Consider the following 71,890-nt stretch of genomic DNA (forward strand, 5'->3'; position numbering starts at 1 on the left):
AGTTAGCTGACTTTAAGGCTGTTAGTGACTCCTCTATTCTGGGTAGTGGATAGGCATCTTTATGTGTAATGCGGTTAATTTGCCTGTAATCTACACACATTCTCATTGTACCATCTTTTTTCTTTACGAGCACTAGTGGAGCTGCCCAGGGGCTACAACTATCTCTGATAACCCCAGCCTCCTTCATTTCCCGTAACATTTCCTTGGCACACTGATACTGTGCGGGGGGTACAGGGCGGTATCTTTCTTTAATGGGATGATGATCACCCGTGGGGATTTGATGTTGAACCCCTTTCACCTGCCCAAAATCTAGGGGGTGTTTGCTGAAGACCCGCTCGTACTCCTGTACCACCCGGTAAACCCCATGCTTTTGGTGTGAGGGGGTGGAGTCGGTGCCCACATGTAATTTTTGGCACCAGTCTTCCGGCTGCCCCTTGGAGCCATTGTCTTCCGCCTGGTCGGACGGGATCAAGGGTTCCACTGCTTTAATGGTATTGTTACTGACAGTGTACAGTTTTGCTACGGTGGCGTACCGGGGCAATTTGGCCTCCTCCTCCCCACAATTCAGGACACGGACGGGCACTCTCCCCTTGCGGACGTCCGCTACCCCTCTGGCTATCAGGACTCCAGGCCTACTGTCTGAATACATTGGTTCTACCAAGGCATGGTAATCCTGACCCTTGAGGCCTATTGCTGCCCGACACCATATCAACATTTCACTTCTTGGGGGTATTACAATGGGGAGGGGGTCACTTACCCTCACACTGCCAATTTCTCCTCCGGCCAGCTCTACCTGCTGCCTCCTCATCAGGGCTCTGATCTCCCTCTGTAGGGCACGCTGCTGCCCGGAGCTGGCAGTTTCAGACGCCTGTTGTAACAAAATTATCACTTCGGCAATACAATTTTCTATCACATTTGTACCAAGAGTTAGCAGTGGGTCAGATTCTTTGCGATCAATATCTACAATTATCATCCCCTGACATGGCAATTCCACCCGCCCCACTTTAATGGTTACTTCTTTGTACCCAATTTGAGGCAAGGGCTGACCATTACTGGCCACAATTGTTAAATCATCATCTGGGCCATGGTCAATGTCTGAATCAGCCCAATATCTTTTGTACAGTTTGTGGGGGATGGTTGTTACCTGGGACCCCGTATCCAGGAGGGCATTCAAAGGGATTCCATCCAGCACAATAGGAAGGACCGGTCGTCCTCCCACATACTTGCTGCGGCTGGGGGTTGAGCCGGGCTTCCTTACACCTGGGGGTCGGCTCCTGGCCCCAGGCTCGGCCCATTTAAAGGACAGCGTCGTGCAATGTGGCCCGCCTGGTTGCAGTTGCGGCAGATCGGTTGTCCTGTTGAATCGTACCGGTCTGTGTCTCTGCCTCGGGTCGGCGGAATCCTTCTCTGTCGCATCCATGGGACGTCCTCTGGGCTGGAGGCCAACTCGATTTTCGCAGGCGAGGGGGTCATTTGTAGAGACTGCACGGTCTTGGCAAGGGCAGCTACAGTCTTGGTCAGCTCCTGGACCTGCTGTCTGAGCTCTGCAGCGGGATCCTTATCCAGGGACTGCGCCTCGGCCCCTGCAGTGGCTCGTGTTGCAGGCACCACCCCAGGGTACGTGATAGCAAGAGGCCGGAGGGGTACTGGGTCATTCGGTGTAGATTCTCAGTACCCTGATGGCCTGGTCCTTAAACTTGGCAAAGTCCAGAGCAGGGTTCTGCAGGACCAGGATACGCAGCTGGGTCCTGTGGGCATCTGACAGGAGCCCCTCTATGAACTGCTCAGTTAGGAGTTTGTCTTCTTCACGTACACTCTCTGGGTCCACCTGTTTAACTGCTTTCAGGGCCTCTTGCAGGTTTAAGGCATAGTCCCGTATGCTGTCTGTGGCCCGCTGCTTGCACCCAAAGAATCTCATCTTTATCTCTGCTGCGGTGCGAGTGTCAAACGTACTCTTTAGCTTGGCCAGTATCTGGGCTGCTGTCCCTTTATCTGTATCAGGCCATGACTTCGCTTCATGCTGGGCTGCGCCGGCTAGCTGTCCCATTAATATGCCCATCTTCTGGCTCTCAGTCAGCGGATACACCCGGAATAAGCTGTGCAGGCTTTCTCTGAAGTCACTCAAGGTATGGGACTCCCCGGAGTATTGCGGCAGCCATTCTGCTCCCGGTATGTATGGCATGGTGATCGGCATTACCGGCGCTACAGTGGGGGCCGGGGCGACGGCGACTGGGATTGCTTCTGCTGGTGCTGCGGCGTCTCGGGCTATGGCAGCCACCTGCCCTCCCTCTGAGTCGGACATCTTCCTCCCCCTTAGTGAACCTTACCAGGCTCCGTTCACTTTTCAAATTTTCTTCCGGGTCGCGCGGGGTTAACAGCGCTCTGCTCTGATGGCGCGCTCCCTTCGCGCTCTTTGTCAGGCACGCCCCCCTTCTTCCTGCGCTCGGCGAGGCTAATGGCGGCGGTGGTCTGCAGCCAGTACACAGTCTTTTAAGCACAATTCCGGCAGGCGCACAGTACCCGGTGGGACCGGGCACGAAATCCTGTTCGTGACGCCAAAATTGACTCGCCCACCCCAGGGCTATGGGACACCCGGTGCCGGGCCGGACTAGTCCGGTGGTAGTCAGTGGTGGCTGGGCCCGGCTCCGTGGCCCTGGCGGGTGTCAGTAAAATATGTGGCTTGCTTGTTAATGGTTGTGTTCGTGACGCCACCTGTGGTATGCGGCTATTAAGCCGCCGCTGCTGTGTGAGGCCTCCGGGATGATGTTATGGCAGCAATGGTGGTACTGCTCCCCACAGGTGGAGCAATGCCCGGGGCACAGTTGGTGCTTGTGAAAGTCTATGGTGCTGTGTGACTAACACGGTGCAGGGCCGACAGGCGAGGAAAGAACCAGGCACAAACAACAGTCTCTTTACCTTTTCCTCTTTTACTCTGGGAACAGTCCAGTCCTGGGAGACCGTTACAGGTGGTGATGGGGATCCGGTCGGCCTGGAAGTACTTGGGGTGATCTTTCTGGCCAGCTGAGTATGAGGCCTACTCCTGTGCTTTTCTTTGTTATGATAGGACCCTGCTTCTCTGAATCCAGCAATGGCCCTCTTCGCTGCTGGGACCAATAGCACGTCCCTTCCCTCTGTAGCAGGCTGCGCAGGCCCGCTCCCTGGTGCTTCTCCGCTGGGGTCCACACCGGGCCCTGATGCTGCAGCTGTACCTTGGTTGTGTCTGGGCCAGGGGCTTGCAGCTCCCCTGCCCTTCGGATTCGGCTACCAGGGACGGATTTTATACCCTGGCAACCACAGACTCCGATGTCCGAGTCTCTCTGCTGCCTCTCAGCTACTCCTGCTTCTCTGGGCCAAACTGCTCCAGCTCTAGGCCCCAGATTCACAGGACAGCTCACTCTGTGTCTGTTCACTTCTGCTGCTCCCTACAGACTAACTAACTCCTCCCCCAGGTCAGGCTTAAGGAAGCTCCCTGAAACTTCAGGTTCAGAGCTCCCCCTACTGGCCTGAGGGAGAAACTGCGGTGGATGTTAACTTACTGGCCAGTAGATTTCCCCATTACCTCCAGGCTCAGCATTAACCCTCAGGAGGACAATGCCGTTGTGGCGACCAGGTCCTAGGGCGCCACATAAGGCCTTGAAGAAAAAAACAATCTTGCATCTACAGCATAAAAATCTGACCAAATTTCTCCTAGCTTAGGTTGTTTGTGCCGTCTAAGGAAAGCTTTGTTTCCTGAAAGGGGAAGCTTTCTTCACTTAAAGGGATTTTCGCCTTTCAAATATATTTTGCTCATGGTCTCAATGTCTTGTACTATACAAACCCGGCTGGTCCTGCACTGAGAATATGCCACTGTCCCGGTATCAGTTGATCGGCTGCAGTGGTGAAGACACGACAACAGCACTGCAGCCAATTACTGAATTCAGTGGTTCTGCCATAAAGTAATTGTACTATACAAACTGTGCTTTACTCACCGTCCCCTGGTCCAGCATTGAGACTCTGCCGCTGCCCCAGTATCTGTTGATTGGCTACAGTGGTGAAGAGACAATAACAGCGCTGCAGCCAATTACTGAACTCAATGGCACTACCATAAAGTAATTGTACTATACCAACTGAGCTATACTCACCATTCCCTGGTCCAGCACTGAGACTTTGCCACTGCCCCAGTATCAGTTGATTGACTGCAGTGGTGAAGACACAACAGCAGTGCTGCAGCCAATCACTGAACTCAGAGGCTTTGCCATACAGTCATTAAAAAGAAGCCCTGTAATCAGTCACTGACTGCAGCACCCTGATTATAATGTCAACAAAACATAATGTAATTCATTGTTTTACACTCATTTATCAGAGATCTATAAATATACATGTGAGATAATCAGATAGGTAATCTCTCATTAATTACAGGGTGTGTCCTCTACTTAATAGCTCCTTTGTAGAGAATTATAAACGCTATCCATTAAGTTCTAATAGGATGTGACAATTTCTGGGGTTATTGTTTTTTTTTTGTGCAGAATAGCGCCACTCTTGTCTCTGGTTGTGTCTGGTATTGCAGGTCAGTATTATTCTGTTTAAGGCTTCATACAGACATCTGCTTTGTTCTCGTACTTTTTTCATTTGTGAGATGGATCTAATTTTCATCCATTATTGGTACGAGTCCTTTTTTTATCATCAGTCTAATATTTACAAACTTCTCTAATCTCTACCCACTAAACAATAAAAAACCAGCACTCAGCAGATGGATGGTGTCTTCTGTTCCTTTTCTTACAGACCCATTGATTTGAATGGGCGAGTTTGATCCATGCCTCGGTCCATAGACTATAATAGGAACATGTTCTATGCGTGAATAATGGACGTCTGACGAGACCTACTTTTAAGAAGTGCAACACCAGTATATACATCTGTTTTGGAAAAAATTAGACCCTTTTATCTAATCTCATACAACTCCAAGTTATTTTGGGGACTCAGGAACCTCGTCTGTTCACAGCACTAAGTAACCTTTGTAAAAACACCTCTTAAATGGCTATTTTCTATTGATGCGCGAGCACTGCCATGCTCGGGTGCTCCGTACTCAAACTGAGCAGGTTGGGACGCTCGGATTTACGCAACTTAAGTACCAAGTATAATGGAAATCAATGGGAAACTCAACCATTTTTATGGAAGACCTTCCAGAAAAATGCTTGAGTTTTCCATAGACTTCCATTAGGCTATATGTGCCCACGGGAGATCGTACCTACGGACTTTTCTGCAGGTATTTCCGCAGGTTCACACAGCAACTCCCCGGAATCAGAGTTGTTGCTGTAAACCTACGGAAAAAGTGCGGATTTCATGCGGAATTCCCGCCCTGTATCTCCATAGTGGAGGAGCGGGAATTCCGCAAATAATTCCGCATGAATAATGGTCATGCAGTTAAGTGTGGCTGCAGGAAATCCGCAGCATTTTCCGCCTCCGCAAATACCGCAGCATTGATACAGCACTCCCCAAATCCCATAGGATAACATGGGGAGTGTCTGTACTTGTGTAAACCCGAGGATTTATCTGGAAAATCTAGAAAACCTGTGGGTTTTCCGCGGCAAAATCTGCGGTTACTTTCTCCCTTGGGCACATAGCCTTAGGGGTTCTTTGCACGTTGCGACATCGCTAGCATCGACTAGCGATGCCGAGCGCGATAGTACCCGCTCCCATCGCACATGCGATATGTGGTGATTGCTGCCGTAGTGAACATTATCGCTACGGCAGCTTCACACGCACATACCTGGTCGGCGACGTCACTGTGACTGCCGAAATATTCTTCCTTCAAGGAGGCGGTGCGTTCGGCGTCACAGCGATGTCACCGCGACGTCACTAATCGGCCGGCTAATAGAAGTGGAGGGGCGGAGATGAGCGGGACATAACATTCCGCCCACCTTCTCCCTTCCGCATTGCCGGCGGGACGCAGGTAAGGAGATGTTTGTCGCTCCTGTGGGTTTACACACAGCGATGTGTGGAGCTGCAGGAACGACAAACAACATCGTACCTGCGGTCGACCCGACATTATGAAAATGTCCGACACAGATCACCGATTTTCGACGCTTTTGCAATCGTTTATCGGCGCATCTAGGATTTACACGTTGCAATGTCATTACCGGCGACGGATGTGCGTCACTAACAACGTGACCCCAACAATATTCCGGATGCGATGTCGCAGTGTGTAAAGTACCCCTTACACTCAGTACTCGAGACGAGCTCATCCGATTGTCCGAGCTGCTCTTTTCGAGTACCCAGCATCCGAGCATGGCAGTGCTCACGCATCAGCAGTATTTCCATTTTAGACACTTAAGGCATATCCTTAACTTTTGTCCGGCTGAATAGGTACAATTGTAACTATTCCGTTTTAAAATTGCAATAACTTTTTTTTTTAGAAAATCATAGAGGGCTGAAATTTCGTGACATCTCTGCAGTTTTGGTCCAGAATATATTGGCCAAATTTCAATAAAATATCTCCACCCCCTTCCGAGATAAGGGGTCGAGATATGTTTGCATCCATTATGCAGCCTGATGAAGGTTAAAGGTGTATTCTCAGGGCTGCAGCCAATCAGTGAGCTCAGTGTGGCGCCCTGGACAAGCCAGGACGTCACAGGTACTACAACAACACACCCCACACCCCGGCTAGGCACACCGAAGTCAAACACAAATCCTTGTTGCCTCCTTCCAGGGGCTGATGTCCACACCAGGGGGTGGGCCAGGCGATTGGCCCCGCCCACCGAAGAGTTCACAGTCCTGGAGGCGGGAAAAGGAGTCAGATGAGTTTTGGAGAGGAGTTGAGGAGGAGTGAAGTGAAGTGGTAGTAGAGGAGACTGAAGACGTCCGGGTGTGTGGCCCGGACGGAACAGCAAGGTTGGCAGACGGTGGTGACCGTCTGCAGGAGAGACTGATTGGAGTGAACCGTAAGGACCGGGGACGGGCGGTGGCCCGACGGTACCGGATCGGGGAGCAAAGAGAAGCCAGCACCATTCTGCAGGGCTTACGGACCCCGACCAGGCTAGGAGTCGCCGTAAAACTGGTCAAATCCGTTAGCGAAGGGAACCTTCGGGGTTTCCCAGCAGTCAAGACCCGATTGAAGGCAACAGCTCACACCGTAAAGGGAAACACAGTCACCGCCAAGGCTACAGTTCCCAGGGCCAGAGCCTGCGGGCAAAAGGGGCTCCCTCAGCCTCCATCCAAGCTGGGGAGCGGGCTACCGGTGGGGAGCCATTGGAACCGTAAACACAACACAGGTGCAGGGAAAGGCAGTCACCATCAACCTACCGGGAGAGCTACCGCAGCCGTCTGTGGGACCCGTCCATCCAGCCGTTTGTTTTACCGGAGACTTTGCATTCATCATTGGCTGAGTGAGTACCACCGTGCCGTGCGGCACAGCGCTGCCCCCGCGACCCTGCACCTCACCAGGCCCCGTAACCCGCCTGCCATCCATCCCTACCCCTCACCGGGCCCCGGGACAACCAACCCCCCTACCCACGGAGGGGAGAAACAACATCTAAGCTGCTGCCTGTCATCGCTCCCAGGATCCCCGTCCAGAGTAGCGGTGGTGTCACAACCTCACCACAACCGTGGGTGGCATCACGGACAATATCCCTAAACCAAACCACCCCCTTTCACTCACGGGCGAGGAGCGCCGCTCGAGTCCCCGGGATCCGGCCCACCGCTCGAGCCACCACCGAGCAGCAGCCGGACCCGAGCAGTGGGTGAGCGCAGCGTCCCCTCCTCCGCCCGCGACACTCAGCGTCTCTGCCGAAGTTGATGGCACAAGCTGTAGAGCCACTGAGCTCATTGATTTGTTGTCTGCAGCGCTGCAGCCAAAGACTTAGCTCTGGACCTGGGGAGCTTTAGTAAAGCACAGGGGTTTTCCAAAACCATAAAACCCAATTAAGAATTCAGAATTTCTACTTAGGCAATATCTCAGATTAACAGTTCTTTCTTTCATCAGTCCTCCATTTCTTTCTATGGGGTTGTGACAGATTCTATTTATTGCACTTCAATATTGTTTCCCAAATGGTAATACTATAACCCAGGTATTGCTGAATGGTAGTACTAGACTTTCTGCGCTTGAGAAAGCAGAACTCAGCTTTTCCATAATCAGAATTGATAAGTAGGATCACTCAGTCAGCGGAGGCTCTGAGGACACCAGCTCATATACGGTAATACTATAGGGAATCTCTGCCGTTTATGCTTAGGACTAATATTCACAAGAAATAATAGGACGTAACAGGAGGAGGTCCAGGCTGTCACATTAGCCTGTGTACGTGCTGGAAAATAGGAGCGGCCAGGGCTGGTTAGTGAGGTAATCCTGACACAGCAAGTGCCCTTATCACAGCCTCGTATATAAACTGGAGCTACACAAGCACTGAGCCCTCTATGCAAGAGCAAAAGCACCCAGGATAGCAACAGCTGCACCAACCAAAACAGCACCACTAGCCTTTCTGCCCCAGGAACAGCACCACTAGCCTTTCTGCCCCAGGAACAGCACCACTAGCCCTTCTGCTCCAAGAACAGCACCACTAGCCCTTCTGCTCCAAGAACAGCACCATCAGCCCTTCTGCTCCAGGAACAGCACCACTAGCCTTTCTGCCCCAGGAACAGCACCACTAGCCCTTCTGCTCCAAGAACAGCACCACTAGCCCTTCTGCTCCAAGAACAGCACCACTAGCCCTTCTGCTCCAAGAACAGCACCACTAGCCTTTCTGCCCCCAGGAACAGCACCACTAGCCCTTCTGCTCCAAGAACAGCACCACTAGCCCTTCTGCTCCAAGAACAGCACCACTAGCCCTTCTGCTCCAAGAACAGCACCACTAGCCCTTCTGCTCCAGGAACAGCACCATCAGCCCTTCTGCACATTTTGAACCAGGGAACAGAAGCACTAGCCCATCTCCACTACCTTCACCAACCAGGACTGCAATACTTTTTTGTGTTCTGCTATACCAATCACACAACTTTAGCGCCGCCCACAGCGCAAGAAGCAAAGCAACTTTCCAAGTGGTCTGCCATCCTGAACTAGGTGCTATCTCGGACTTCAACCTTTGGCTCTACAACTGTTGCATTTTCATCTACCTCCTAGACTCTGTTGCATTAAATTTGTGAGCTCACTTTGCACAAGACTACTCACCCTGGCTAATATACTACCAGGTGTGGGCTACCGTATGCGCTCTGCCCAAAGAGCGTGCAAAAAGTGTCGGTCTCTAAGCCACAATATTAGCTGACAGTAGCTCTACACCTGTCCCATCACCAAAGACCTCTGAATACCAAGAGCCCAGAGTGAGGACAACCAGTTCCCACAATGGGTCGCTACACCGGGAAGACCTGTAGACTTATCTTCATGTTGGTCATCACCACCATCTTCTTTGTGGCTGAATTAGTTTCGGGCTACTTAGGCAACTCCATCGCCCTGATCTCTGACTCCTTTAATATGTTGTCAGATTTGATCTCCCTGTGTGTCGGCATCACGGCCTCCCGTGTATCTAGGCGAAAGAGCAGGGGACCCCAAGCTACCTACGGGTACGCCCGAGCAGAAGTGGTGGGGGCACTGTGCAATGCCATCTTCCTCACTGCTCTTTGCTTCACCATCTTGGTGGATTCCATACTAAGACTGGCCAAACCTGAAAAAATTGATGATCCTGAGTTGGTGTTGATAGTTGGTACTCTCGGGTTGGGAGTAAACATCGTGGGTCTTTTAGTTTTCCAAGACTATAGATCATGTATGCGCTTCTTATGTGGACGTAAAGACCAACAAGAACCAGAAGAAGCCATTGAAACCTCCAATGATCGCATCAATGTCACCCCTTACCAAGCTGGAGGCAGCCAAGGATCTGAGAGCCTGGACATCAATGTAGCAGGTGCCTTTCAGTTATTTTACAAGGGAATTTGGGATATAACTATAATGGTATTTCAATCTTTTTCCTAATATTTGCTGAAAAATGTAAGATAGATCTAAAAGTTTATTTAAAGGGTCCATGCTAAGGTATTATCAAGGGATGGGTAAGCTCACTTTCGACCGTTGAAGGCCCTTCTGAAGTCTTCTTTTTGGCAGACCATCTTGGAATTAATAGTGCAGTAATCATAAAAATCTAACAGTGCATTTAATCTTTGTACGTTTACATGTTAATATATGCGTATCCAGGGTTCTCAAGGGTTAATGGCTTCATAAATTCATAGTTGTCCTTATCTCCCGTAAACTTACAAAGTGCATTCATGTGCTCGCTGATAGCGCTCTCTGCAGATAAGAACCCTCTTTTGTAAAATGCAAAAAATGTAGATATTTTGGAAAATGTGGACTACTGTAGTGAATAGGCAACTTTACAGATGACTCGAGGATAATTCTAACAAGAGTAAAGGGCAAATATTGCACAACAGGCACCACTACTGTTTTTTTGCGGTTGCCTCAATCTTTCACTTTCTAGCACGCGCCTTAGGATATTTTGCAGATCTCTTGTCCATGTAAGCAAAAAATATTTTATTCAGTTTCATACATGGTTGACCCATTTATTTATTTATTTTAAAAGACCTTATCTTTTCAAAGTTTTTGAACTTAAAGTGTAAGTTCACTCAGTGGCGTAACTAGAGTTCGATGGGACCTGGTGCAAAATTTGGACCCGGGACCTCCGCCCCCCCTAAGGGTATGTGCGCACGTTGCTTTTTACCTGCTTTTTACCTGCTTTTTTGCTGCTTTTTCTTCTGCGCTGTTTAATGCCAAAATGGATGTGTTCTTCTATTCAAGCAAAGTCTATGGGAATTTGGGTTTCTTGTTCACACTATGTTGTTCAAAATGCTGCCTTTTTGTGGCAGAACTTTGGTCAAAAACTCAGCTTTGCAGTGCAAAACCCAAATGGTAAAAACAATTGACATGTTGCTTCTTTGAAAAGCTGAGTTTTTGACCAAAGTTCTGCCTCAAAAAGGCAGCATTTTGAACAACATAGTGTGAACAAGAAACCCAAATTCCCATAGACTTTGCTTGAATAGAAGAACACATCCATTTTGGCATAAAACAGCGCAGAAGAAAAAGCAGCAAAAAAGCAGGTAAAAAGCAGGTAAAAAGCAACGTGCGCACATACCCTAATGTTGGTCAGATGAATGTATACATTTAGCGTTCTAAATCCTATAAAGACATATGAGTTCCCTCCCCCCCATTACATAGTAATGTCCCTCGTAAATATATCCTCCATCCTAGTATGTATGCCCCTCCCATACTGGTATGTCCCCCATTCTGGCATATATGTCCCCCCATACTCAGGGCTGTATTTTGCCTTCGTGCTGCCCTAGGCACTTTAAGTGGTCGCGCCCCTTATTGACAACGTAAAACTGAGTTTTCGCACACGACATCTGTTTAAGGCAGATCTACTCTGTAAAACACTTTAAAAAACGTATCAATGAGAAATGAAGGACACTAACCCTCCCCCAATGGGGATCACCACAGGCACATCAAAACATAGCATGAGTATAAAATATTCCCACCACACCATCCCCACTTATATACTGTGACTGTCACACTGCCCCTAATATACTACACACTGCCCTCCCTTATAAATTATACCCACCACACCTTCCTCAATTATGAAATATGATCTGCACATTGTCTTCACATCATGCTGCCCCCTCCTCACAATGTCCCATGCATGCTGCCCCCTCCTCAGTGTCCCATGCATGCTGCCCCCTCCTCACAGTGTCCCATGCATGCTGCCCCCTCCTCACAGTGTCCCATGCATGCTTCCCCCTCCTCACAGTGTCCCATGCATGCTGCCCCCTCCTCAGTGTCCCATGCATGCTGCCCCCTCCTCAGTGTCCCATGCATGCTGCCCCCTCCTCACAGTGTCCCATGCATGCTGCCCCCTCCTCACAGTGTCCCATGCATGCTGCCCCCTCCTCACAGTGTCCCATGCATGCTGCCCCCTCCTCACAGTGTCCCATGCATGCTGCCCCCTCCTGACAGTGTCCCATGCATGCTGCCCCCTCCTCACAGTGTCCCATGCATGCTGCCCCCTCCTGACAGTGTCCCATGCATGCTGCCCCCTCCTCACAGTGTCCCATGCATGCTGCCCCCTCCTCACAGTGTCCCATGCATGCTGCCCCCTCCTGACAGTGTCCCATGCATGGTGCCCCCTCCTCACAATGTCCCATGCATGCTGCCCCCTCCTCACAGTGTCCCGTGCATGCTGCCCCTCTCCATGAGCTCCTAATGCTGCCTTCCTCTTTTCCATAATGACACCTCCATGCTGCCCCACTCATCATACTAAGACCACCACACTAGCGCTTATGCTGAGACCAACACACACACACACACAAACACACACACCCCACACACACACACACTACCCCACTCTTGATATTGACTCCCCTACATTGTTCCACTCCATACTGAGCCCACACATGCTGTCCCTTCTCCATAATGAGCTCCCAATGCTGCCCCCCTCTTATTCTGAGTCCTTACACTCCCCCCATAGATATTGTCATTGCTCTATCCCTCAACCCTTGTCCTCTGTCTCTAGCATTGGCCCCTCTCTCCCATTCCCCCAGCAGCAGCCTCTCTCCCCCCGCCTCCAGCAGCAGCCTCTCCCCCAGCATCAGCCTCTCTCCCCCCAGCCTCCCTGCTCCCAGCTTACCCCAGCATCAGCCTCTCTCCTCCCAGCCTCCCCCAGCATGAGCCTCCTCCAGCATCAGCCTCTCTCCTCCCAGCCTCCCCCAGCATGAGCCTCCTCCAGCATCAGCCTCTCTCCTCCCAGCCTCCCCCAGCATCAGCCTCCCTTCTCCCAGCTTCCCCCAGCATCAGCCTCCCCCAGCATCAGCCTCCCTCCTCCCAGCCTCCCCCAGCATCAGCCTCCCTCCTCCCAGCCTCCCAGCCCCCCTCCTCCAAGCCTCCCCCAGCATCAGCCTCCCAGCCTCCCTAAGCATCAGCCTCCCTCCTCCAAGCCTCCCCCTCCCAGCCTCCCCCAGCATCAGCCTCTCTCCTCCCAGCCTCCCCCAGCATCAGCCTCCCTGCTCCCAGCTTCCCCCAGCATCAGCCTCCCTCCTCCCAGCCTCCCCCAGCATCAGCCTCCCTCCTCCCAGCCTCCCCCAGCATCAGCCTCCCTCTTCCCAGCCTCCCCCAGCATCAGCCACCTTGTTCCCAGCCTCCCCCAGCATCAGCCACCCTCCTCCCAGCCTCCCCCAGCATCTGCCTCTCTCCTCCCAGCCTCAGCCTCTCAGCCTCTCTCTCTCCCCCCCCAGCCTCAGCCTCTCTCTCCCCCCAGCCTCCCCCAGCATCAGCCTCTCTCCTCTCAGCCTCTCTCTCCCCCCAGCCTCCCCCCCAACCTCAGCCTCTCTCTCCCCCAGCCTCCCCCCCAGCTTCAGCCTCTCTCTCCCCCCAGCCTCCCCCCCAACCTCAGCCTCTCTCTCCCCCAGCCTCCCCCCCAGCTTCAGCCTCTCTCTCCCCCCAGCCTCTCTCTCCCCCCAGCCCCCCCCAGCCTTAGCCTCTCTCTCCCCCCAGCCTCTCCCCCCAGCCTCAGCCTCTCTCCCCCAGCCTCAGCCTCTCTCTCCCCCCAGCCTCAGCGTCTTTCCCCCCAGCCTCCCTCTCCCCCAGCCTCAGCCTCTCTCCCCCCAGCCTCAGCCTCTCTTCCCAGCCTACCCCAGCCTCAGCCTCTCTCTTCCCAGCCTCTCTCTTCCCAGCCTCCCCCCAGCCTCAGCCTCTCTCTTCCCAGCCTCCCCCCAGCCTCAGCCTCTCTCTTCCCAGCCTCCCCCCAGCCTCAGCCTCTCTTCCCAGCCTCCCCCCAGCCTCAGCCTCTCTCTTCCCAGCCTCCCCCCAGCCTCCCTGCTCCCAGCTTACCCCAGCATCAGCCTCTCTCCTCCCAGCCTCCCCCAGCATGAGCCTCCTCCAGCATCAGCCTCTCTCCTCCCAGCCTCCCCCAGCATGAGCCTCCTCCAGCATCAGCCTCTCTCCTCCCAGCCTCCCCCAGCATCAGCCTCCCTGCTCCCAGCTTCCCCCAGCATCAGCCTCCCCCAGCATCAGCCTCCCTCCTCCCAGCCTCCCCCAGCATCAGCCTCCCGCCTCCCAGCCCCCCTCCTCCAAGCCTCCCCCAGCATCAGCCTCCCAGCCTCCCTGAGCATCAGCCTCCCACCTCCAAGCCTCCCCCTCCCCCTCCCAGCCTCCCCCAGCATCAGCCTCTCTCCTCCCAGCCTCCCCCAGCATCAGCCTCCCTGCTCCCAGCTTCCCCCAGCATCAGCCTCCCTCCTCCCAGCCTCCCCCAGAATCAGCCTCCCTCTTCCCAGCCTCCCCCAGCATCAGCCTCCCTCTTCCCAGCCTCCCCCAGCATCAGCCTCCCTCTTCCCAGCCTCCCCCAGCATCAGCCACCCTGTTCCCAGCCTCCCCCAGCATCAGCCACCCTCCTCCCAGCCTCCCCCAGCATCTGCCTCTCTCCTCCCAGCCTCAGCCTCTCAGCCTCTCTCTCTCCCCCCCCAGCCTCAGCCTCTCTCTCCCCCCAGCCTCCCCCAGCATCAGCCTCTCTCCTCTCAGCCTCTCTCTCCCCCCAGCCTCCCCCCCAACCTCAGCCTCTCTCTCCCCCAGCCTCCCCCCCCAGCTTCAGCCTCTCTCTCCCCCCAGCCTCCCCCCCAACCTCAGCCTCTCTCTCCCCCAGCCTCCCCCCCAGCTTCAGCCTCTCTCTCCCCCCAGCCTCTCTCTCCCCCCAGCCCCCCCCAGCCTTAGCCTCTCTCTCCCCCCAGCCTCTCCCCCCAGCCTCAGCCTCTCTCCCCCAGCCTCAGCCTCTCTCTCCCCCCAGCCTCAGCGTCTTTCCCCCCAGCCTCCCTCTCCCCCAGCCTCAGCCTCTCTCCCCCCAGCCTCAGCCTCTCTTCCCAGCCTACCCCAGCCTCAGCCTCTCTCTTCCCAGCCTCTCTCTTCCCAGCCTCCCCCCAGCCTCAGCCTCTCTCTTCCCAGCCTCCCCCCAGCCTCAGCCTCTCTCTTCCCAGCCTCCCCCCAGCCTCAGCCTCTCTTCCCAGCCTCCCCCCAGCCTCAGCCTCTCTCTTCCCAGCCTCCCCCCAGCCTCCCTGCTCCCAGCTTACCCCAGCATCAGCCTCTCTCCTCCCAGCCTCCCCCAGCATGAGCCTCCTCCAGCATCAGCCTCTCTCCTCCCAGCCTCCCCCAGCATGAGCCTCCTCCAGCATCAGCCTCTCTCCTCCCAGCCTCCCCCAGCATCAGCCTCCCTGCTCCCAGCTTCCCCCAGCATCAGCCTCCCCCAGCATCAGCCTCCCTCCTCCCGGCCTCCCCCAGCATCAGCCTCCCGCCTCCCAGCCCCCCTCCTCCAAGCCTCCCCCAGCATCAGCCTCCCAGCCTCCCTGAGCATCAGCCTCCCTCCTCCAAGCCTCCCCCTCCCCCTCCCAGCCTCCCCCAGCATCAGCCTCTCTCCTCCCAGCCTCCCCCAGCATCAGCCTCCCTGCTCCCAGCTTCCCCCAGCATCAGCCTCCCTCCTCCCAGCCTCCCCCAGCATCAGCCTCCCTCTTCCCAGCCTCCCCCAGCATCAGCCTCCCTCTTCCCAGCCTCCCCCAGCATCAGCCACCCTCTTCCCAGCCTCCCCCAGCATCAGCCACCCTCCTCCCAGCCTGCCCCAGCATCTGCCTCTCTCCTCCCAGCCTCAGCTTCTCAGCCTCTCTCTCTCCCCCCCAGCCTCAGCCTCTCTCTCCCCCCAGCCTCCCCCAGCATCAGCCTCTCTCCTCTCAGCCTCTCTCTCCCCCCAGCCTCCCCCCCAACCTCAGCCTCTCTCTCCCCCCAGCCTCCCCCCATCTTCAGCCTCTCTCCCCCCAGCCTCAGCCTCTCTCCCCCCAGCCTCAGCCTCTCTCTCCCCCCAGCCTCAGCGTCTTTCCCCCCAGCCTCCCTCTCCCCCAGCCTCAGCCTCTCTCCCCCCAGCCTCAGCCTCTCTTCCCAGCCTCCCCCCAGCCTCAGCCTCTCTCTCTCTTCCCAGCCTCCCCCCAGCCTCTCTCTTCCCAGCCTCTCTCTTCCCAGCCTCCCCCCAGTCTCAGTCTCTCTCTTCCCAGCCTCAGCCTCTCTCTCTCTCTTCCCAGCCTCCCCCAGCCTCAGCCTTTCTCTCTTCCCAGCCTCAGCCTCTCTCTCTCTTCCCAGCCTCCCCCCAGCCTCAGCCTCTCTCTCTTCCCAGCCTCTCTCTCTTCCCAGCCTCCCCCCAGCCTCAGCCTCTCTCTTCCCAGCCTCCCCCCAGCCTCAGCCTCTCTTCCCAGCCTCCCCCCAGCCTCAGCCTCTCTCTTCCCAGCCTCCCCCCAGCCTCAGCCTCTCTCTTCCCAGCCTCCCCCCAGCCTTAGCCTCTCTCTTCCCAGCCTCCCCCCAGCCTCAGCCTCCCTCTTCCCAGCCTCCCCCCAGCCTCAGCCTCTCTCTCTTCCCAGCCTCCCCCCAGCCTCAGCCTCTCTCTCTTCCCAGCCTCCCCCTCTTCCCAGCCTCCCCCCAGCCTCTCTTCCCAGCCTCCCCCCAGCCTCTCTCTCTTCCCAGCCTCCCCCAGCCTCTCTCTCTTCCCAGCCTCCCTCTCTTCCCAGCCTCCCCCAGCCTCAGCCTCTCTCCCCCCAGCCTTCCCTTGCATGATTATAGTGGACAAAAAGAGGCATCACAACGATCATCAACTAACCTGTAAGGTGCCCATACATTCTAGGCTCTGCCTTACCTGCTCTGGTGCCCGCCGCCCTGCTCTGGCTGGCTCCTCTTCTGGCTGGCTCCAGCTTCAGACACGCCCTCCTCCGTGGTGTGTGTCGTCTGCAGCATTGGACGCTGCAGCACGGGGCAGTGAGCTGATTGTCGCGCCCGCGCGCCTCTGACCCCGGAAGTGCAAGCGATGGAACTTCCGGGGTTAATCAGCTCACTATGCCTGGCGCCCAGCTCACTATGCCTATTTAAATAGACAGAAGTGCGCCTCTCCTCCCTCTCAACACCCCCCCCCCCCCGAACACAGCCGAGTGTAACGGAGAAAGGGACGGGGGGCGGGAATGTAAAAAAAAAAAAAAATTTATACATATATTTTTTTTTTGCTGCCAGAAAGTGCCGCCCCCCCCGCAACGTGCCGCCCTAGGCACGGGACCACGAGTGCCTTGTGGCAAATACAGCCCTGCCCATACTGCTATATATGTCCTCCATCCTGTTACCGTATATATGTTCTCATCCTGGCATATATGTCCTCCATTCTAGTATATATGTTCTCCACTCTAGCCCACATCCTGGTGTATATATAACCCCACCCTGGTAATGTCCCCCATTCTGATATGTATGTCCCCATCTTAGGCCCCTCCTGGTATCTATTGTCTCCCTTCTGGTATCTACTGTCCCCCTCCTGGGGCCCTCTTGGTGTATACTGTCCCCCTACTGGACCCATCCTGGTACATACTGTTCCCCTCCTGGTATATACTGCCCCCTTCCTGGTATCTACTGTCCCTCTCCTGATATCTCCTGTCCCCCTCCTGGGGCATTCTGTCCCTCTACTGGACCCATCCTGATATATAATGTCCCCCTCCTGGTACATACTGTCCCTTTCCTGGTATCTACAGTCCCTCTCCTGGTATATATATCCCCATCCTGGTAAATATGTCTCCGTTCTATCTAATGCAAAAAACAACAACATAGTACTTGTGGCGCCCTAGGACCTGGTCGCCACAACGGCATTGCCCTCCTGAGGGTTAATGCTGAGCCTGGAGGTAATGGGGAAATCTACTGGCCAGTAAGTTAACATCCACCGCAGTTTCACCCTCAGGCCAGTAGGGGGAGCTCTGAACCTGAAGTTTCAGGGAGCTTCCTTAAGCCTGACCTGGGGGAGGAGTTAGTTAGTCTGTAGGGAGCAGCAGAAGTGAACAGACACAGAGTGAGCTGTCCTGTGAATCTGGGGCCTAGAGCTGGAGCAGTTTGGCCCAGAGAAGCAGGAGTAGCTGAGAGGCAGCAGAGAGACTCGGACATCGGAGTCTGTGGTTGCCAGGGTATAAAATCCGTCCCTGGTAGCCGAATCCGAAGGGCAGGAGAGCTGCAAGCCCCTGGCCCAGACACATCCAAGGTACAGCTGCAGCATCAGGGCCCGGTGTGGACCCCAGCGGGGAAGCACCAGAGAGTGGGCCTGTGCAGCCACCTACAGAGGGAAGGGACGTGCCATTGGTCCCAGCAGCGAAGAGGGCCATTGCTGGATTCAGAGAAGCAGGGTCCTACCATCACCAAGAAAGGTACAGGAGTAGGCCTCATACTCAGCTGGCCAGAAAGATCACCCCAAGTACTTCCAGGCCGACCGGATCCCCATCACCACCTGTAACGGTCTCCCAGGACTGGACTGTTCCCAGAGTAAAAGAGGAAAAGGTAAAGAGACTGTTGTTTGTGCCTGGTTCTTTCCTCGCTTGTCGGCCCTGCACCGTGTTAGTCACACAGCACCATAGACTTTCACAAGCACCAACTGTGCCCCGGGCATTGCTCCACCTGTGGGGAGCAGTACTACCATAGCTGCTATATCATCATCCCGGAGGCCTCACACAGCAGCGGCGGCTTAATAGCCGCATGCCACAGGTGGCGTCACGAACACAACCATTAACAAGCAAGCCACATATTCAACTGACACCCACCAGGGCCACGGAGCCGGGCCCAGCCACCACTGACTACCACCGGACTAGTCCGGCCCGGCACCGGGTGTCCCATAGCCCTGGGGTGGGCGAGTCAACTTTGGCGTCACGAACAGGATCTCGTGCCCGGTCCCACCGGGTACTGTGCGCCTGCCGGAATTGTGCTTAAAAGACTGTGTACGGGCTGCAGACCACCGCCGCCATTAGCCTCGCCGAGCGCAGGAAGAAGGGGGGCGTGCCTGACAAAGAGTGCGAAGGGAGCGCGCCATCAGAGCAGAGCGCTGTTAACCCCGCGCGACCCGGAAGAAAATTTGAAAAGTGAACGGAGCCTGGTAAGGTTCACTAAGGGGGAGGAAGATGTCCGACTCAGAGGGAGGGCAGGTGGATGCCGTAGCCCGAGACGCCGCAGCACCAGCAGAAGCAATCCCAGTCGCCGTCGCCCCGGCCCCCACTGTAGCGCCGGTAATGCCGATCACCATGCCATACATACCGGGAGCAGAATGGCTGCCGCAGTACTCCGGAGAGTCCCATACCTTGAGTGACTTCAGAGAAAGCCTGCACAGCTTATTCCGGGTGTATCCGCTGACTGAGAGCCAGAAGGTGGGCATATTAATGGGACAGCTAGCCGGCGCAGCCCAGCGTGAAGCGAAGTCATGGCCTGATACAGATAAAGGGACAGCAGCCCAGATACTGGCCAAGTTAAAGAGTACGTTTGACACCCGCACCGCAGCAGAGATAAAGATGAGATTCTTTGGGTGCAAGCAGCGGGCCACAGACAGCATAAGGGACTATGCCCTAAACCTGCAAGAGGCCCTGAAAGCAGTTAAACAGGTGGACCCAGAGGGTGTACGTGAAGAAGACAAACTCCTAACTGAGCAGTTCATAGAGGGGCTCCTGTCAGATGCCCACAGGACCCAGCTGCGTATCCTGGTCCTGCAGAACCCTGCTCTGGACTTTGCCAAGTTTAAGGACCAGGCCATCAGGGTACTGAGAGGATCTACGCCGAATGACCCAGTACCCCTCCGGCCTCTTGCTATCACGTACCCCGGGGTGGTGCCTGCAACACGAGCCACTGCAGGGGCTGAGGCGCAGTCCCTGGATAAGGATCCCACTGCGGAGCTCAGACAACAGGTCCAGGAGCTGACCAAGACTGTAGCTGCCCTTGCCAAGACCGTGCAGTCTCTACAAATGACCCCCTCGCCTGCGAAAATCGAGTTGGCCTCCAGCCCAGAGGACGTCCCATGGATGCGACAGAGAAGGATTCCGCCGACCCGAGGCAGAGACACAGACCGGTATGATTCAACAGGACAACCGATCTGCCGCAACTGCAACCAGGCGGGCCACATTGCACGACGCTGTCCTTTAAATGGGCCGAGCCTGGGGCCAGGAGCCGACCCCCAGGTGTAAGGAAGCCCGGCTCAACCCCCAGCCGCAGCAAGTATGTGGGAGGACGACCGGTCCTTCCTATTGTGCTGGATGGGATCCCTTTGAATGCCCTCCTGGATACGGGGTCCCAGGTAACAACCATCCCCCACAAACTGTACAAAAGATATTGGGCCGATTCAGACATTGACCATGGCCCAGATGATGATTTAACAATTGTGGCCAGTAATGGTCAGCCCTTACCTCAGATTGGGTACAAAGAAGTAACCATTAAAGTGGGGCGGGTGGAATTGCCATGTCAGGGGATGATAATTGTAGATATTGATCGCAAAGAATCTGACCCACTGCTAACTCTTGGTACAAATGTGATAGAAAATTGTATTGCCGAAGTGATAATTTTGTTACAACAGGCGTCTGAAACTGCCAGCTCCGGGCAGCAGCGTGTCCTACAGAGGGAGATCAGAGCCCTGATGAGGAGGCAGCAGGTAGAGCTGGCCGGAGGAGAAATTGGCAGTGTGAGGGTAAGTGACCCCCTCCCCATTGTAATACCCCCAAGAAGTGAAATGTTGATATGGTGTCGGGCAGCAATAGGCCTCAAGGGTCAGGATTACCATGCCTTGGTAGAACCAATGTATTCAGACAGTAGGCCTGGAGTCCTGATAGCCAGAGGGGTAGCGGACGTCCGCAAGGGGAGAGTGCCCGTCCGTGTCCTGAATTGTGGGGAGGAGGAGGCCAAATTGCCCCGGTATGCCACCGTGGCAAAATTGTACACTGTCAGCAACAATACCATTAAAGCAGTGGAACCCTTGATTCCGTCCGACCAGGCGGAAGACAATGGCTCCAAGGGGCAGCCGGAAGACTGGTGCCAAAAATTACATGTGGGCACCGACTCCACCCCCTCACACCAAAAGCATGGGGTTTACCGGGTGGTACAGGAATACGAGCGGGTCTTCAGCAAACACCCCCTAGATTTTGGGCAGGTGAAAGGGGTTCAACATCAAATCCCCACGGGTGATCATCATCCCATTAAAGAAAGATACCGCCCTGTACCCCCCGCACAGTATCAGTGTGCCAAGGAAATGTTACGGGAAATGAAGGAGGCTGGGGTTATCAGAGATAGTTGTAGCCCCTGGGCAGCTCCACTAGTGCTCGTAAAGAAAAAAGATGGTACAATGAGAATGTGTGTAGATTACAGGCAAATTAACCGCATTACACATAAAGATGCCTATCCACTACCCAGAATAGAGGAGTCACTAACAGCCTTAAAGTCAGCTAACTATTTCTCCACCTTGGATCTCACCAGTGGGTATTGGCAGGTTCCCGTGGCAGAGGCGGACAAGGAGAAGACTGCATTCACGACACCAATGGGTCTCTGTGAGTTCAATTGTATGCCATTCGGGCTCTGCAACGCCCCAGGGACATTCCAAAGGTTGATGGAGTGCTGCTTGGGCCACCACAACTTCGAAACCGTGCTGCTGTACCTGGATGACGTAATAGTCTACTCCAAGACTTATGAGGACCACCTGAAGCACTTAGCAGAAGTGTTTGAGTCCTTGTCGAAATATGGCCTGAAGATCAAGCCGTCCAAATGTCACCTCTTGAAGCCAAAGGTACAGTACCTGGGTCATGTGGTCAGCGCAGAAGGCGTGGCACCTGATCCGGAGAAAGTCACGGTAATCAAGGACTGGCCAAGACCCACCACGGTGAGGGAGGTGCGGCAGTTCCTTGGACTGGTGGGCTACTACCGAAGGTTCATCGATGGGTTCACCAAGATAGCAGCGCCCCTTCAAGATCTCCTGGTGGGCCAGCCGAAGCAGGCTAAGAAGCAGAGCCCTCCATTTGAATGGAGCAGCCAACTGGAAACATCCTTTGTCCGGCTGAAAGGGGCTCTCACGGGAGAAGAAATTCTGGCCTACCCTGACTACAGCCAACCGTTTATACTGTACACAGACGCCAGCAACGTGGGACTGGGAGCAGTTCTGTCCCAGGTACAGGGAGGCAGAGAGAGGGTAATAGCGTACGCCAGTAGGAAGCTTCGGCCCACGGAAAGGAATCCAGAAAACTACAGTTCCTTCAAGCTGGAGTTCCTCGCTATTGTGTGGGCAGTGACTGAACGCTTCAAGCACTATCTGGCATCGGCCAAGTTTACCATCTTCACGGACAACAATCCGTTGACACACCTGGCAACAGCCAAGTTAGGTGCGATGGAACAGCGATGGATGGCCCGGCTGTCTAACTTTGACTTTACCATCAAGTATCGGGCTGGCAAGAAGAATAACAATGCTGATGCGCTGTCCAGAATGCCTCACTTACCCGAGTCTGGAGAAGACCTGGATGAACTCGAAGAGATAGAGTTACCGGCTTTCCATCACCAGGGTGTTTCACAGTGTGAGCATGCTGTGGGAGTGAAGCGCTTAAACCAGCACGAGGTCTCGGTCAATCCATTACTCCACCATAATTGGGAAGAAACACAGAATGGTGACCCGGCCGTGCGATTGGTCAAGGAGAAGCTAGCGCAAGCTGAGACCCATCTTGGCCCAGACGCTCCAGAGGAAGCCCAGCAGCTGTGGAAGGAGAGGGGACGACTGTTCACCTACCAGGGCAAGCTCTGCAAGAGATATGTCAACTATCGAACAAATGAACTTGTCTGGCAGATAGTGGTTCCGCAGAGGGATGCTCCAATGGTCCTAGCAGCGTATCATGATAACGCAGGACACTTCGGGTGGAAGAAGTTGGAGGCCTTACTCCGTGATCGGTTCTACTGGGTGCACATGAGGAAGATGATCGAGAAATGGTGCCGAGACTGTGGCCCGTGTAACTTGAGGCGGAAGGATGATGCCAGCCAAAGGTCTCCCCTACAGCCAATTGTCACGAAGCAGCCCCTGGAGTTGGTGGCCCTGGACCACGTGAAGTTAACACCAAGTCGGTCAGGCTATGTGTACGCCCTCCCCATTGTGGACCATTACTCTCGTTTCCTGGTAGTAGTGCCTGTGAAGGACCAGACAGCCAGGACGGCAGCTAGAGCGTTCCAGGCATCCTTTTGTCGACCGCACGGCTATCCGGAGAGGGTACTGACGGATCAGGGTCCTGCATTCGAGGCTGAAGTGTTCCAAGAGTTCTGTAACATGTACGGTTGTAAGAAAATTCGAACCACACCGTACCACCCCCAGACCAATGGACTGTGCGAGAAAATGAACCATGTGGTTATTGATATGCTGAAGACCCTACCGCTGGAAGAGAGGAACCAATGGCCAGAAAAGTTGCCAGATCTGGTAGACCTGTACAACCACATCCCAGTGAATTCGACCAACTGCAGCCCCGCTTACCTGATGCGAGCCAGACCAGGCAAGTTGCCTGTAGACTTTGAGATGGGGACTGTGTCGCCTGAGGCGGTTCAAGAAATAGAGGATTGGGATGCAGAACGGCAGCAGCGGTACCGTAAGGTCCAGGAGTGCGTGGAAAGGAGCCTGTCTCAAGCAAGAACGAGACAAGAACAGCATTACAATCAAACAGCCCCAGCAACTCCCTTAGCACCTGGAGAACAAGTCCTCAAGAAGAAGCGGAAGACGCATAAGTTGGATGATCAGTGGGAAAACGAGCCCTACACCATTATCCCCTCCAACTTTGACAATAGTAAGGTATGCCTCATAAGCAAAGATGAAGGCAAGACCTGCCAAGCAATTTCCCGAGACCGCCTGAAAGCGTGCCCTGAACGGTGCCGAATCCAAAGAGAAATGGAAGGAGTACAAGGAAGTCCCCAAAGTCAAGAGAAAGAAGGGGAGATGATTCAAACCATCCTTGGAAAGTTCCCCAAAACTTGGACCCGAATCAACAATGCCATAGTGGTACCAGTTTTGACGTTTCCGCAGTTGGTCGAGCCAGAAACAGAAAAGGTTCCGGATCCACCTAAAGAATCGTCCGCTCCAGCACGAGATGACACGCCAGCAGTGGAACAGGAGGATCAACCCCCTGTCAGTGGTGAACCTGTCATACCCTTGGCGAATCTTAGACCACAAAGGCAACCATCACGCTTACCTATTGGGGTTAGGCCCACCTGTAGTGCTGAGATAGAAGATGCACCACGTAGTCAGGGGCAAACACCAGAGCTACGTAGGTCCCAGCGCAGCACTCGGGGACAACATCCTCTAAGGTATAGGGAGTCTACCGTATAAAGTAAAGAGTACTTATTAGAGTGTAAATAGTTATGCAAAATGTCTGTCATGTTGTGTACAAAATGTTTTCTTTTTCTTTGATTGCGAAAATGGACAATTGGGCCACTGGACTATGGGTGGCCAACACCCAAATTGTTCATAGTTAGCACCAGTGTGCTCAACACCCCTGAAGAAAAACCCGTCCGGCGTGCATAGAGTGGGGTCATCAATGCTCTGACGCACGCCCAGAGCCTACGTTGGGGGTTTGAATGCGGCGGGTCCCCCATGGAGCAGTGTAATGGACACCCGGCAGGGAGCCACACTGGACTCTCATAGAAATGTTTAAGATTGTAACGTTAAAGAGAATGTGCCTCCCATATTGGGATGAAATGTATGACATGTTATGTTTTGTTTCTACAGTCCGGGAGTACTGAATTCAACTAAGGGGGAGTGTGGCGCCCTAGGACCTGGTCGCCACAACGGCATTGCCCTCCTGAGGGTTAATGCTGAGCCTGGAGGTAATGGGGAAATCTACTGGCCAGTAAGTTAACATCCACCGCAGTTTCACCCTCAGGCCAGTAGGGGGAGCTCTGAACCTGAAGTTTCAGGGAGCTTCCTTAAGCCTGACCTGGGGGAGGAGTTAGTTAGTCTGTAGGGAGCAGCAGAAGTGAACAGACACAGAGTGAGCTGTCCTGTGAATCTGGGGCCTAGAGCTGGAGCAGTTTGGCCCAGAGAAGCAGGAGTAGCTGAGAGGCAGCAGAGAGACTCGGACATCGGAGTCTGTGGTTGCCAGGGTATAAAATCCGTCCCTGGTAGCCGAATCCGAAGGGCAGGAGAGCTGCAAGCCCCTGGCCCAGACACATCCAAGGTACAGCTGCAGCATCAGGGCCCGGTGTGGACCCCAGCGGGGAAGCACCAGAGAGTGGGCCTGCGCAGCCACCTACAGAGGGAAGGGACGTGCCATTGGTCCCAGCAGCGAAGAGGGCCATTGCTGGATTCAGAGAAGCAGGGTCCTACCATCACCAAGAAAGGTACAGGAGTAGGCCTCATACTCAGCTGGCCAGAAAGATCACCCCAAGTACTTCCAGGCCGACCGGATCCCCATCACCACCTGTAACGGTCTCCCAGGACTGGACTGTTCCCAGAGTAAAAGAGGAAAAGGTAAAGAGACTGTTGTTTGTGCCTGGTTCTTTCCTCGCTTGTCGGCCCTGCACCGTGTTAGTCACACAGCACCATAGACTTTCACAAGCACCAACTGTGCCCCGGGCATTGCTCCACCTGTGGGGAGCAGTACTACCATAGCTGCTATATCATCATCCCGGAGGCCTCACACAGCAGCGGCGGCTTAATAGCCGCATGCCACAGGTGGCGTCACGAACACAACCATTAACAAGCAAGCCACATATTCAACTGACACCCACCAGGGCCACGGAGCCGGGCCCAGCCACCACTGACTACCACCGGACTAGTCCGGCCCGGCACCGGGTGTCCCATAGCCCTGGGGTGGGCGAGTCATACTCACTCTCCCCGGCTCCCACATTGCACAGCGTGCTCCTGTGGTAGCCAGCCCACAGTGGCGGTCAGCTTTCATCAGTGTTGGTACTATTGCAGCAAATGACATCATTGCCATGTGCCGCTCTCAGTTACTGGGACGCAGATGAAAGCTTCCAGCTTCTGTTTGACCGGCAGCATATATTGCAGTACAGGGACCCAATGGGTCTCTGCACCGTGATACATTTCAGCCCCTGGGCCCGGTCGCAGAGATCGGAACCAGGCCCTGGGGTGCAGGGGACCCGCCAGCCTCTGCTTCAGCTGAATGTGCGTCCAAGGCTGCACCTCTGGGCCCGGTCGCGATCTCTGCGACCGCAATCGTTCTGTCCCGGAGTTCACTACTTTTAGCAGTTAAGGTCTGACATACTGAGCAAATCAAAACACACCTGTGTAGCCAAAATCTGTTTTCAGAATCAAATTAATTACCTTTACTAAGGACAATGTTTTTTTGACAGTTAAGGAATTCACCGGGTCTTGGTAAAAGGTAGCTTCCCCTTTAAATATTAACAACGAACATATCTAGCACTGTTATTACATGGGCTGATAGCTAACATAATAACCTATGTTTTAGTTATTTGGTTCCCAACTCATTGTGTCTTTAGGAGTCCAGTGGGCGTGTCCTATTTAGTTTTTCACACGGATGACTTCATAGCACCACCCACTGGACTCCTAAGGTCACAATAAGTCAGGATTTCAATGAATAAACTACAAGTTACATATAATTATTTCTCATAAACCAAGTCACAAATCTGCGCCATTTCTCCTGATTCAGAACATGCTACTCATAGTTCAGACATGTACAGTAAAATTTGGTAGATTTCCTTTAAAGGGGTATTCCCATCTCCCAGGTCCAATCCCAAAATGTAGTAGGTGCAAAAATAATATTATCAAACGCCTGGACCAGATGTTGACTTTACAGGAAATCGGATTTTCAACCTAATGCCCCGCACTATAGTGTAAATTTTTGTCCATGATCACTTGACCCATATTTCTATTTAATGGAACTGAGAAAGTAATTTTACCCCACTCAAAAGACCCTCTATACTACCTGATGTAAATTCACACTTCAACCCAGTTCTTAAAGGCTTATTCCAGTCTCCAAGATCCTAACCAATATATAGTAGGTGTAATAATAAAAATATTAGCAAATACCTCCAATTAGAAATGTAGTATAGTTCTCCTGATATAGCCATGTCTCTTCCCTAATGTGCAGGGCACTGCTGCTTCGATATCCAAGGTTACATCCAGTCATATAATGACAGTTAGTTAATTGCTGTGGTTGTAACCATGGATTCCTTAGATCCTGCAATGCCCTGAACATGAGGTAAGCAACATAGTGAACCAGAAGAACTATTCTACATTTCTAAATGGAGGTATTTGCTAATATTATTATTACACCTACTACATATTGGGATGGGAATACCCCTTCAAGAACTGGGTCAAATTGTGACTTTACGTCAGGTAGTGTGGGGCAAAATTACTTTCCCAGTTCCATTAAACAGAAATCTAGGTGTGGGGCATCTATCTGGTTGAAAATCTGATTTCATGTAAAGTCAACATCTGGTCCAGGCGTAACGATTTATGGTCTCTGAAGCCCTCATGGGCAGTACATCATCTCTTCTCTTTGGTGGAGTTTGCCTGTTAGGCCATAAATGAAGAATATCCGGAGGTTCTTCTGACGCGCCTGCCACGACCTCCGTCTGATAATTCTGGGGAATGTATTATTGTGTTGTCAATGGTGAAGCTGATTTTTTTTGAAAAACTGGTGTTTCTTCTGTTTGTAGAATTTATACACAACACAGCGTTTCTTCTTTGGCTATAGGTGACTACATAGATGACCAAGAATCCGACCTAGAAGAAGAAAAGAGCAAGAATAAAAAGGACGCGGCCGCCCTCAACATTAGAGGTAATAAAAATGTGCCTTTGTGGCCATATCTTCTACAATGTAAACTATAAAACCAAGAGATTTATGTCGGATCCTTCCTTTTCTTTTAGTTTTGCAAAATGCTCCTATATTGTTCAAATGTGATAGGAACAGAGACTAAAGGGGGTTTTACACGCAACGACATCGCTAACGAGATGTCGTTGGTGTCACGGAATTTGTGACGCACATCCGGCCTCGTTAACGACGTTGTTGCGTGTGAAACGCACGAACGACCGTTAACGATCAAAATTACTCACCATATCGTTGATCATTGACACGTCGTTCTAATCCCAAATATCGTTGCTGTTGCAGGACGCAGGTTGTTCGTCGTTCCTGTGGCAGCACACATCGCTATGTGTGACGCCGCAGGAACGAGGAACATCACCGTACCTGCGGCCGCCGGCAATGAGGAAGGAAGGAGGTGGGCGGGATGTTACGGCCGCTCATCTCCGCCCCTCCGCTTCTATTGGGCGGCCGCTTAGTGAAGCCACTGTGACACCGCACAAACCGCCCCCTTAGAAAGGAGGCGGTTCTCCGGCTACAGCGACATCAGTAGGCAGGTAAGTATGTGTGACGGGTGTTAGCGATGTTATGTGCCATGGGCAGCTATTTGCCCATGACACACAACCGACGGGGGCGGGTGCTTTCAATAGGCGATATCGCTGCATGTTAAGCAGCCTTAAGGCTCTGCTCACATTTTCTTTTTGGCTACATCGGTTTTGGCTCCTATGGACCCTGTCGAAAGATGGACCTTAACTCGAAATAGTTTTTCTAGACTTTTCTCCATCTCATCTGGCTTTATTAATCAGATTTATCTGAAAATATAATTCAGTACAGCATCACCCATAGTTTTAATATCCTTACTAGATTTATAGCTAGCCAGAGTACAAAAATATGTTAATATTTAGGGGATGAGAGTTTTAATTTGCATTACCAAACCTCTATAACAGGCCCCTCACCCCAATGTGCCTTGGGTGCTAGGGCGCAGCATCATGGCAGAGAACATAGCGGTGGAATGCTTCTTTTCAGGAAATTCCGGTTGGTTTTCCATGAGTTCGGGAGGCATTTTTTTTTTAAAGTTTTGGGAAAGTTGGCAAATCTTACAGCATTATAGAAGGTAATCACCAATCTATCAATTGCTATAAGTTTTGTTCTACCTGAAGTGTCTGCATTAGGGCTCTCGGATAAGTCGCTCCAGCGTTATACTATGGGGCAGGATTAGCACTTTTTTCTCATGCCGATTTGGCCCGTAGGGAAAAAAAAGCAGCATGCTGCGAGTGGCAACGTATCTTGGACGGCGCGCACCCATTTGAATCTATGGGTGCGTGGAAATCATCGGATTCCATCTTCTCCTCACCTGTATTCCGATTCTCGCATGTGAGACAATTGGATCACAGTAAATGAAACTCCGCTCAATTCTTTCTAGTTAATAATGTATTCTGCTCGTGACCTCGGATTTACCTGCAGCTATTACATAATTACACACAGTTAATAAGTGCAATGTGGTCGAGCAGGTTTCCAGCTGAAATGTCACTAATGAAGTGCCACATACTGGAAGCATGTGTTCTCAGGGCTTCTTCTGTAGAGGCAATTTCTACGGGACATTACTACTGACACTGTGACATGGTACCAGAGGACAGAGAACGGTTAGCAAGGACCAAACTGGATTTTTAAGGGTGTGGGTAGTGGTGTACCGCCAATGGTAGCAGACCACGCAGCCGCTATGGGGCCTGTGAGACGAGCAGGGGGAGACCCGGTGACAACGTTGGCTCCAGGCCCTCCTGTCCGGCATTGCACTCTCAACTGTATCGGCATCACAGATGCTGATACAGTTGAAAGCAATGATGAAAGAGGGAAGCCGTCCACTCCCTCCTCCATCATTGTCCCTCGGCATCTGAGATCTGACATCTCAGCACAGTTGGCGCAATGACACTACTACTGTGCGCCCACTGTGCTGAGATGTGCAGAGCTTCAGAATACATGTCACTGCAAAGACTAGAGCAGCGAGGGAACAAGGAGAGCTGAGCCATTATTTATTTTTTATAAATCAGTGAGTACACTGGTGGGCAATGGCCATAAAACTATATGGATGACAATGGGGTGTGCATTATAATATTTGGAGAACTATAGAGTGTGCATTATAATATATGGACCACTATGGGGAGTGCATTATACTATATGGAGAACTATGGGGTGTGCATTATAATATATACAGGACTATGGAGTGCATTATACTATATGGAGGACTATGGGGGTGCATTATAATATATGAAGGACTATGGAGGGTGCATTATATATGGAGGACTATGAGGGTGCATTATAAAATATAAAAAGACTTTGGAGTGGATTATACTATATGGAGGACTATCTGGATTATAAAATATAAAGGACTATGGGGTGCATTATTCTATATGGAGGACTATAGAGTGCATATTACTATATGGAGGAATCCATTTTACTTTATGAAGGATGTGTGGGCCAGTATACTGTATGGAGGACTATGGGGGCCCATTATAATATATGGAGAGCTATGGGAGGGTACATTATAATAATATACGGAGGACTATGGGGTATGCATTATACAGTATTATATGGAAGAATGGGGGGGTGAATACGGGGTTCATTATACTATGTGGAGAACTAAAGGGGGCATTATACTATATGGAGGACTTTGGGAGACATTATATATGAAGGACTATGAGGTGCATTATACTATTTGTACGACTATGGGGACTGCACTATACCAGAAGCAGGACTATGGGGTGCATTATACTATATGGAGGACTATGTGGGGCCCATTATACTATATGGAGGGCTATGGGGTGCATTATACTATATTTGTTATGCACGTATCTAACTTAAACACAGGTAAAAGGAGAAATATAGCCTGCTACATAGCAGCCACAACCACACCCTACTGATACCTGTACAGATCAGAAAACTCCTAGCTGCACAACTCAAAACACCAACTCAGACCTGGCTCCCTGAAAGGGCCGTAGAGCTCTTGCCCCTTAGGAACCAGAGGGGAGGTCACTACACACAGCATAAACAAGATAGAAAGTGTGCAGGGGTAGACAGGAACGCAAGGTGAGAAAACTTAAAGCATGTGCACAAGGTGGGAAAAAGGAGAATAATCAATGAAAGCAAAGGTAACCTTCCACCAACCTAACTAGGGAGGAAAGGTGTTGGGAAGGTAAATAAGAAAACACTGAGCAGCTGGTCTCTGCCTAGCAGTCAAAATCACTCTGTTGCTGGATCTCCTTAGCAAACACCCTCGAAGAACTATAGCCAGCAAATAACAATGGTGCAAGGTAAGTATAAAAAGCCCCACCCAAACTGTGATAGGACAGAGACAAAACAGGAAAGTGAAAACACCAGACTAGCAGCAAAGCAAGGAAAGAGAAGAGAATCATCAGCAGATGGACAGAGACCGACCCGGCTGTGGCTCAACAGGAAGGACATTGTTCAAGACGTGACAATATGGAAGGCAATGTGGAGTCCACTATACTATATGGGGGACTATGGGGTGCATTATAACACAATATGAAAGGCAATGTGGAGCTCCCTATACTACATGGAGGACTATGGGGTGCATTATACCAGACTGAGGACTATGTGGAGTCCACTATACTATATGGAAGACTATGGGGTGCATTATAACACAATATGAAAGGCAATGTGGAGCTCCCTATACTACATGGAGGATTATGGGGTGCATTATAACACAATATGAAAGGCAATGTGGAGCTCCCTATACTACATGGAGGATTATGGGTGCATTATACCAGACTGAAGACTATGTGGAGTCCACTATACTATATGGAAGACTATGGGGTGCATTATAAAACAATATGAAAGGCAATGTGGCGCCTAATATATTATATGGAAGGCTATGTGGAGGCAATTGTACTATTTGGAGGGCTATGTGGGAGCCTTTATACTTTATGGAGGGCTATTTTAGGGCCATTATACAGTATGCAAGCAATCATACAGTGTGAAGGTTTGTGTTGGGTCCATATGAAAATGACATGGGGTGCACATACTCTTATAATCCATCTGATGCATGGCTTTGGATGCCATTAGTGCATTCTTCTACAATGGAGCCCCTGTAAGTGTGGTTATTGTCGATTAGACTGAGACGTTGGCCACCTTCATCAAGTCATTTTTAATTAATCTTTAGCCAGGAATGGTGGAATGGCAGTATATGTATACATTGATTAACATGGCTTTCTGTCTCTTCAGGTGTTATGCTTCATGTAGTGGGTGACGCACTGGGGTCTGTGGTTGTTGTGGTGGCAGCCGTCATATTTTACGTACGACCACTTGGGCCTGAAGACACATGCAATTGGCAGTGTTACATCGATCCCAGCCTGACCGTAGTGATGGTGGCCATCATTTTATTTTCTGCCTTCCCACTCATTAAAGAGACATCCACCATCCTGCTTCAGATGGTCCCCAAAGGCATCAACGTTGGAGAAATTGGTAAGAATAACACATTCCTTCATTTATGTAGTGGTTCCAGGGATTTAGGATTTGTTTTAAACCAGCCGATTGATTGTTGCTTTCTTCTAGCATATCCGCTATTTACGTATCGTTCACTTGGCACATGGTTGTCAATCCTCACCTTATGCCTACCCAGTAAAAAGACTAAGCTCTTTCCCTATTTTTACCCTATTTCCTATTTATATCCTATTTTCACGTGGGTTCAAACGCTATAATGTTTATTCAAATAAAATGGAATTTTTTTCTGTGATACTATCTTTTGTTACTTTATTTTATATATACAGTACAGACCAAAAGTTTGGACACGCCTTCTCATTCAAAGAGTTTTCTTTATTTTCAGGACTCTGAAAATTGTAGATTCACATTGAAGGCATCAAAACTATTAATTAAAACATGTGGAATGAAATACTTAAAGTGTGAAACAACTGAAAATATGTCTTATATTCTAGGTTCTTCAAAGTAGCCACCTTTTGCTTTGATTACTGCTTTGCACACTCTTGGCATTCTCGTGATGAGCTTCAAGAGGTAGTCACCGGAAATGGTTTTCCAACAGTCTTGAAGGAGTTCCCAGAGATGCTTAGCACTTGTTGGCCCTTTTGCCTTTACTCTGCGGTCCAGCTCACCCCAAACCATCTCGATTGGGTTCAGGTCTGGTGACTGTGGAGGCCAGGTCATCTGGCGTAGCACCCCATCACTCTCCTTCTTAGTCAAATAGCCCTTACACAGCCTGTAGGTGTGTTTGGGGTCATTGTCCTGTTGAAAAATAAATGATGGTCCAACTAAACGCAAATCGGATGGAATAGCATGCCGCTGCAAGATACTGTGGTAGCCATGTTGGTTCAGTATGCCTTCAATTTTGAATAAATCCCCAACAGTGTCACCAGCAAAGCACCCCCCACACCATCACACCTCCTCCTCCATGCTTCACGGTGGGAACCAGACAAGTAGAGTCCATCCGTTCACCTTTTCTACAAAGACACGGGGGTTGGATCTAAAGATCTCAAATTTGGACTCAAAGCACAGATTTCCCCTAGTCTAATGTCCATTCCTTGTGTTCTTTATCCCAAACAAGTCTCTTCTGCTTGTTGCCTGTCCTTAGCAGTGGTTTCCTAGCAGCTATTTTACCATGAAGGCCTGCTGCACAAAGTCTCCTCTTAACAGTTGTTCTAGAGATGAGAAGGTGTGTCCAAACTTTTGGTCTGTACTGTATTCTGTACTCTTTTTTTATTTCTGTTTTTCAATTTCTTTTCAACACAAAGTTTCACTTCCTGTCAGAACAAGCAAATCCTCTCTCTCAGGGATTCCTTCCAGAGGCATAACAACCTCCACACACTGACCATGTGTCAAACAAAGAGACACCATTATAACATGTGAGACACACCCATGGGTGGAAATTGGTAGACACTGCCTAATAAGTTTCATATTACTAAAGGTACGAGAATCAGCATCTTATAGGTAATACAAAATCTTTGTACAGGAAATCACTAAAAAAAATAAGACTATGCTCTCCTCCTCAAAGTACAACTTCTTGAGATATCCTGCTCAGCCGATCCACCCAGGTGTTCCTGCAGCCACTCACTACCCGGTGATCTTGTGACCCCTGGGACTGGAGCAGAAAGTGTCATCGCTGCTTACTAAACTGTGTACATGATGTGAGAGACATTCGGAAATGGCCCTATAGACAGACATAGCTGCCAACTCTTCTGGGATTGTTTAAGCCCTGCATCCAACCCAGCCCCAGCCCCTCCTTAGAACCCCTCAGGGCCTCCCAAAAATACCCTCTTTAGGTAGTTGATTTACATAAACTATCCAATCCGGCACTTGCCCCTCCTTGGAACCCTACTGGGCCACCCCAGAAACCTTTTTTTATGTAGGTGATTTACCAAACAACATCCAACCCAGCCCCTGCGCCCCCCCCCCAACAAAACATGTTTAGGTAGGTGATTTACATAAATTATCTAATTTGGCCCTTGCTCCTCCTTGGAACCCCAATGGGTCACCCCAGAAAACCTTTTTAATGTAGGTGATTTACATAAACATCCAACCAAGCCCCTGCACCTCTTTGAAACCCCACTGGGCAATTGAAAAACAGCTTGTTAGGTAGGTAATTTACATAAACCATCCAATCCAGCACCTGCACCTCCTTGGGACCCCGCTGGGCCACCCCAAGACACCCTTTTTAAGTAGGTAACTTACATAAATCATCCAACCCATTCCCTGCGCCTCCATGGAATCCAACTGGTCCACACTAGCACACCCTTTTATCAGATAGGTGATTTACAAAAACCATGGCCTTAAAGGGAACCTTTCATATCCGGTAACGCTAGGAGGCTACAGATAAAGACCTAATCTGCATGTTAATAGCCTTAGTGCCTGGCCACTGTACTGAAAGTGTGCCAAATGGGAGAAAATTAACTTTATTGCTCCCAGGAGACACTGGCTTTCAGTCATGGTGGCATGCCAGTGCAGATAGTCTCTTATCACTATGAACAGCGGCCATATGGACACCCCTTGATTTTGACTAACAGTTGCACTGCAGAGACGCTTGTCAGTCAAGATGCCAGGTCATGCTCACAGTCCTATGAATGGTGTCTGTAGCCATTGCCGACATACCCGCATGACTGAAAGCTGACGGCTCCCAGGAGGAATATAGTACACTTTCTCTATGGTGCCTGGCAAATTAAATAATTTAAGAAATGAAGCCTTAACTGATATAAGCAGAACATAAGTACTTGTGGAAATTGTGATGAATTTATGAAGATTGAGCATATTGCTTTTCAACATGCCTGATCATGGTTGTCTCTTTATATTCTGCACTTCACTCAATCAACATTACATCTATTATTTACAAATAGATAATATACTGTGACACAACAAAAAAAAAACCAAAGACAAATGAATACATAGAATGTGAGATTAAAACTGGATCGTCTGGAATCAGATCAAAACTACAAGAAGTCTAATGTCATTTATACAAACATTTCTGTGTAAGAACACAAAGGCCCATAGAACATTGTCATCTGCGGGTAAACAAACGTTAGGCACAAACAAACAGAGAGAAGACGAATATCATTCTGGAAAACAGATCTACGGTGATCTCCAGGCACATAGGCAGTTTATGAGCCACAAGGTTCAGGCAAGATGACTTTGCTGTTTGTATAAAGCTTAATAACAGCAAATTCATCAGGACATCAGCATCTAATACGCGTGATTCACTCCGAAGCTTCCTATCACAGAAACGGGAAGTAAAAAAAGAAATCACAATACTCAGCTTCAGTTAGTTTAGTGATCCAGAGCACAATTTAAAGGGGAACACTTTCAAAATCGGCTTTTGATAATCCCTAGTGATGAGCGGGCACTACCATGCTCGGGTGCTCGGTACTCGTAACTAGTGATGAGCGGGCACTACCATGCTCGGGTGCTCGGTACTCGTAACTAGTGATGAGCGGGCACTACCATGCTCAGGTGCTCGGTACTCGTAACTAGTGATGAGCGGGCACTACCATGCTCGGGTGCTCGGTACTCTTAACTAGTGATGAGCGAGCACTACCATGCTCGGGTGCTCGGTACTCTTAACTAGTGATGAGTGAGCACTACCATGCTCGGGTGCTCGGTACTCTTAACTAGTGATGAGCGAGCACTACCATGCTCGGGTGCTCAGTACTTGTAATTAGTGATGAGTGGTCACTACCATGCTCAGGTTCTCAGTACTAGTAACTAGTGATGAGTGGGCACTACCATGCTCGGGTGCCCAGTACTGGTAACTAGTGATGAGCGGGCACTACCATGCTCGGGTGCTCAGTACTGGTAACTAGTGAGGAGCGGGCACTACCATTCTCGGGTGCTCAGTGCTGGTAACTAGTGATGAGTGGGCACTACCATGCTCGGGTGCTCAGTACTGGTAACTAGTGATGAGTGGGCACTACCATGCTCAAGTACTCAGTACTCGTAACTAGTGATGAGTGGGCACTACCATGCTCGGGTGCTCAGTACTGGTAACTAGTGAGGAGCGGGCACTACCATTCTCGGGTGCTCAGTGCTCGTAACTAGTGATGAGCGGGCACTACCATGCTCGGGTGCTCAGTATTTGTAACTAGTGATGAGTGGGCACTACCATGCTTGGGTGCTCGGTACTCGTAACTAGTGATGAGCAGGCACTACCATGCTCGTGCGCTCGGTACTCGTAACTAGTGATGAGCGGGCACTACCATGCTCGGGTGCTCGGTGCTTGTAACCAGCTTTTGGATGCTCGGACGTCACAACTTGAGTTCCGAGTGTAATGGAAGTCAAGGTGGGACACGAGCATTTTTCTGGAAGATCATCTGTCGCGGGCGGAGGAGGGGACGCTGCGCTCTCCCACAGCTCGGGTCCGGCTGCTGCTGCCGCTGCTGCTCGGTGGTGGCTCAAGCGGTGGGCCGGATCTCGGGGACTCGAGCGGCGCTCCTCGCCCGTGAGTGAAAAGGGGATTTGGATTGTGGGGATTTGGTTATTGTCCGTGACGCCACCCACGGTTGTGGTGATATTAGTGACACCACCGCTGCTCTAGACAGGAATCCCGGGAGCGGTGACAGGGAGCAGCTTTGTTGTTAGTCCTCCCCTCCGTGGGTAGGGGGTTGGTTGTCCCGGGGCCCGGTGATGGGGGTAGGGATGGATGGCAGGCGGGTTACGGGGCCTGGTGAGGTGCAGGGTCGCGGGGGCAGCGCTGTGCTGCACGGCACGGTGGTACTCACTCAGCCAATGATGAGGACACAATTCTCGGTAAAACACACGGCTGGATGGACGGGTCCCACAGACGGCTGCGGTGTTGTTTCTCCCGGCAGATGATGGTGACTGCCTTTCCCTGCACCTATGTTCTGTAAACGGTTCCAATGGGTTCCCACCGGTAACCCGCTCCCCAGCTTGGATATGGGCCGGAGGAGCCCCTTTTGCCCGCAGGCTCTGGCCCTGGGAACGGTAGCCTTGGCGGTGGCTGTGTTTACCTCTCACGGTTGGACTGTCGCCTTCTGTCGGGACTTGGCTGCTGGGAAACCCAGGAGGTCCCCTTTGCTAACGAATTTGGCAAATTCACGGTGACTCCTAGCCTTGCCGGGGTCCGTAAGCCCCTGCCAGATGGTGCTGACTTCTCTTTGTGTACCGGTCCGGTACCGCCGGGCCACCGCCCATTCACGGTCCTTACGGTAGACTCCAATAGGCCACTCCTGCAGACGGTCACCACCGTCTGCCAACCTTGCTGATCTGTCCGGGCCACACACCCGGACCAACTTCAGTCTGCTCACTTGCCACTTTCCTTCCTCTAACTTTCACTTCCCTCACTGAACTGAACTCTTTTCCCGCCTCCAGGACTGTGAACTCCTCGGTGGGCGGGGCCAACCGCCTGGCCCACCCCCCTGGTGTGAACATCAGCCCCTGGAGGAAGGCAACAAGGGTTTTGTGTCTGACTTCGGTGTGCCTGACCGGGAGTGTGGGGTGTGTGGGCGTTGTTCTCTGTGGCCCCTGGCTTGTCCAGGGCGCCACATTCCCCCTTAGTTAAATGCAGACCGTCCGCGGGCTGCCCGTCCATCACCGGTTTTATTTTCACGAACTGAAAAGATAGAAAAACGGTAACACATTACAATTAAAATAACATCTTCCCACATCGGGAGGTACTCTTACTTAAACGTTGCGTAACGGTTACGGCTTCCGCTCTCTCCCACCCAAGCAACCTGGCCCTGATGCTGCCCCTAAGCAAACAGGCAGCACCCCTTGACTCCAGTCCAGCACAAGTTGCCCGAGCGGGTTCTGTCCTTTTTAGGGGACCCACGTCCATGGGGAACCCCTGAAACCCCCAGAGGATCGCCACCGGTTCCGGTGGTGGCTGGGCCCTAGCCTGATCCACTGCGGGCCATTCCTCCAATCTGCCTCTCCGGAGGCGGTAACGGTGAAAGCCACAACAACATTATTATTTACATGCCACAAGTTTGTGGTTGCCCTGCTAGTTCTCGGGCCTGTCCGTAGTAGTTTCTACGCATAATTTGAAAAGGGGGTCCCAACGGGGACCAGTTGCCGGCAACGACCGGTTTCAATCAAGCAGTAAATCAGGTGACTCTTCGGTAAATCATTCACTTATCATTCATTTCCAAACATTTAAACGGTACTTTGGTGGTCCCAACGGGGAACAACTGCAACGGGACTCCGCTGCCCTTACGCCGACTCTTCTGATGAGGCGGCCCCATCCTCCGCCACCAGCATATCAAACATGCAGTGACATGCCTGCTGTGACAGGGGTGCCCGGTATTCGTTCCCACCATTGCGCGCGGTGTAATAAACTACCGGTTCTCCCACGTAGCGGAGATGTTCACTTGTCTCCTCACTTTCAGGGGTGGGCTCAGCACCGGAGCTGGAGTCATTGGAGTCGCTATCACTTGTCTCTGCGTCATTTGGGTTGCCGCAGCCTCCCGGCTCCCAGTATCCAGCACCTCAGATTCTTCTGCGGTAGCGGGGGGTAGCAGGTCAGGTTGGTTAACGCTGAGTCGCCCCAAGAATAATGGTAGGGATGATACGAGGGCCGAGACAGGGCCGGGCCCCCCAGCCGCAGTGGCCGGTCCTGGTAGGACATGGGGACGTGAGCTACCCGTCGGCTCCGTCACATCTGCTCCCTTCCCATACATTGGGGCAGTTGCAACCAGCGTTTCCACTTCATTGGTCCACTGCTCCATCATGAAGTATATCTGACTTTGCTGGCGTTGGTGGAACTCAATCACTCTGGCCTTCATCCATGCCACAGTCACGGGCGCGGGGTCTGGCGCAATCACTGCCGGGACTTCTGGCACATTTTCGTTAAGGGGCCGCGGTCCCAGCGGCTCCCACGGGAGCGACCCAGGGGGGTCCTGAGCGTCTGCAGCCGGTTGTTCCGCCGGGGCGGGTTGGCAGGGTATCGCTACCGGTTGGACAGGTAGCGGGCCTAGTGGCGGGGCGGCAGCAGCTAACACGGGTAGCGGGGAGGGAGGCAGGTTGAGCGGGTGCAGGCCGGGCTCCTCAGCCGCAGTGGCCGATCCCTCGGGAATACAGGGGCGTGGGTCTCTTACCCGCTCCTCCAAATCCTCTTCCACCTCGCGTCTCCGCATAGCAGCCACCACGTCCGCCATGTCGGTCTCCCACTCCTCCAGGAGGAGCTGCATGTGGGCTTGCAGACGGTTATTCAGCGGGGCAGTCCGGTCTCTCAGCCACATCGCCGTGCCGGGCGCGGGAGCATCCTCGTTGGTAGTCGGACTGTGCATTTTGGCAATAAAGTCTTCCAGGAACCCAGTATCGCTGCAGAGTCCTAGTGTCTCTGCTTTTATAGCCGCGGGCTACATGCGGCCAGACGCCATCAGTCCCCCTTAGTCTCTTTACGGCTCCTCCTCTACAGGGGCGTGGTTTTGGCCTTCGCGCCTCCACTACTTGAGGAGACGCTCGAGCAGGAATTTTTCGCGCCCAAGATGGCGGCTTTTCCAATTTTCCGGCCGGACACCTCCGGCGGTAACAAGGCGCACCTCCACCAGACGGTAGAGCGGTAAGATCCTGTTCGTGACGCCAAGTTGTCGCGGGCGGAGGAGGGGACGCTGCGCTTTCCCACTGCTCGGGTCCGGCTGCTGCTGTCGCTGCTGCTCGGTGGTGGCTCAAGCGGAGGGCCGGATCTCGGGGACTCGAGCGGCGTTCCTCGCCGTGAGTGAAAAGGGGATTTGGATTGTGGGGATTTGGTTATTGTCCGTGACGCCACCCACGGTTGTGGTGATATTGGTGACACCACCGCTGCTCTAGACGGGAATCCCGGGAGCGGTGACAGGGAGCAGCTTTGTTGTTAGTCCTCCCCTCCGTGGGTAGGGGGTTGGTTGTCCTGGGGCCCGGTGATGAGGTAGGGATGGATGACAGGCGGGTTACAGGGCCTGGTGAGGTGCAGGGTCGCGGGGGCAGCGCTGTGCCGCACGGCACAGTGGTACTCACTCAGCCAATGATGAGGACACAGTTCTCGGTAAAACACACGGCTGGATGGACGGGTCCCACAGACGGCTGCGGTGTTGTTTCTCCCGGCAGGTTGATGGTGACTGCCTTTCCCTGCACCTATGTTCTGTAAACGGTTCCAATGGGTTCCCACCGGTAACCCGCTCCCCAGCTTGGATAATGGCCGGAGGAGCCCCTTTTGCCCGTAGGCTCTGGCCCTGGGAACGGTAGCCTTGGCGGTGGCTGTGTTTCCCTCTCACGGTTGGACTGTCGCCTTCTGTCGGGACTTGGCTGCTGGGAAACCCAGGAGGTCCCCTTCGCTAACGAATTTGGCAAATTCACGGCGACTCCTAGCCTTGCCGGGGTCCGTAAGCCCCTGCCAGATGGTGCTGACTTCTCTTTGTGTACCGGTCCAGTACCGCCGGGCCACCGCCCATCCACGGTCCTTACGGTAGACTCCGATAGGCCACTCCTGCAGACGGTCACCACCGTCTGCCAACCTTGCTGATCTGTCCGGGCCACACACCCGGACCAACTTCAGTCTGCTCACTTGCCACTTTCCTTCCTCTCACTTTCACTTCCCTCACTGAACTGAACTCTTTTCCCGCCTCCAGGACTGTGAACTCCTTGGTGGGCGGGGCCAACCGCCTGGCCCACCCCCCTGGTGTGAACATCAGCCCCTGGAGGAAGGCAACAAGGGTTTTGTGTCTGACTTTGGTGTGCCTGACCGGGAGTGTGGGGTGTGTGGGCGTTGTTCTCTGTGGCCCCTGGCTTGTCCAGGACGCCACACATCCAGTACACATTTATTTGATCCCTGAGATATAAAATAGCTTTAAGATTAATTTTATTGTCCTAAAGTAATTTATAGGAAAACTGGCAGTACTTATATTGTATTTTTTAAATTTTATTTTACTTATAGGAAAGTAGTAAATTCTCATTTTGCCTATAAGTTGTTTTTTTTGTTTTATTTTAATTTGTTTTTATTTATTATTCTGCAGGTGAAAAAATTTCCGTGGTACCAGGGGTAAAAAGTATCCATGAGATTCACATTTGGGAGTTAGCTAGCGGGAAGAACATCGCAACGCTCCATGTGAAGTTTGAGAACCTTGAAAGCTACAAATTGTCCAATCGCATCATTCGTAAAATCTTCCACACTGAAGGCGTCCATGCCGTCACGCTACAGGCTGAGTTTACAGATACCAAAGACTTCTCCTTGGCATGCACTGCTCCATGCATATCCAAGAAATGCGATGCTAGCCTCTGCTGCAGTCAGGAGCTGGTACCATTTGCCGAAACGAATGGCAAAGCCCTGAAGAAGGGCAAAACTTCTCAAGTGTGGTACAAGAGTAATGACATAATTACCGATATTGAGATTCCGATTGACCCTTCAAGTGAAGAGACTCCGGAAGTGAAGGTGATTGCCAATGGTGTAACTTCAGAAAATGAGGCTCTGAACAAAAAGGCTACTCGTTTTTAGACTATTGCCATGGACTAGAGGGCAATATGAACCTCATCATGAGGACCAAAGTGACTTTTGGATCCATAGTGCATGTTTTGATGTGGTCTGTGCTGTGTTTATCGGTTTATTTCTCCGTTTTCAGATATAGGCATCAGAACTGGCAGCGTGAATGTGTTAGGATCGCAGAGTTTGCTAATAATGGGAACGCACAAATATATGATCAGGTTGTTTCAGAATGGCATCACAATGAGTTATTGGGTAAATGATGGAGGATAAATCCTAAAGTGGGCAAATCGAAAAAGCCACCTCCTCATCAACCCTATCTTCTACCAGGTTTTTTAGGGGCTAATTTTAGAAACTCTCCAAATATACTTTATTTTTATATACCCTATATTGGTGGGTCTGTTTTTCAGGACCCTAATTTTTAGGGCACATCAGCAGCATCTGTAAAGTGTCTCTACCTCTGGAGGTCCTAGGAGGTCAGTACTTCATTTGACCTGTGGAGGTGCTGTGGGTAAATTGAACACTCGCTGCCAGGATCGAAATCCCCTTTACCCTTAACTATGAACATCATGGGTCTTATCTCTGCCTTTGATGCGGGCTCACACACCGAGCCTGCATCTTTCCCTGCAGATAGAGGCTGAATTTTGCCTTTGATGCGGGCTCACACACCGAGCCCACATCTTTCCCTGCAGATAGAGGCTGAATTTTGCCTTTGATGCGGGCACACACACCGAGCCCGCATCTTTCCCTGCAGATAGAGGCTGAATTTTGCCTTTGATGCGGGCACACACACTGAGCCCGCATCTTTCCCTGCAGATGAAGGCTGAATTATTTAGCCTTCATCTGCCTCTAACAGGCACAGCTGGAGCAGAGCGGAGCCAACCGTTATTAACCTTTTAAATGCTGCTGTCAATTTCTGGTCAGCTGAAGACCCCTGTGTCTGTCACCGCAGTACTCTAGTGATAGCACAGTTTCCATAACAGATAACTTTAATGGTCAACTCCAATTACTATCGATAATAGCATCTAACGATTAGTAAGATTTCCTAAATTGAATTTTAAAGCGGTTTTGGCTTCTCTAAAGGGGTTTATTTCAATTCTAAATATCACTCCCATCATGCCTCAGGGTGTAGATATAAAGGGGTTGTCCACTACTTGGACCACCCCTTCTAATTCCACTTGTTCGCCCTAGAAAAATAAATTAGCCTTTTTCTCACCTCTGGTGTGGCCGCGATTTCCATGCTATCTGAAGTCTCATTCCCAGAGCCCACGTGGCATTGTTAAGACACTGGCCCCGTGACCAATCAATACCGGCTTCCTTCACCCCGCCTTCGGACATTTGAGCAGGAAGTCAGCGCTGCGCTCACATCCTGCTCAAATGTCCAAAGGCTGGGAGATAGAAGCCGGGCACTGATTGGTCTCAGGGCTCGCTTGTTATAACAATGTCACGCGGGTCCTGGGAACGCGACTTCAGACATTGCTGGAACCACTACCACATCGGACGTGAGTATAGGCTTATTTATTTTTGCGGGGGCAAACAAGGGGAATGAGTAGGGATTGTCCAAGTAGTGGACATCCCCTTTAAACTCTTTTTTCACTGGGTGGGGCTTTCTACTATGCTGAGTGTCGCCTCTTGCTGGATAATGTATAGACTGCTAAGAGGAAAGTGGAAAGCAAGGGAACGGAAAGGTGTTTATCATTACTGACTACTATAATACTGCCCCCTATGGACAAGAATATAACTACTATAATACTGCCCCCTGTGGACAAGAATATAAGTATTAACACTAGAACTACTGAGGTAGTCATTTTGACTACTTTGCACTATGTATTTCTATATAGGTGTCACGAGTCCAGTAGTTCTAGTGTTAAAATACTATCTCCTTTAGAAAATATTAAAGATATAAATATATAATATATAGATGAAAAGATGGGTTTGACGATAGAACATATTTTTTTTAAATTAACTATTTAGCTCTTGAATAACTTGACAGATGAAGTAAATTTTCTCGTTGAAAGGTTTTATCTGAATTTTTCGTCCGTTTTGACTTCATTTTCTCAGGGCTTCTGTCAAGCACAATTTTTGGCCTTTGCAATCACTTTTGGGGTGTAAACTCTGTTTCTGTGTATATTAGTGATTCAAGTTCCTAACTAACCGCTAGGTATCTATACTATGTATTTCTCATTTATTGTTGTTTAGGATAATGAATTATTAATAATGGATGAAAATGTAAAGGGTTGACCACTTGTTTATTTTAAACATTTTTTAAATCATCTAATAGTGAATTGTGTGTCAATGCAGACGATCACTGTATAGCGCTACAAACTGCATGTCTTGGTCTATTGGACCAAACATGTTTGTGGATTACATGGAAATTATTTTTACATTGATAACACTGATTTAAAGAGTATCCGCCAATGCAATTTTTTTTTCTTCATAAATCAGTAGTTCACATGAAAATAAGCAATTTTGTAATATGCTTTATCAGAGAAATCTGTTTTCTTTCATCTCCTGGATGGATGTTTCACTTTACAAGGAGATAGCAGTTGCTAGTCATAACAGTGTATGGAGAGGGGAAGGTGCGGGGCTAGAAGCATACACAGATATTATGCTGCAAGTTCTCCTAATTAGTGTATGTGCAATTCTTCATTTGTCCTGCGGTGGCGCTGCAGAAAAGTGAGGTTCCTCTACAAATTATATCTGATCACTGAGGTTCCCACAATACAATACTGTGATCTATGTATCATGTGACCCATCCATTTAAAGGGGATTGTCCAAAATGGCTAACCCCTTTAATTTTCCAACAATTTAAACCTGATTATATTGTATATATCATTAATAGTTTAAAATCTGTATATACTTGAGTTTTATATATTGACTGTATATGTTGTATATGTCTTCAGACAGAAGGTTGTAATTATTATTTCCTCCTTGTTTCCATTAGATTTACTTGAAATGTAATATATTAACCATTCCCCTCTCCCCATTAAATAAATGTGTTAAAATTTATAAAGTATAATAATATATATATTTTTTCATTATTTTTAAAGGGTTTCTCCACCATACCAGGACGTTGGGCCAAAAATGCCATCAATATCAGAAATGGGTACCAAGCTGTAGATTACAGAACCTATTTATCAAACCTCACTATTATTAAAACGGTTTTTGTTTCCCATAGCAACCAAATCAGAGCTCCGTTTTGAATTTTTAAACTGCTTTAGGAATTTGAAAGCTGAGTTCTAATTGGTTGCTATTGGCAATGACAGTATTGATGAATTAAGCCACATATTTTTATTTTTTGGGTCTAATATAGTAAAAAAAAGGGTTTTATGAGATGTCCAAGAATTGTTTCTGGTATTGCAGCCCAGCCCTATGTAAATCATGGACCAGCCCTTTAAGCCAAGCCATATGCATAAAAAAGTGACTTTTCTATATAACACTTCGTAATCAGAAGGTGTTGTAATGTAATCATTTTTGTGTCATATTAAAGGAGTTTTCAGGACTTTGATATCAAATTAGTAGATATCTAACTCCCATCATCCCCACGCTGTGGTGTAGCATTTTGCATTTTCTAGTGGCTGTACTTGGTATTACACCTCATCCCCATTCACTTGAATTAGTCAGAGCTAAAGATACCTGCAGTACCAGGCATGACCACAATGAAATGTGTGGTGCTGCTGTACCTGATAAACAGGAGTCAGATTCCTATCGATCTGGTACTGATGGCCAAACCTAAGGAAAAGTCTTATATTTTACCTCTTTCACTAATAATCCTTGCAACTAAATATAGTAAGATGAATATTCCCTCAAATCAAATATTTTGGATCTCGATTTTTTTACTACAATGATCCCATGTTAATATGTCAAGAAGAGGAAATGGAAAAACTAGAATAAAATAAGGCCATAATACGATATGAGAACAGTTGATGGCAACCTACTTGTTGATGGTTTCCAATTACCGATATTTCTTTAAGTTAATTTGAAAAACTAAAATTACACTAAAACAAAAAAGTCATGAATGTATTACATGGATGCGGGAATATTTTGAGAAAAAACAAAAAAAAAACAAATGAAAACGGCTCCCCCCCAAAATTGTCATTTACTATATCTGTTATAATGTAACATCTGTTATACACGTGTGACACTGTATTCTCTATTTTGTTCTGCTTCCAATTGTGTTTTTTTTTTTGTCGAACACAACATTGTACTTTTTGGATATTGATGTGAAAAAACTGAACAAATGAAATAAAGTGTTTATTTTTGTAACTTTGTTTTTGTGATTTCGATAGATTGATGAAAAGGTTGATGTAGAATGTCAGAAGAATTTCTCTTCTTAAAGGGAACCTGTGAGGTCCAATATGCACCCAGAACCACGAGCAGTTCTGGGTGCATATTGCTAATCCCTGCCTAACCGTCCCTGTATACACTGGTATAGATAAAGGGATCTTTAGAAAAAGTATTTCTAAAAATCTTTTATCGTATGCTAATGAGCGAGGGGACTAGTCCCCTAGGCGTTAGTTCCCTGGCTAGTCGGTCCCATTTGCATGTTAGTACGCCCCTGTGGGCATGCTAACATGTTAATGAATGCGCAGCATCAGAGGATGGTTGCGCTCACCTCTCCGCTGCCGTTGCCACCCGACGCTGGATTTTGGCTCACTGCGCATGATCCCGGAGTTTCGGTCATGCACACTATGAAGCCGGGTGTACGCGTCCCGGCTTCAAACCCATGTAGTGCACATGACCGAAAGTCCGGAATCATGCGCACTGAGCCGAAATCCTGGAGTCAGACGCAATGGCAGCAGAGAGGTGAATGAGATCATCCTCTGATGCTGCACATTCATTAGGATGCCAACAGGGTAAGTGGCCGACTAGCCAGGGAAAATCACACCCTTGGGACTAGTCCCTGGCCTCATTAGAATATGATAAAGGATATTTAGAAATACTTTTTCTAAAGATCTCTTTATCTATGCTAGTGTATAATGTGACGCCCTGGATCCCAGGGGTCACAGGTCACTACACAACATCATACACCCCCCTTCCCTGGACAGGTCACACCAGTCAAACATTAAATCCTTGTTGCCTCCCTCCAGGGTTGATGTCCACACCAGGTGGGGCGGAGCCAGGCGGTTGGCCCCGCCCACCGAGGAGTTCACAGGCCTAGAGGCGGGAAAACACAGCAGTGAGTCCAGTTGTGGGCAGTAGAGTGTGAGAAGTGAAACTGTTGGTGTCTGGGTTGGAGCCCAGGCACTTCCAGCAAGGTCGGCAGACGGTGGTGGCCATCTGCAGGAGTTGGTGACGGTCAGCGGAACCGTAGGACCGGGGTCGGGCGGTGGCCCGTCAGTACCGAACCGGGGAGCCGATTGGAGCCAAGCACCAGGCAGGGTACTCAGACCCCGACTAGGCTTGAAGCCATCCTTAGGTCAAATTTACTGATTGCGGTCTGGACCTCAGGGGTTCATTCCCACCAAAGTCCCGATTGAAGGCAACAGCCCAACTGTTCCGGATAAGCGCCACCGCCAAGGGCCAGAGATCCACAGGGCCAGCGTCTGCGGGCAAACGGCTCCTCCGGCACGTATACGTCGGGGAGCGGACTACCGGTGCCCAGGCATCGGAGTCAAGATACAAAACACAGGTGCAAGGAGACGACAGCCACCATCAACCCATCCAGGGAGAACACCGCAGCTGGCTGCGGGCCCCGTCCATCCAGCCGTTTGGTTTACCAGAGACTCTGTCCATTTGTGTCTGAGTGAGTACACCTGTGCCATCCGGTACTGCGCTGCGCTGCACCGTAACCCTGCACCTTGCCAAAACCCATCCTGCGGAACCCTCCCTCCTACCGGGCCCCGGGACCAGCAGCCCCTACCCACGGAGGGGTCAACACCTAGCTGCTCCCCGCCATCGCTCCCGGGAATCCCATCACCAGCAGCGGTGGTGCCCACCATCACCACAACCCGTGGGTGGCGTCACAAACTCTCTCTCTCTCTCTCTATATATATATATATATATATATATATATCCCCAAAAATTCCAACTCCCCTTTTCACTCGAGTCCGGCCCACTCGAGCCACCGAGGAGAAGGCACCGGATCCGAGCGCGATCTCCCCGAGCAGCCCCCGCGACGGGGAAGCTGGTCCCCGACATATACAGGAACAGTTAGACAGTGATTAGAAATATGTACTTAGAACTGCTCGTGGTTCTGGGTGCATATTGCACCTGACAGGTTCCCTTTAAATCTCAAGCCCTCGCACACACCGACATATACTGTAACTCGGATGAATGCAATGCAAGAAGAAAAGGGATTGCACTCGGACGCATGTTATTCATTATTATGTTTTTCTCCGCTATATTTGGCCTGGGAGAAAAAAAAATGTGTCATGTGTCCCTGAGGGCCACAGCAGAGAAGTGCTGAGCGTTGGCTTAAAAATGGCCAAAGTTTGTGTTGAATTCCCACCTCCCAGATTGTGTTGAGCACATTGCACCCCCCCTGCTGGACTGGAGTTCTAGCGCAGGCGCGTCCTGTACGATCGGATGAGCGAGTTGAGTTTGTGGATGCAAGCTCTGCTGTACTTAATGCGGGTCCAACGTGTGTTCCATACTAAAGCAGGTACATTATGTTCGGCTGCATGCATTATTAAAACAATAATTACGAAGACATCGTATTATGCTTTCTTGGCTGCAGTATTGGCATATACTGTATATAGATGGATTGGCAAAAAATAACCTGGTACATGCACCATTGATGGCATGATAAGTATTAATTAGTCTCTGATATGTTCTGCCCTAATTTATGTTCCACCGTTTGCATTTTTATCTTTGTTCACTTTACATAATTTAGACGCTGACACTTTATTGTGACTGCATCTTTGATGGTTTGATAGGGCAGTTCAGGAATAGTCGACGGTGAGTGGGGGCACCATATCACATCTTAGGGTGCCAACCTCCGCTGTCAGGCAGTTCAGGAATAGTCGACGGTGAGTGGGGGCACCATATCACATCTTAGGGTGCCAACCTCCGCTGTCAGGCAGTGCACAGGAGGGAGTGGGGAGTGAGGCGCCATATCACATCTTAGGTGCCAACCTCCGCTGTCTGGCAGTGCACAGGAGGGAGTGGGGAGTGAGGCGCCATATCACATCTTAGGGTGCCAACCTCCGCTGTCTGGCAGTGCACAGGAGGGAGGCTATATTGTAGGGCATATCTCTTGATTTCCCCCTCCTATTACCTGTGCACTGGGATTGGTTATCTTACAATTGTGATTTGGTCTTGTGTAGGTTTTCATTTTATTCGTTAAAATAAACTATATGGTTTTAAAGGGTTTTTCATGTTAATAGTATTCTATAACCCTACAGGTGGTTTATAGGTGCTTCAGAAAGGGCCCATCCTTTGACTGGAGCAGACCTATGGTCTGAGATGTTGTCAAGGTTGTATGCAGTGGGCGACCTGTGGTATCAAAAAGTAGAAAAGAGACCGATTTGAGATAGCATGATCCACAAGTGTGAACGAGACACAGAAAATGAGACAGCATTGAGATTAGAGACTGACCTAGAGAAGTGGCCATAGGCACTGTCAAACGACAGGACTTTAGCGACAAGGCCCCAAGATGGTCAAGACGGACTGGTATGTGAACAGAGTCGACTTTCCTGGGTAGAGTGTCCCCAAGTGTCTGCAAGAATACGTCTGTTTGCTGACACTACTGGCAAACCCCCTACGAGGAGCAAAGACCTACATATGAGCGTCTGGGAGCAGAAGGTTCTACAATGGCCATAATGATAAGATCCCCCATACTGCTTCCTCTACGAAGAGAATAGATGTGGAGCCGTGGAGGAGGAAAGCGATTGTCACAATTTAGACTGTTGAGCTGGGCTGGGTTGTACTGGGACTTAGAGGACCAGTAAGATCAGGAACAACCAAGAGGGAGCTGGAACTGTGTCTGAGAATGCTGGAACGTGATGGCAGGCATGTGCCGGCTGTCTCATGTGTAACGTTGAAACTGAAAGACATCATTTAACGAGAACTGGTGGTTTGTATGTCAGTCCAAATAAGCATTCGGTCCTGGCCAGCCAAAAATACGATGACATGCAGGCTACACGAGTGTACAGCCCACGCGACATAAGACCACACACAAAGTTTTCATGTAGCGGGGCATCTGAAGTCAATCTCTTGCCAACGACTATCTATTTATCCACCCATCCACCCATCCATCCACCCATCCATCCACCCATCCATCCATCCATCCATCCATCCATCCATCCATCCATCCATCCATCCATCCATCCATCCATCCATCCATCCATATATCCATCCATATCTATCAAACAATCATAGTGTTTGCCCATTTTTAAGACATAAAAAGCCGTAATTTCTTGAATGCATTTCATTGTGGCACGTGTCACACGCACAACACACGGACTGCATACATTCATATCGAGGTCAGACGGTAAGCGATAGGAAAAGTACTGAGCAGACATCTGTGTCCTGTACATACAGAGCGCCGCTGGCAATGCAGAGAGAAGAAACTGATAAGCGGCCATAAATAGCCGACCCGAGCTGCCCAGACTTGCATCATACCTTCTATGAAATCACATTGCAAGTTCCCATAAAAAAATCGATCTCCTCCCTGACCCCATGTGTCCTTATATCAGTGCAAAGTGAAACAATAACCAAATCATCTACATTTTATAATAAGAGAATAGGGCAACGATCAATATATGGAAATATAATAAATCTGCCTTAAGATGAAACCGCCATCAATGGAAGAATGGAAAGTTCTAATCATCGAGAGCTCCTTCATTTATTAATAGGCCCAAAGGATTATTACATAATAGAAGTGGGGAGAACCTCAGAGCAAGAGATGGAATTTTAGGAATTTTAGGCTGCCCAGTGGCGGTGACATAACTTAAAGATCCCCGGCTCAAATGCAAAATATGTCACCAGGCCCCAACTATATATAATACTGGTTACTTGGCAAAGGGACCTCGGAAACAGAACCAGAATGCAACTGAATGGTAGCACAGATGGCTTCGGGTGGGGTGTGCAACACTTACTGGTTCCTTCAGGCTGATGTCCAACACCCGCTGCTGGTCCCCGTTGTAGACAAAGTAGTGAAATACCTAACACTGGAGTTCTCTTGGCAGACCAAACTTGAATAGTTTATTCCATTTGTGTCGCCCTGGGCAAGCCAGGGGACACAGGTCACACACCACCACACCCTACATCCCAGTTAGGAACACCACAGCTAACCAAAAATCCTTGTTGCCTTCCTCCAGAGGCTGATGATTCACACCAGGGGGTGGGCCAGGCGGTTGGCTCCGCCCACCGAGGAGGACACAGCTCTGGAGGCGGGAGAAACCAGGCAGATTAGCTCAGGGGGAGCTGGAGTGAGGAGCTAAGTGGAGGAGTAAACAAGTAGTGAAAGTGAAAGTAGAAGGAAGTAAAGTGGTAAAGGAGGAAAGCAAGAGTGGTGACAGAGAGAAAGCCTGAAGTAGTCCAGCTGTGTGCAGGACAGGTCAGCAAGGTCAGCAACGGCGGTGACTGTCTGGAGGGGGACCGTTTGGAAGTTCCTGGAAGGACCGCGGACGGGTAGTGGCCCGGCGGTCTGGAGCAGTGTTCTGAAGGACAATCAGCACCAGGGCAGGGGCCTCTCGGACCCCGGCAAGGCTAGGAGTCGCCATAATTTGCCGAATCCGTCAGTGAAGGGGACGTAGATCCCCCAACAACCAAGTCCCGATTGAAGGCAACAGCCCAACCAGTGTAGGAGAGACACCGCCACCGCCAAGGCACCAGTTTCTCAGGGCCAGCGCCTGCGGGCAAAGAGTAGAGCTCCTCCAGTCCAGCTTGAAGCCGGGGAGCGGGTTACCGGTGGGGACCCATCGCAACCAACAAGTAAACAGAGGTGCAAGGAAAAGGGACATCACCGTTACCTACTGGGAGAGCAAGTGCAGCCGTCCGTGGGACCGTCTATCCAGCTGTTTGGTTTACCGTAAAAACTGTGTCAACGTCACAGGCTGAGTGAGTACCACAGTGCCGCAAGGCACAGCGCTGCCTCCACGTCCCTGCGCCCACCAGGCCTTGCACCTCCCAAACCATCAGCGGGCCCCGGGATCACCAACCCCTACCCACGGAGGGGCAACACAACACCTGGCTGCTCCACATCACCATCCCCGGGATCCCCATATTGAGCAGCGGTGGTGAAATCACCACGACCGTGGGTGGCGTCACGGACAATAAACTATTCCCACACCCAACAACCCCCTTTCACTCACGGGCGAGGAGTGCCGCTCGAGAAACCCCCGGGATCCGGCCCACCGCTCGAGCCACCACTGAGCAGCAGCCGCCGGACCCGAGCAGAAGGGGTGAGCGTAGTGTGCTGACACCCTCCTCCCCGCCCGCGACAACTTGGCGTCACAAACAGGATCTTACCGCTCTGCCGTCTGGTAGAGGTGCGCCTTGTTACCGCCGGAGGTATCCGGCAGAAAAATTTCAGAAGCCGCCATCTTTGGCGCGAAAAGTTCCCGCTCGAGCGTCTTTTCGAGTAGTAGAGGCGCGAAGGCCAAAACCCCGCCCCGAGAGAGGAGGGGCCGGAAAGAGCTAAGGGGGACGGAAACAAGATGTCGGAGCCGCTGGAGGAGCGGTGGTCGCAGCCGCAGCGGCACCTGCGGATGGGAATGGGCCTGCCCAGGTCCCGGCCGTACCGGCGGGAGGTGCCGCGGCCCCCCGCGCTCGCTCAGGTCATGCCGTTCTCCTTGCCCTATGCGCCCGGAGCTGCCTGGCTACCGCAGTATGACGGGAAACCGGATGCCCTACAGGCCTTCCGAAAAAAGCTTAACCCGTTGCTAGAGCTGTACCCCCTGACTGATAAGCAACGTGCAGCGATAGTGCTAGGCCAGTTAACCGGTGCAGCAGAGCAGGAAGCGGAGACCTGGGCCGAGGGGGACCGGCTCTCTGTAGCCACCATCTTTGAGAAGCTACAGACTGCCTTCGAGACCCGGACTGAAGCTGAGCTGAGGATGCAGTTTTACCAGTGCCGGCAACGAGCTGGGGATAGCATTCGGGACTATGCTCTACGTCTGCAGACCGCCCTCCGCACGCTGAAGCGGGCGAACCCTATTAATGAGGCGGATAGCAACAAGATGTTAGTGGAGCAATTTGCGCAGGGGATAAGGTCCCCTGAGGATCGTAAACAACTCCGGCTGTGGGCCCTGGAACACCCTGATGTGGACTTTGCTGTGTTAAAGGAGCGGGCCATTAAAGCACTACAGCCCCCAGCTGCAGAAGTTCTGGAACCCGCCCCGTGGCCCGTCGAGACGGCTCCCGTTGTGGCGGCCTCAGCCAAACCAACCTCCCCAATACCTGCAGCCCCGAGCAGCACAGTGGAGGAACTGGCAGCCCAGGTCCGTCGCATGGACGGAGACCTTGCCAAAATCCTTGCTGCACTACAACCTCTAACCAGATCTCAGCCTCCAGCACAGATACAGCTTGCTGACAGTCCCGAGGATGTTCCCTGGATGCAGCGGAAAAGTGCTAACAACCCGCGGAGCAGACCCCCAATCTGCTACAAGTGCCGTAAGCCGGGTCATTACTTCCGACAGTGCCCGTTAAACGAGCAACCCCTGGGGCCCCGGGCCAATCCTCAGGAGTAGAACATCGTGGCCCCCCGGACTGGCGGGACCGATATATCGGGGCCCGCCCCATCATCCCCGTGGCTGTGGACGGCATACCAGTGATGGCTCTCTTGGACACTGGATCACAGGTAACTACCATACCGTACACGTTGTACCAGCGGTATTGGGCCATAGACGAGCTGGCGCCCCCAGACAATAGTATAACGTTGATTGCCGCTAATGGACTTCCATTGACCCAGGTGGGATATAAACAAGTGGCTATGACAGTGGGGCAAGCTGAACTGCAACACCAGGGTATGATTGTGATCATGAATGAACCCAGTGATCATAACCCGAAAATAGTGCTGGGAACCAATGTGATGGAGCACTGCATGGCTGATGTGTTATCCCTATTACAACAGCTAGCCGCCACAGCGGCAGGGAGCCGGCAGAGGGCTGTGCAGCGTGAGATCCGAGCCCTGATGTACCGCCAGCATGTAAGCTCAACAGGAGGGGAGATTGGTGGAGTGAGAGTGATGGATGTTGCTCCATTGACTGTGCCCCCTAGGAGTGAGATGATGATCTGGTGTAGGGCAGCAGTAGGGCCTCAGGGGCGTGACTACCCTGCGATGATGGAGCCCATGCCTTCCGAGCACTGGCCCACTGTAATGGCTGCCCGAGGGGTGGTGGACGTGAAGAAAGGGAGAGTGCCTGTGAGAGTGTTGAACTGTGGAGAGGAAGAAGTCAGGCTTCCCCGGTATGCCACCATTGCCAAGCTGCTCACCCTGGACCCTCACACTATCCATGAAGCCAGTCCATCCACACTCCCACCTACCACCAGCACTTCCCCACCCCAGGGGGAGACAAAGGAGTGGCATCAACAGCTACATGTAGGCACTGATGATACCCCTACACATCACAGGGCAGGGGTATACAGGGTGGTGCAGGAGTACGAACAGGTTTTCAGTAAGCACCCCCTAGACTTTGGGCAGATCAAGGGGGTCCAACACCACATCCCCACCGGTGAACATCCCCCTATCAAAGAGAGGTATAGACCTATTCCCCCTGCACATTACCAGTGTGCCAAAGATATGTTGAGGAATATGAAGGAGGCAGGGGTTATTCGGGACAGCTGTAGTCCCTGGGCCGCTCCGTTGGTACTGGTCAAGAAGAAGGATGGTACCATGCGGATGTGTGTGGACTACCGGAAGATCAACCAGATAACCCATAAAGATGCCTATCCATTACCTCGTATTGAAGAGTCTTTGGCTGCACTGAGAACTGCAAACTACTTCTCGACCCTTGACCTCACCAGCGGATACTGGCAAGTGGCCGTGGCCCCAGAAGACCGGGGGAAGACCGCCTTCACCATCCCGATGGGGCTCTGCGAATTCAATAGCATGCCGTTTGGGCTGTGCAATGCCCCCGGAACCTTCCAACGGCTGATGGAGTGCTGTCTGGGACATTTAAACTTCGAGACCGTCCTGTTGTACTTGGATGATGTGATTGTTTATTCCCAGACGTATGAGGCCCATCTGGAGCACCTGGCCGAGGTGTTCGCGTCCCTTGCCAAGTACAGGATGAAATTGAAGCCCTCTAAATGCCACCTGCTGAAACCCAGGGTGCAGTATCTGGGGCATGTGGTGAGTGCGGATGGTGTCGCCCCCGACCCTGAGAAGATTACTGCCATCCAGAGCTGGCCGAGACCAACTACAGTGAGGGAAGTAAGGCAGTTTCTGGGTCTGGTGGGGTACTATCGGCGCTTTATAAAGGGGTACACGAAGATGGCTGCCCCCATGCAAGACCTCCTCGTGGGACAGACCAAAGGTGATAGACCCATTGGAGCCCCACTGTCGTGGGAGGACAAGCATGAGGAGTCCTTTTGCCAGTTGAAGGCGGCCTTGACCGGGGAAGAGGTCCTGGCGTACCCTGATTATGGGCGCCCGTTCATCCTCCACACGGACGCCAGTAACGTGGGGCTAGGAGCGGTCCTATCCCAGGTCCAGGATGGAAAGGAGAAGGTGATTGCCTATGCTAGCCGAAAACTCCGGCCGACCGAAAGGAACCCTGAGAACTACAGCTCCTTCAAGCTCGAGCTATTGGCGTTGGTGTGGGCTATCACGGAGCGGTTCCGCCACTACTTGGCGGCAGCAACATTCACCGCGTTTACGGACAACAATCCGCTGACTCACCTGAACACGGCCAAGTTGGGCGCGCTGGAGCAGCGGTGGGTAGCCCGGCTAGCCAACTATGATTTCACCATAAAGTACCGAGCCGGTCGTGTCAACATAAATGCTGATGCACTCTCCCGAATGCCCCATTTGTCAGAAGAGGGGTGCGAGGATGACGACCTCGAGAAGATCGAGTTGCCTGCGTTTCACCAGCCGCCTACTGAGAGGGTACAAGTACATCAGCAACGGGTGGATCTGGACCCACGGCCCAGTCAAGAGTGGCAGGAAGCTCAGGACCAAGCGCAGGCTGTTCGCCTTGTCAAGACTCTGGTGGAACAAGGTGCTACGGGAATAGACCCTGCCGCTCCAGCCGAAGCCCAACGCTTGTGGAAAGAACGGAAACGGCTTTACCTACACCAAGGGAGGCTGTACCGTGAGCTGATCAACCCGAAGACTCATGAGAAAATATGCCAGTTGGTCATTCCTCAAGCTGACGTCGCTACTGTCCTGCGGGCATACCATGATGGTGCTGGCCACTTCGGGTGGAAGAAGCTGGAGATGCTGTTGAGGGAGCGGTTCTATTGGAGTGGGATGCGTGAATCGGTGGAAGCCTGGTGCCGAGAATGCGGTCCTTGTACGCTGAGGAGAAAGGACGAGACTAGCCAGAGGGCACCCTTACATCCAATAGTCTCCCATCAGCCGCTGGAGCTGGTCGCCCTAGACCATGTCAAGCTCACCCCTAGCCGAAGTGGGTACACCTACGCATTGACCATTGTAGACCACTACTCAAGATTTATGGTGGTAGTCCCCGTTAAGGACCTGACTGGTCGAACTGCTGCTCGAGCGTTCCAGGCTTATTTTTGCCGACCCCATGGGTACCCCGAAAAGGTGCTGACTGACCAAGGCCCGGTCTTTGAAGCAGCGGTGTTCCACGAATTCTGCCAGTTGTACGGCTGCAAGAAAATCCGGACCACTCCGTACCACGCCCAAACCAACGGCATGTGCGAGAAAATGAACCACTTGGTCCTGGGGCTTCTCAAGACGCTACCGCTGGAAGAACGGAACCTGTGGCCGGAAAAGTTACCCGACTTGGTCGACATGTACAATAATATCCCCTCTAGCTCGACGAAGTGCACCCCAGCGTATCTGATGAGGGTTCGGCCTGGCCGCCTGCCGGTGGATCTGGAAATGGGGTTGGAAGCCCCAGAAGCACTCCCTTCAACGGCAGAGTGGGAAAGTCGGAGGAGAGCACAATACCGGCAAATCCAGGAGTATGTGGAGAAAAACCTCAGTCGAAGTCGAGAACAGCAGGAGCACCGGTTCAATCAGAAGGCGTCCGCGGGTCCTTTCCAGCCAGGAGATGTAGTGCTGAAACGGAAGAGGAAGGCCCACAAGCTGGATGATCAGTGGGAGCAAGTCCCTTACGTCATACAACCCACAGAATGGGGAGATGGGAAGGCCTACCAGATCAGTCGTGACCAAGGGGGCACCCTGGCCACAGTTTCCCGGGACCATCTAAAAAGGTGCCCCCCAGTGTGGGAGGCAGAGGCTGAAGTACCGGTTCCTCCACCAGCAGAGAAGGCAGCAGAGGTAATCCACACTGTAATGGGTGACTTCCCAGCGAACTGGCCTACACAGAACGGCGCGGTGATTCTTCCAGTGATACTGTTCCCACAACCCATGGATGAAGAAGTAGTGGAAGCGGTTAACCGTGAGCCAGAACCAGTGCCAGTGCCCAGGGATGAACCTGTACTCAGCTCCCCTACACCTCCGCCTGCCCCACACTATAGCAGGGAGGAGGAACCGATTGTTTCCTCTACCTCACTGTCTAGCACCACTGACACCGGGCCCCGAAGGTCCACCCGTTCTAACCTAGGTAGACCCCCACTTAGGTACAGGGAGACCGTTCTGTGAGTAAAAGGGGTCAGGGAATGTAAAGAGTGGTTGTTTGGTTGTTTAAAAGTTGAAAGTTGCTGAAAATGATGGAAAATGATACCGAAGTTTAACCAGATTATCTTTGTGATTTGCAACCGGCTGGAGCCGGCACCGTTGTCCCCGTGTGGGACCGTTTAAAAAGTTTGCATGGAGGACTTTCCATGGACAAGCCCGTGAACTTGCAGGGCAACCACAGACGTTATTGGCTTGTAAATAAGTTGTTTGCAGTTACCGTTTTCCGCAATGCCGCCTCCGGAGAGGCAGGTTGGAGGGAGGGCCCTGAGCAGAGCAGGCTGGGGCCCAGCCACCAAAGGAACCGGTGGCTACCCTCTGGAGGGAAGGACAGATCCCGCTCGGGTACCGTGTGCTGGACTGTGGGTCAAGGGGTGCTGCCTGGGCTTTAGGGGCAGCATCAGGGCCAGATTGCTTGGGTGGGAGAGAGCGGAAACCGTAACCGTAAACCGTTATGCAACGTTAAAGAAATGTGCCTCCCGTTAAGGGAAGAGTTATTAAAAATGTACATATGTTATTATTTTACCATGTTATCTTTTTCAGAAAAATAAAACCGGTGTTGGACGGCAGCCCGCGGACGGTCTGCATTTTGCTAAGGGGGAATGTGTCGCCCTGGGCAAGCCAGGGGACACAGGTCACACACCACCACACCCTACATCCCAGTTAGGAACACCACAGCTAACCAAAAATCCTTGTTGCCTTCCTCCAGAGGCTGATGATTCACACCAGGGGGTGGGCCAGGCGGTTGGCTCCGCCCACCGAGCAGGACACAGCTCTGGAGGAGGGAGAAACCAGGCAGATTAGCTCAGGGGGAGCTGGAGTGAGGAGCTAAGTGGAGGAGTAAACAAGTAGTGAAAGTGAAAGTAGAAGGAAGTAAAGTGGTAAAGGAGGAAAGCAAGAGTGGTGACAGAGAGAAAGCCTGAAGTAGTCCAGCTGTGTGCAGGACAGGTCAGCAAGGTCAGCAACGGCGGTGACTGTCTGGAGGGGGACCGTTTGGAAGTTCCTGGAAGGACCGCGGACGGGTAGTGGCCCGGCGGTCTGGAGCAGTGTTCCGAAGGACAGTCAGCACCAGGGCAGGGGCCTCTCGGACCCCGGCAAGGCTAGGAGTCACCATAATTTGCCGAATCCGTCAGTGAAGGGGATGTAGATCCCCCAACAACCAAGTCCCGATTGAAGGCAACAGCCCAACCAGTGTAGGAGAGACACCGCCACCACCAAGGCACCAGTTTCTCAGGGCCAGCGCCTGCGGGCAAAGAGTAGAGCTCCTCCGGTCCAGCTTGAAGCCGGGGAGCGGGTTACCGGTGGGGACCCATCGCAACCAACAAGTAAACAAAGGTGCAAGGAAGAGGGACATCACCGTCACCTACTGGGAGAGCAAGTGCAGCCGTCCGTGGGACCGTCTATCCAGCCGTTTGGTTTACCGTAAAAACTGTGTCAACGTCTCAGGCTGAGTGAGTACCACAGTGCCGCAAGGCACAGCGCTGCCCCCACGTCCCTGCGCCCACCAGGCCCTGCACCTCCCAAACCATCACCGGGCCCCGGGATCACCAACCCCTACCCACGGAGGGGCAACACAACACCTGGCTGCTCCACATCACCATCCCCGGGATCCCCATATTGAGCAGCGGTGGTGAAATCACCACAACCGTGGGTGGCGTCACGGACAATAAACTATTCCCACACCCAACAACCCCCTTTCACTCACAGGCGAGGAGTGCCGCTCGAGAAACCCCCGGGATCCGGCCCACCGCTCGAGCCACCACTGAGCAGCAGCCGCCGGACCCGAGCAGAAGGGGTGAGCGTAGTGTGCTGACACCCTCCTCCCCGCCCGCGACACATTCACCACTATGACAGACATGGCCTCAACTTCTCTCAGTCCTGCTGTTACTGTATATTGGGGTACTCTCTCTCGACCTATCCCCGCTATCTTGGATCTCATCATCAAGCTGCCTGGTCTGAATTTCCGTTGCCCCACTCTTCTCACTGTGTCCGCTGTCTAGTCGCACGACTTCCCTGAGCCCGCAGGGGTGAGCTGTAGGTTCCAGACCTCTCAAGGTTACCTCAGGGTTCCATAACTAGCCTTGACAACATAGCCACATCTTCTCTTACTTGAATCCTGTTCAGAACTGGGACCCCAAGAGGGCCGCATCACTAAGCTAACCCTCTTGCCACTTGTAACTCCTCTTCTACTAGGCTCAACCCTATCTTATTTAACATCTAACTTACCACTACTCCTGCCCAACCACTAGATGGTGTAGGTTGCTTTATGGTCCCTGCTCTACTACATCGGGGGCCCACACATCATTAGAAGTAATACATCTTATCACATATGTACCGCCCCGCGGGCTCGGCTGCAACCGCCGAGCCGCTCGGATCCGTGCTCGTACTGCGGGTGGTGGCTCAAGCCTTTTACGGACCCGGGGGTCACGTCGCTCTGCAAGGGAGTTGGCGCTACACGTGGGGATTTGGGTGAGGGAGTCCACGGCCGGGGCCGCGGTGGTTTGATTTGGAATGTTAGTTCGTGATGCCACCCACAGGTTGTGGTGATTGTATGGGAGCTCCGGGGAGTGGTGTAATGGCGCAGCTAGGTGTTGACCCCTCCGTGGGTAGGGGGTGTTGGTCCTGGGGCCCAGTAGATGAGGGCCGGGGTGCAGGGTGAAGTGTTGCGGTGCAGTACGGTGCGGTGCCTGATGGCACTGGTGTACTCACTCTGACACAAGTCACTTGAGTCTCTGGTAAACCAAACGGAGTGATGAACGGGGCCCGCAGCCGGCTGCAGCTTCTCCCAGAATCGGTTGCTTGTTTCCGCCTTTCTCCTGCACCTCTGTGTGTAAATGTTTGACTCCTATGCCTAGACACCGGTAGTCCGCTCCCCGACTTGCATATGCCGGAGGAGCCCGTTTGCCCTTTGGGTCTCTATGCCTTGGTGGTGGCTTTACCCTGTATGGTTGGGCTGTTGTCCTGTAACGGGACTTGTGTGGGATAGGTCCTTAAGTCCAGTCCGCAATCAGTTGATTCGACTCGGCCCTGTCGGTTCAGGGCTTTGTACTGGGTCTGAGTACCCTGCCTGGTGCTCCGGTATCCAGTTGGCTCCCCGGTTCGGTTCCGGCGGGCCACTACCCTGTCCCTGTCCCTTACCGTTCCACCGGTCATTTTCCCAGTCTCCTGCAGGCAGCCACCACCATCTGCCTCCTTGCCAATGGCGACTGGGCTCTGACCCAGCCACCTGGTAGTCTCTTATCAGGGCCCGGACACAGGACTGCCCGTGACCTTGACTGCTCTCCACTCGAACCTGAACTAGATTTTTCAAGAACCTGAACTAGACTCACTGTTTTCCCGCCTCCAGGCCTGTGAACTCCTCGGTGTGCGGAGCCAACTGCCTGGCTCCGCCCCCCTGGTGTGGACATCAAACCTGGAGGGTGGTGACAAGGTTTTTAGTTTGGCTGGTGTTACTGTGACGCCCTGGGCAAGCCAGGGGTCACAGGTCATTGCACCAACACACCCTACACCCCAGTTAGGAACACCAAAGCTACCAAAATCCTTGTTGCCTTCCTCTAGAGGCTGATGTTCACACCAGGGGGTGGGCCAGGCGGTTGGCTCCGCCCACCGAGGAGTTCGCAGCTCTGGAGGCGGGAAGAACCAGGCAGTTGAGTTTAGGAGGAGGAAGTGAAAGGAGTAAACAAGAAGTTAAGTTAGGGAAGTGAAGTGGTAAAGGAGGAGAAAAGGAAGGTGAAAGGTGACAGAAAGAAAGCCTGAAGTGAGTCCAGCTGTGTGCAGGACAGGGTCAGCAAGGCCAGCAACGACGGTGACTGTCGAGAGGGGTGATTGTTCGGGAGTTCCTGGAAGGACCGCGGACGGGTGGTGACCCGGCGGTCTGGAGCAGCGTGCAAAGGACAGTCAGCACCAGGGCAGGGGCCTCTCGGACCTCGGCAAGGCTAGGAGTCGCCATAATTTGCCGAATCCGTCAGTGAAGGGGACGTAGATCCCCCAACAACCAAGTCCCGATTGAAGGCAACAGTCCAACCATTAAGGAGGAACACCGCCACCGCCAGGGCACCAGTTCCTCAGGACCAGCGTCTGCGGGCAAAGTAGAGCTCCTCCGGTCCAGCTTGAAGCCGGGGAGCGGGTTACCGGTGGGGACCCATCGCTACCAACACAGAAACACTAGGTGCAGGTCAAAGGGACATCACCGTTACCTACTGGGAGAGCAAGTGCAGCCGTCCGTGGGAACCGTCTTTCCAGCCGTGTGGTTTACCGTAAAACTGTGTCCACGTCTCAGGCTGAGTGAGTACCACAGTGCCGCAAGGCACAGCGCTGCCCCCGCGTCCCTGCGCCCACCAGGCCCTGCACCTCCCTCACCATCACTGGGCCCCGGGAACACCAACCCCTACCCACGGAGGGGCAACACAACACCTGGCTGCTCCGCATCACCACTCCCGGGATCCCCATATAGAGCAGCGGTGGTGAAATCACCACAACCGTGGGTGGCGTCACGGACAATAAACAATCCCCACACCCAACAACCCCCTTTCACTCACGGGCAAGGAGCGCCGCTAGAGTCCCCGGGATCCGGCCCATCGCTCGAGCCACCGAGCAGCAGCAGGCCGCAGCAGCCGCGGCAGCCGGACCCGAGCAGCAGTGGGAGAGCGCAGCGTCCCCTCCTCCGCCCGCGACAAGTTGGCGTCACGAACAGGATCTTACCGCTCTGCCGTTGGGTAGAGGTGCGCCTTGTAACCGCCGGAGGTATCCGGCTGAAAATTTCCAGAAGTCGCCATCTTTGGCGCGAAAAGTTCCCGCTCGAGCGTCTTCTCGAGTAGCAGAGGCGCGAAGGCCAAAACTCCGCCCCAATAGAGGAGTGGGCGGAAAGAAGCTAAGGGGGAAGCGATGGCGGCTGGCTGCATGTGAGAGCAGCTATAAAAGCAGGAACGCCAGGACTCTGCAGTCACCCTGTTCCTGGAAGGAGCCACCATGTGGATGCCGTCCCGCGACACTGTAGCCCCCGCGCCTGGAACCGCGGCGTGGGTGGAAATCCGGACCGCGCAGCTCTACCAACGGCTGCAGGTCAGGATGCAGCTCCTCATGGAGGAGTGGGAGACCGACATGGCGGACGTTATAGCCACCGTGCGGAGACGCGAGGAGGAAGCGGAGAAAGGGAGGGTGAGTGACCCACGCCCCGATGCCCTGGAAGGGCCGGTCATCGCGGCTGCGGGACCCGGTCCAAGCCCTCTCCCCCCGCTGCCTCCCTCGCCACCCGTCCCGGAGGCCGTGACCCCGCCATTAGGCCTGCTACCACCGCAACCGGTAGCAATACCCAGCGTCCCCGCCCAGGCGGACCGACCTGTAGCCGGGGCCCGTAGTAGACCGGAGGTGTTGCCGTGGAAGGTCCCGAAGGCTGAACCGGAGGCATCCCTTGAAAAATCCCCCGAGCCGGAGCTGCTGACCCGCTCCGAGCCGAAGGCCCAGCAGCGGAAGGCCCCTATGCCCATCCCCCACACCTCGGCTGAGGTAGCGCCGGGTTGTTGCTGTAAGGCAGCGCCCAAGGCCAAGACACCGCGGGACACGCCGCCCAGATTCCTGACAGTGGGCAACGTCCAGAATGTCCCGCGGGGCCCGACCCGTGTGCCGGAGCTCGCAGCAGCACCGTATTGGGATAGGGAGCCGGTACCGTTGGGCCTGGAGATCGCTGAACGGGAGAGAAAGAAGGCCGAGCTGGTGGCCAGAGCTATTAAAGAAAAAGAAAACCTCCGGCAAGCGACATTCCGTGTCCGGGGACCGCTGTACTAGGGGCAGGTGAGGCGGTTTGATGTCCGCCGGGGCTACGGGTTTATCTACGAGCCGGGCCTGGAGGCCGAAGTGTTTGTAGCCCGGCGGGATGTGAATGCCCACCTGCCTGAGGAGCATCCCGGCCGCAACCTAATGCCGGGAGACATTGTTCAGTACACCCGACACTGTGGAGAGAGGGGGTGGTTTGCCCTAGATGTCAAACTGCGGGGCAGCCAGGAGAGCAGAGTGAGTCCTGCACCCCCTCCCTCGGATGAAGCTGAAGGCCTGGAGTAGGGCAGCGGGTGCCCACTGCACCGTCCCCGTTGGGACCACCTTTGTGTTTGTTTGAAAGTTCTGCTGATGATAAGATGATTACCGAACAGTAACCTGATTGTCTGCTTGATTTGCAACCGGCCGGAGCCGGCACCGTTGTCCCTGTGGGGACTGTTTAAAAAGTTTGCATGGGAACTATCCATGGACAAGCCCGTGAACTTGCAGGGCAACCACAAACGTTAAGTGGCTTGTAAATAAGTTGTTTGCCGTTACCGTTTCTGCAATACCGCCTCCGGAGAGGCAGGTTGGAGGGGGGGCCCGCAGTAGAGCCGGCTGGGGCCCAGCCACCACAGGAACCGGTGGCTACCCTCTGGAGGGGAAGGACAGATCCCGCTCGGGTGACTTGTGCTGGACTGTGGGTCAAGGGGTGGTGCCTGGGCTTTAGGGGCAGCATCAGGGCCAGGTTGCTTGGGTGGGAGAGAGCGGAAACCGTAACCGTAAACCGTTTGCAACGTTAAAGTAATGTGCCTCCCGTTATGGGAAGAATTATTAAAAATGTATATATGTTACCGTTTACAATGTTATATTTTGCAGAAAAATAAAACCGGTGTTGGACGGGCAGCCCGCGGACGGTCTGCATTTTGCTAAGGGGGAATGTGACGCCCTTGGCAAGCCAGGGGTCACAGGTCATTGCACCAACACACCCTACACCCCAGTTAGGAACACCAAAGCTACCAAAATCCTTGTTGCCTTCCTCCAGAGGCTGATGTTCACACCAGGGGGTGGGCCAGGCGGTTGGCTCCGCCCACCGAGGAGTTCGCAGCTCTGGAGGCGGGAAGAACCAGGCAGTTGAGTTTAGGAGGAGGAAGTGAAAGGAGTAAACAAGAAGTTAAGCTAGGGAAGTGAAGTGGAAAAGGAAGGTTAAAGGTGACAGAAAGAAAGCCTGAAGTGAGTCCAGCTGTGTGCAGGACAGGGTCAGCAAGGTCAGCAACGACGGTGACTGTCCAGAGGGGTGACTGTTCGGGAGTTCATGGAAGGACCGCGGACGGGTGGTGACCCGGCGGTCTGGAGCAGCGTGCAAAGGACAGTCAGCACAAGGGCAGGGGCCTCTCGGACCTCGGCAAGGCTAGGAGTCGCCATAATTTGCCGAATCCGTCAGTGAAGGGGACGTAGATCCCCCAACAACCAAGTCCCGATTGAAGGCAACAGTCCAACCATTAAGGAGGAACACCGCCACCGCCAAGGCACCAGTTCCTCAGGGCCAGCGTCTGCAGGCAAAGTAGAGCTCCTCCGGTCCAGCTTGAAGCCGGGGAGCGGGTTACCGGTGGGGACCCATCGCTACCAACACAGAAACACTAGGTGCAGGTCAAAGGGACATCACCGTTACCTACTGGGAGAGCAAGTGCAGCCGTCCGTGGGAACCGTCTTTCCAGCCGTGTGGTTTACCGTAAAACTGTGTCCACGTCTCAGGCTGAGTGAGTACCACAGTGCCGCAAGGCACAGCGCTGCCCCCGCGTCCCTGCGCCCACCAGGCCCTGCACCTCCCTCACCATCACTGGGCCCCGGGAACACCAACCCCTACCCACGGAGGGGCAACACAACACCTGGCTGCTCCGCATCACCACTCCCGGGATCCCCATATAGAGCAGCGGTGGTGAAATCACCACAACCGTGGGTGGCGTCACGGACAATAAACAATCCCCACACCCAACAACCCCCTTTCACTCATGGGCGAGGAGCGCCGCTAGAGTCCCCGGGATCCGGCCCATCGCCCGAGCCACCGAGCAGCAGCAGGCCGCAGCAGCCGCGGCAGCCGGACCCGAGCAGCAGTGGGAGAGCGCGGCGTCCCCTCCTCCGCCCGCGACATTACCTAATCTGGAGGGGGTGTGGTGTTGTGTGTGACTACCTGGCACGACCCGACTAGTCCGGGGCGTCACACATACAATTATAATATTCAACAAAATAAACAATAACATAAGTTACAATTTGCTACAGTGTCTTATAAACTGAAGCATTAACATTCTCCTTCACTGGAACTAAGGGGCCAAGGTCAACCATTGATAACAGCCATGAGCATTATCCTCCTCCATTAAACTGTACAAAAGGCACAATGCACCCAGGGGATAATGTTCTCCATCACCAAACCGAGACTTGTCCATCAAACACCAGATAAAATATGATTCATCACTGCACAGAACATGTCTCCTCCAGAGTCCAGCGGTGGCTTTAAACAGTTCCATCCGATGTTCCGCATTATGTTTGGTGATGTACGGTTTGGCATTGTGCTTTGATGATGCACAGCTCTGCATTGTGCTTGGTGATGTACGACTCGGCATTGTGCTTGGTGATGTATGGCTCAGCATTGTGCTTGGTGATGTAAGGCTCAGCATTGTTATTGGTGATGTACGGCTCAGCATTGTGCTTGGTGATGTACGGCTCGGCATTGTGCTTGGTGATGTACGGGTCAGCATTGTGCTTGGTGATGTACGGCTCAGCATTGTGCTTGGTGATGTACGGCTCAGCATTGTTATTGGTGATGTATGGTTCAGCATTGTGCTTGGTGATGTAAGGCTCAGCATTGTTATTGGTGATGTACGGCTCAGCATTGTGCTTGGTGATGTATGGCTCGGCATTGTGCTTGGTGATGTATGGATCAGCATTGTGCTTGGTGATGTATGGCTCGGCATTGTGCTTGGTGATGTATGGCTCGACATTGTGCTTGGTGATGTACGGCTCGGCATTGTGCTTGGTGATGTACGGCCTGTCATTGTGCTTGGTGATGTACGGCCTGGCATTGTGCTTGGTGATGTACGGCTCGGCATTGTGCTTGGTGATGTACGGCTCGACATTGTGCTTGATGATGCATGGCTCGGCATTGTGCTTGGTGATGTACGGCTCGGCATTGTGCTTGGTGATGTACGGCTCGGCATTGTGCTTGATGATGCATGGTTCGGCATTGTGCTTGATGATGCATGGCTCGGCATTGTGCTTGATGATGCATGGCTCGGCATTGTGCTTGGTGATGCATGGCTCGGCATTGTGCTTGATGATGCATGGCTCAGCATTGTGCTTTGTGATGCACGGCTGCTGCAGCTGCTCGGCCATCAAGCTCCCGGTGGTTGCAGTGTCTTGGCTGCTGTTACCAGAGGAGGTCTGGACTCTGCAGTTATGGAGTGATGGATTTTATGCAATACTTTTTCATATAGTGTACAGTACAGACCAAAAGTTTGGACACACCTTCTCATCTCTAAAACAAATATTAAGAGGAGACTTTGTGCAGCAGGCCTTCATGGTAAAATAGCTGCTAGGAAGCCACTGCTAAGGACAGGCAACAAGCAGAAGAGACTTGTTTGGGCTAAAGAACACAAGGAATGGACATTAGACCAGTGGAAATCTGTGCTTTGGTCTGATGAGTCCAAATTTGAGATCTTTGGATCCAACCACCGTGTCTTTGTAGAAAAGGTGAACGGATGGACTCTGCATGGCTGGTTCCCACCGTGAAGCATGGAGGAGGAGGTGTGATGGTGTGGGGGGGCTTTGCTGGTGACACTGTTGGAGATTTATTCAAAATTGAAGGCATACAGAACCAGCATGGCTACCACAGCATCTTGCAGCGGCGTGCTATTCCATCCGGTTTGCGTTTAGTTGGACCATAATTTATTTTTCAACAGGACAATGACCCCAAACACATCTCCAGGCTGTGTAAGGGCTATTTGACTAAGAAGGGGAGTGATGGGGTACTACGCCAGATGACCTAGCCTCCACAGTCACCAGACCTGAACCTAATCGAGATAGTTTGGGGTGAGCTGGATCGCAGAGTGAAGGCAAAAGAGCCAACAAGTGCTAAGCATCTCTGGGAACTACTTCAAGACTGTTGGAAAACCATTTCCGGTGAATACCTCTTGAAGCTCATCAAGAGAATGCCAAGCGTGTGCAAAGCAGTAATCAAAGCAAAAGGTGGCTACTTTGAAGAACCTAGAATATAAGACATATTTTCAGTTGTTTCACACTTTTTGTTAAGTATTTCATTCCACATGTGTTAATTCCTAGTTTTGATGCCTTCAATGTGAATCTACAATTTTTAGAGTCATGAAAATAAAAAAAACTCTTTGAATGAGAAGGTGTTTCCAAACCTTTGGTCTGTACTGTATATAAGAAATATCTGCTGACGTCCAAGTCACAACGCCGGTGGCTCAAGATTGTGCGTGATCCGCATATTTCATCTTATCTATAGACAGCAGCTCTAGTCTCACATGTACAATGCTTCCCTCCTACAATACACACGTGACGTCAGGTCTGTGCTTCTGTCAGCTAAATATCTAGAATTTTTCAGTATTTTACCCCAGAATCTCCCATCATTAATATCCTTTTTTCCCTTTTTTAATATCCTGACGGGCAGAATAAGTGCCTGCCAGATATATGTGAGATGTCCTGGGATTATCTGCCATGGATATGGGTCCACTCAGCTGCTTCACCACAGTCTCAAGCTCGGGCCAGTCCTGGACAATCCCTTTAAGCTCAGTACCTGCACAATATAAAGTATTTACATGTCCAATATAAAAAATAGTATATCACGGTTAAAGAGGACCTGTCTCCAGGTCAGAAGTCGTCTCTCTTTGCTCCACTTTTATTCTTCTGCTCTCGAGCCTTCGGTTTTTTGGTTTTTTTTAAATAAATTTAACACTACTTTTTATGGTCTCTACCAAAGGGGCATATTTTGGACTTCTCTGCATAATTACCCTATGAGCCATTCCCCCTTGTAAACATCTGTAAAGAGTGGCGCTAAATAAAAATGCCCATATCTCTAAACCGTATGGCGGATTTATACAAAAAAGGAAAACAAAACAAAAAACAATACTCAGGGAAAAAAAATATCTTAAAAACTGTCCACTTCTGACCTGGTGACAAGTCCCAGTTTAACAGCACAGGGTTTCGCCCTGCTCAGAGATCTTAGGGAGGCCTTCACCTATCATTAGGGGACAGCTTACTATTCTAGGAAAAATCCTTTAAGTCATCGCTCTGGGACTTGAGACATATGTTTTTTTTCTAGGAGATTTCTCATTGTCACTTTCCAGGTATGATTCCTGCTCCCAGGAGAGACCTCGCGTGCATTAATGATTGCTCTTCTATTACTGTCTTTTCTTTATATAGCATGTGTACATTACCCTGTGCCTCACATAGGCTGCCCTTATTCCCATGAGTCCTATATAGATCACACTCCATGTACCCATCAGTCTATTAAGATGAGCTTAGAACGTCTCCTGAGATAGACAGTCACGGGCAACAGTTACCTATCAACCATCATTATCACTGGGCACGGAAATTGTCACGAGTGCGTCACAGTCTGATATGATCTCGGAGGGATATGGGATCAGAAGGTCTTGAAGTGTATTGTTGATAGCATATCCGCTTTAGTGCCTGCACATCGTTTACCCTGTGTTGGAGCATATTTAATTCCTTCTGGTAACTGAAGGGGTTAAGGCTCATTTCTATCCTCCAGTGATCTAATCTCAGCTGCAGCCACTCCATTCTGTTATAAGTATCCACTCCTCACTCCTTCCTTTGCTGGCTATAGTTCATACCTATGCTGTCCACTTGGAAGGAGCCAGTCTGTGGAGAAAGCTGAGGTGTTGCTTCAGTTGCAGCTGAGAAGTTTCTTCTGAAATGTTATTTTTTGTGTCTTTCCTACCTCGTGTTGTCTTATTGCAGTGGTGAGACTAGCTGACCTTTACTAGTCAGGGTGAGGTCAGGGCCAGTGAGGGCCTAGGCACGTGGCTGGCGCATAGGGGAAGGACCCATTTAGAGACATCAGGGAGTGCAGGGATCAGCCTCAACTGAGTGTTAGGAGGTGATCCCACTCTTCTTTCCCTAGTGCTAGTGTGACGCCCTGGACTAGCCAGGTAGTCACAGACATAACAACATACACCCCCCCCTAGACAGTTACACCAGTCAGACAAAAACCCTTGTTGCCTCCCTCCAGGGTCTGATGTCCACACCAGGTGGGGCGGAGCCAGGCGGTTGGCCCCACCCACCGAGGAGTTCACAGGCCTGGAGGCAGAAAAAGTGACAGTTCAGTTTTGGAGGTGAAAGTGAGAGGACACGAAACTGCAAGTGTCTGGGTCGGAGCCCAGGCACTGACAGCAAGGTTGGCAGACTGTGGTGGCCGTCTGCAGGAGTTAGTGGAACTCTGCAGAGCCGTAGGACCAGGGTCGGGCGGTGGCCCGCCGGTACCGAACCGGGGAGCGGAGTGAAGCTAAGCACACAGGCAGGGCCATCATGCCCCGACCAGGCTTGGAGCCGCTGACAATAGTCAAATCCGAGTGTGACAGGAACCCTAGGGGTTTCCCAACAACCAAGACCCGACAGAAGGCAACAGTCCACACCGAGAGGATATACAGCCACCGCCACAGGCTAGAGATCCAAGGGCCAGCGCCTGCGGGCAAAACGGGCTCCTACGGCACCTATACGCCGGGGAGCGGACTACTGGTGGGCAACCACAGGAGTCAGAACATTCTAACAGGTGCAGGGAAAGACAGCCACCATCAGCCGTCCGGGGAGAGCACAACAATGACACTGCAGCCGGCTGCGGGACCCGTCCATCCGGCCGTTTTGGTTTACCAGAGACTCTGTCATTGATTGTCTGAGTTAGTACACCAGTGCCATCCGGCACCGCGCCGCGCTGTCCCTGCAACCCTGCACCCCCAGCCATCCAGCCTCCCCGTTACACCACCGGGCCCCGGGATCACCAACCCCTACCCACGGAGGGGACAACATCCTAGCTGCTCCCTACCATCTTTACTGGGATCCCCGTCACCAGCAGCGGTGGTGCCATCATCACCACGTCCCGTGGGTGGCGTCACGAACTCTCTCCCCAAACAAACCATCCCTTTTCACTCACGGGTGAGGAGCGCTGCTCGAGTCCCCGGGTCCGGCCCACCGCTCGAGCCACCGAGCAGCAGCAGCAGAAGCCCCGGACCCGAGAGTGGCGAGCGCGTCTCCTCCGCCCGCGACACTAGGGCCTTCCGTTGTATTGTTACCCTGAGGTTCCCTCTGTTTTACACCACTTTTCGGGTGCTTTCTTGGACCTGGCATGACAGGTGCAGCCACATCGGGACAAAAATATTGTGTGTGGCGCCCTGGACTAGCCAGGTCGTCACAGGTACTACAACACAACACCCCACCCCGAGATAGGCACATCAGCCAGACACCAAATCCTTGTTGCCTCCCTCCAGGGGCTGATGTCCACACCAGGTGGGGTGGAGCCAGGCGGTTGGCCCCACCCACTGAAGAGTTCACAGTCCTGGAGGCGGGAAAGGGAAGTCAGAGTAGTGCAGAGTGAGTAGGAGTCAGGAGAGGAGTGAAGTGGTAGTAGAGGAGCAGTCTGACCGTGTCCGGGTACGTGGCCCGGGCACCAAGAGCAAGGTTGGCAGACGGTGGTGGCCGTCTGCAGGAGAGGCAGATCAACGTGGAACCGTAGGACCGGGGTCGGGCGGTGGCCCGCCGGTACCGAATCGAGGAGCGAAGTGAAGCCAGCACAAACCGGCAGGGCCTGCGGACCCCGACCAGGCTTGGAGTCGCCGTTAAACAGGTCAAATCCGTCAGTGACCGGAACCCCAGGGGTTTCCTAACAGCCAAGACCCGATTGAAGGCAACCGTCCAACCAGCAAAAGGGAAATACAGCTACCGCCACAGCTAGAGTTCCCAGGGCCAGAGCCTGCGGGCAAAATGTCTCCTCCGGCACATACACACGCTGGGGAGCAGGTTACCGGTGGGAAGCCATCGGGACCGAACATACACAAAAGGTGCAGGGAAAGGCAGCCACCACCAACCGTCCGGGAGAAACCACAGCAGCCGGCTGCGGGACCCGTCCATCCAGCCATTTGTTTTACTAGAGACTTTGCATCCATTTGTGGCTGAGTGAGTACTACCGTGCCATCCGGCACCGCGCTGCGCAGTTCAAGCGACCCTGCACCTTGCCAACCCTGCCTCCCCGTCACCTCACCGGGCCCCGGGACCACCAACCCCCTACCCACGGAGGGGAGAGAAACATCCCAGCTGCTCCCTGCCATCGCTCCCGGGATCCCCGTCAATAGCAGCGGTGGCGCCCCAATCTCACCACTAGAGTTGAGCGCGGTTCGCGGTTCGCGGATCTCCAGTTCGCGGTTCGAGTGATTTTGGGGCTGTTCTAGATCGAACTAGAATTCGAGCTTTTTTGCTAAAATTCGATAGTTCTAGATACGTTCGAGAATGGTTCTAGCAGCAAAAAGCAGGGCTTTTTACAGCTACAGTGTGCAGGAGCCATCGCTGGCAGCCTGCCACAAGCTGGTAACCAAGATAAACATCGGGTATCCAACCAAAGAGCTTTGGTTAGTAACCCGATATTTATCCTAGTTACGTGCAGGAAGCCCACACTTCCCCGCTCAGCTCGCTCCGCCCCCTCCTGCCCGCGGCATGTACACACGTACACACACACACACACACACACTGCACACATGGTCCCGCTCGGCTTACCTGCGGTGATGAAGTCCCGCCATTCCGACTTCAGCGCTGTCACTGTCCTCCATGGCCGCCGCTTGTCACATCACCTTCTCTCGCTTCCGACCCGAGACTCACTAGCGGTGACATCACGGGCCTCT

The 71,890-nt window shown here is 52.2% G+C and overlaps 1 protein-coding gene across 1 annotated transcript; it reads left to right on the forward strand.

Moving 5' to 3' along the window:
* Positions 1-8,304: 8,304 nt before the first annotated feature.
* SLC30A10 (solute carrier family 30 member 10) lies at positions 8,305-42,744 on the forward strand. The gene is made up of 4 exons (XM_075339118.1): positions 8,305-9,860; positions 27,478-27,561; positions 31,822-32,061; positions 41,040-42,744. Exons 1-4 carry the CDS (start codon positions 9,305-9,307, stop codon positions 41,516-41,518), a joined length of 1,359 nt encoding a protein of 452 aa, XP_075195233.1. The 5' UTR covers positions 8,305-9,304; the 3' UTR covers positions 41,519-42,744.
* The last annotated feature ends 29,146 nt before the right edge of the window (positions 42,745-71,890 follow it).

The sequence above is a fragment of the Anomaloglossus baeobatrachus genome, chromosome 3, assembly GCF_048569485.1.
Source record: "Anomaloglossus baeobatrachus isolate aAnoBae1 chromosome 3, aAnoBae1.hap1, whole genome shotgun sequence".
Taxonomy (NCBI): Eukaryota; Metazoa; Chordata; class Amphibia; order Anura; family Aromobatidae; genus Anomaloglossus; species Anomaloglossus baeobatrachus.

Excerpts from the sequence above, each read along its gene's own strand:
- SLC30A10 (XM_075339118.1), top strand. The coding sequence starts at position 9,305 with ATGGGTCGCTACACCGGGAAGACCTGTAGACTTATCTTCATGTTGGTC. Across the intron at positions 9,861-27,477 it reads CCTGGACATCAATGTAGCAG|GTGACTACATAGATGACCAA; the intron begins GTGCCTTTCAGT and ends CTTTGGCTATAG. Across the intron at positions 32,062-41,039 it reads CATCAACGTTGGAGAAATTG|GTGAAAAAATTTCCGTGGTA; the intron begins GTAAGAATAACA and ends ATTATTCTGCAG.